Genomic DNA, 71,794 nt, shown 5'->3' with positions numbered 1-71,794 from the left:
TTTCGTGCCAGTACCATACTGTCTTGATTACTGTAGCTCTGTAGTATAGTCTGAAGTCAGGGAGCCTGATTCCTCCAGCTCCAATTTTCGTTCTCAAGATTGCTTTGGCTATTCGATGTCATTTGTGTTCCCATACAAATTGTGAAGTTTTTTGTTCTAGTTCTGTGAAAAATACCAGTGGTAGTTTGATAGGGATTGCATTGAATCTGTAGATTGCTTTGGGTAGTAGAGTCATTTTCACAATGTTGATTCTTCCAATCCAAGAACATGGTATATCTCTCCATCTATTTCTATCATCTTTAATTTCTTTCATCAGTGTCTTATAATTTTCTGCATACAAGTCTTTTGTCTCCTTAGGTAGGTTTGTTCCTAGATATTTTATTCTTTTTGTGGCAATGGTAAATAGGAGTGTTTCATTAATTTCTCTTTCAGATTTTTCATCATTAGTGTATAGGAATGCCAGAGATTTCTGTGCATTCATTTTGTATCCTGATACTTTGCCAAATTCATTGATTAGCTCTAGTAGTTTTCTGGTAGCATCTTTAGGATTCTCTATGTATAATATCATGTCATCTGCAAACAGTGACAGCTTTACTTCTTCTTTTCCAATTTGGATTCCTTTTATTTCTTTTTCTTCTCTGATTGCTGTGGCTAAAACTTCCAAAGCTATGTTGAATAATAGTGGTGTGAGTGGGCAAACTTGTCTTGTTCCTGATCTTAGTGGAAATGCTTTACGTTTTTCACCATTGAGGACGATGTTGGCTGTGGATCTGTCATATATGGCTTTTGTTATGTTGAGGAAAGTTCCTTCTATGCCTACTTTCTGGAGGGTTTTTTTCATAAATAGGTGTTGAATTTTCTCGAAACCTTTCTCTGCATCTATTGAGATGATCATATGGTTTTTCTCCTTCAGTTTGTTAATATGGTTTATCACATTGATAGATTTGCGTATATTGAAGAATCCTTGCATTCCTGGAATAAACCCCACTTGATCATGGTGTATGATCCTTTTAATGTGCTGTTGGATTCTGTTTGCTAGTATTTTGTTGAGGATTTTTGCATCTATGTTCATATTGGCCTGTAGTTTTCTTTCTTTGTGACATCCTTGTCTGGTTTTGGTATCAAGGTGATGGTGGCCTCGTAGAAGGAGTTTGGGAGTGTTCCTCCCTCTGCTATATTTTGGAAGAGTTTGAGAAGGATAGGTGTTAGCTCTTCTCTAAATGTTTGGTATAATTTGCCTGGGACTCCATCCGGTCCTGCGTTTTTGTTTGTTGGAAGATTTTTAATCACAGTTTCAATTTCAGTGCTTGTGATTGGTTTGTTCATATTTTCTATTTCTTCCTGGTTCAGTCTCAGAACGTTGTGCATTTCTAAGAATTTGTCCATTTCTTCCAGGTTGTCCATTTTATTGGCATAGAGTTGCTTGTAGTAATCTCTGATGATCCTTTGTATTTCTGCAGTGTCAGTTGTTACTTCTCCTTTTTCATTTCTAATTCTATTGATTTGAGTCTTCTCCCATTTTTTTCTTGATGGGTCTGGCTAATGGTTTATCAATTTTGTTTATCTTCTCAAAGAACCAGCTTTTAGTTTTATTGATCTTTGCTATCGTTTCCTTCATTTCTTTTTCATTTATTTCTGATCTGATTTTTATGATTTATTTCCTTCTGCTAATTGTGGGGATTTTTTTGTTCTTCTTTTTCTATTGCTTTATGTGTAAGGTTAGGTTGTTTATTTGAGATGTTTCTTGTTTCTTGAGGTAGGATTGTATTGCTATAAGCTTCCCTCCTAGAACTGCTTATGCTGCATCCCATAGGTTTGGGTCGTTGTGTCTCCATTGTCATTTGTTTCTAGGTAATTTTTGATTTCCTCTTTGATTTCTTCAGTGATCTCTTGGTTATTTAGTAGTGTATTGTTTAGCCTCCATGTGTTTGTATTTCTTACACATTTTTTTCTGTAATTGCTATCTAGTCTCATAGCATTGTGGTCAGAAAAGATACTTGATACGATTTTAAATTTCTTAAATTTACCAAGGCTTGATTTGTGACCCAAGATATGATCTATCCTGGAGAATTTTCCTTGAGCACTTGAGAAGAATGTGTATTCTGTTGTTTTTGGATGGGATGTCCTATAAATATCAATTAAGTCCATCTTGTTTAATATATCATTTAAAGCTTGTTTTTCTTTATTTTCATTTTGGATGATCTGTCTATTGGTGAAAGTGGGGTGTTAAAGTCCCCTATTATGATTGTGTTACTGTTGATTTCCCCTTTTATGGCTGTTAGTATTTGACTTATGTAGTGAGGTGCTCCTATGTTGGGTGCGTAAATATTTACAATTGTTATATCTTCTTCTTGGATAGATCCCTTGATCATTATGTAGTGTCCTTCTTTGTCTCTTGTAATAGTCTGTTTTAAAGTCTATTTTGTCTGATATGAGAATTGCTACTCCAGCTTTCTTTTGATTTACATTTGCATGGAGTATCTTTTTCCATCCTCTCACTTTCAGTCTGTATATGTCCCTAGGTCTGAAGAGGGTCTCTTATAGACAGCATATATATGGGTCTTGTTTTTACATCCATTCAGCCAATCTATGTCTTTTGGTTGGAGCATTTAATCCATTTACATTTAAGGTAATTATCGGTATGTATGTTCCTGTTACCATTTTGTTAATTGTTTTGGGTTTTTTTTTTTTTATTGTAGGTCTTTTCCCTCTCTTGTGTTTCTTACCCAGAGAAGCTCCTTTAGCATTTGTTGTAAAGCTGGTTTGGTGGTGCTGAATTCTCTTAGCTTTTGCTTGTCTGTAAAGCTTTTAATTTCTCCTTCACATCTGAATGAGATCCTTGTTGGTTAGAGTAATCTTGGTTGTAGGTTTTTTCTTTCATCCCTTTAAATATGTCCTGCCAGTCCCTTCTGTCTTTCAGAGTTTCTGTTGAAAGATCAGCTGGTTATCTTATGGGGATTCCCTTATGTGTTACTTGTCGTTTTTCCCTTGCTGCTTTTAATATTTTTTCTTTGTGTTTAATTTTTGATAGTTTGTTTAATATGTGTCTTGGCGTGTTTCTCCTTGGATTTATCCTCTATGGGACTCTCTGTGCTTCCTGCACTTGATTAACTATTTCCTCGCATCCTTCTCTGGAGCTCCTTTAAGCAGCACTCTTAATCCCCTCTCCTGGTGCACCAGGAAACAAAGAGGGAAGAAAAAGTCTCTTGTCTCTTTGGCAGCTCCAGACTTTTTCCTGGAGTCCCTCTCTGCTAGCCGTGGCACACTAGCCCCCTTCAGGCTGTGTTCATGTAGCCAACCCCAGTCTTTTCCCTGGTATCTGACCTCTGAAGCCCGAGCCTCAGGTCCCAGGCTCTGCCCACCTCGGCGGGTGAGCAGACAAACCTCTCAGGCTGGTGAGTGCTGGTCAGCACCGATCCCCTGTGTGGGAATCTCTCCGCTTTGCCCTCCACACCCCTGTTGCTGCGCTCTCCTCTGCGGCTCCAAAGCTTCCCCCCTCCACCACCTGCAGTCTCTGCCCACGAAGGGGCTTCCTAGTGTGTGGAAACCTTTCCTTCTTCACAGCTCCCTCCCACTGCTGCAGGTCCCATCCCTATCCTTTTGTCTCTGTTTTTTATTTTTTCTTTTACCCTACCCAGGTCCTTGGGGAGTTTCTTGCCTTTTGGGAGGTCTGAGGACTTCTGGCAGCATTCAGTAGGTGTTCTGTAGGAGTTGTTCCACATGTAGATGTATTTCTGATGTATTTGTGGGCAGGAAGGTGATCTCCACTTCTTACTCTTCTGCCATCTTGAAGCTCCTCAGGAGGAAATAATTTAAGGAAGGCAGCTAGGTGGTCAGCATTGTCTTCTGCTAACTTACCTCTGATTTCTAATGGCATTTTATCTCATGGAAGTGTGTGTCTGTGTGTGTGTGTGTGTGTGTGTGTGTGTGCATGCATGCATGCGTTCACACAAGTCCATTTTCATTCTATTCCTATAGTAGTGGTCACTTGAGTTGGCCCTATGGTTCACCACATACTTATTCAATAAGTATTTTGTCCACAGCGAACCCTGGAAGCAAACAAGTGACTATAGATACCTTCTCAGGATTTCTAAAAATTCTCCACTCTGAAGCAGGTTTTTGAAGATGGACCAAAAGACCACAGTCACCCTCCTTGAGCTTGCTGCAAAGAGTCTGCTGAATAATGAGCCTGCAGCTATCCATGCCCTGGACGAAATCCCAAGAGACCTCTTTGTTCCATTGTTCAACGCTGCCTTCTCTGGTGGGCATAAGATGATCCTAAAGGCAATGGTGAGGGTTTGGCCTTTTCGCTGTCTCCATATTGGGTCATTGAACACACGGGAATCATACTATGACATCTTGGAAGCCATGATTGATGGTCTGCAGATCCTCTCTGCCCAGAACTCTTCCTCTTGGTAAGACTATGACCAGTAGAGACACAGGGAGTCAGCAGGAGTGTATGCTGTAGCCTGGGGCAGGGGAATACCTAACGGTCTCCCAACAGTAGCCAATGGTGAATACTGCAGTCTTTGCAGAGCTGTCGGTCCTTCGGGACTCTATTGCCTTATAGAGTTGATTATAGAGTAGAGGTGTTTGAGGATACTATGAATGGATTTGAGTGCGATTACACAGAAGTGGAGTATGGGCATTGAGACAGGGAAAGACCGGAGGTGAAGGAGGGGGTGGGGAAAGGATGAAAGACGCTGCATTTGTGTGGAAAGAACTTCTTGGTGAATGGCAATGAAGTGAAAACCAGGGTTAAAGTGTTCTGTCCCTGCTTCTCATCATTGATCTTGCTGGGTTATATTAAAATCAGCTATCTCTCATGTGTTCTGTCTCTTCCTTTCCTTACAGGGGGCCCAAACTGAGGATCCTAGATTTAAGGAGTGATCTGGTCTGTAAGACAATATGCTCTGAGATTGGGACCGCATTCCCTTTCTGTTTTCAGTCATGCATTTACTCTCAGCACTCTATCCTTAAGATAGAAGCTCAGCATAGAGTCAGGTGCCTCAGGATTGGTAATTCCGGGTCTGAGCCTCAGTCAGCTCAGGAACCCATGGAATTACTAGTGGATATTTCCCTCAATAGTACCTTGAGAACAGAACAATTCCTCTCTTTCCTTTGTAGTAAGATTCAGCAGAATGTTGGGTCCTTGCACGTCTGCTGCAGAGATTTGCAAATCGATAGAATGTCTGGGCACAAAAGTATCCTGCAGTTTCTGGATCTGGGGTGCATTGAGAACCTGGAAGTAGATCAGGCTAATCTGAGTGAAGTCATCACCCTTTTGGCTCAGGTGATCCACCTGAACAGCCTTACTCTGTGTAACATCCCCTTTAAAACTTATAATAGAAGGAAATTCAGATCTTTTCTCCTCTGCCTTGGGCGGCTGGACCATCTCCAGGAGCTCAGCTTGTCTTTCTTCTGCCTCACAGATCAACTGCACAAACTGCTCAGGTGAGGGGGTGGGGAGGAACCTGGGTTCCCTGATCACCTCATTGTTAACACAGAAGAGACCATGCTTGGATCTTCCTAAGCTCCTTGTAACCCATTTCTCTCTTTGCCTCAGGATAGGCACTGCTGGGAGTTTGAATATAGCTGGGGGAGAGAGGGGTACCTTATGTTGAGCAGCAGATGAGGTTAGAAAAGGAAGCTGTGCTCATTCATTCATTCATTCATTCAGTGACCGTGGGCAGATCCTAAAAGAAGTCTGTAAATATATTGGTGAAAAAGACTCAGTCCTTCTCCTATTGGACTTTACAGCGCTCTAGAGAGGAAGGGGAGGCATTCAGATGGAGAAGCATTAAGCTATAGGACTAATGCACATGTCCATGGATGGGCCCCAATAGTTAACACTGCCAGATAATATTGCTCCTGTATTTCCCCCCAGGCTTACACCCTGAATGGAGAGCTTGTCATCTGGTACTAGTCAAAGGAAACCCTCAGTTGGCTGTTTTCCCAGACCCATCCTCGCCAAATAAGTGAATCAGATCCAACACTGATTATGTCGTATATACTAAGTGCATGCAATTTCTTCACTTAATCTTTCCTGCAGTTCTGTATAATAATGACTGCACGTTTTCAAGATTAAAACCCTGTACCTCAGAGTGGTAAAGTAACTTTCTCAGGGTCACAAATCTATAAAGTCTGATCTCAAAGTCCACATTATTAACCACTTATTGCAAACCATGAACACAGTAGTTTATTCTAGAGCCTTAGGTACCTAAAATTTGGGGCTCATTGCCCTCATTCTTCTGAAATAACCTTACATTTTTCTCTCTATAGAGTTGTGCCACCTCAGTTGGATTCACTGTATCTACCTCACTGTCACCTTTCTCACAGAGATGTCACTGTCCTGTCCCAGAGCTCTCAGGCCACCCACCTAAGGGTATTGAGTCTCAGTAACAACCACATCTTCTCAGAAGTTTATGAGCCCTTCCAGGCTCTGCTGGAGAAGGTCTCAAGCACCCTGCAACATCTGGTGATAAACAATTGTATGATAACTGATTCTACTCTCTCTGCCATCCTCCCAGCCCTGAGCCACTGTACTCAGCTCCATGTCCTTAGCTTTGCCTTCAATCCCATTACAATGCCTGTGCTCAAGAGCCTTCTGCGGCACTTGACTTCCTTGATGAAGCTGAAGCATGTGATTTATCCTGTCCCTGTCCATTGCTACGAGGAATGGATTTTTCATGACCGTTTGGACCGACAGAAACTTGCTGAAGTTCAGGCTCAGTTGGAAGCGATGCTGCACGGGGCACAGAGGAACGACATGAAATGGGTCAGTTGTTCAGAGTGATTTCCACAGCACAGGGAGGTGTTTCAACACGATGTGTGGCCATGAAAGTGTTCACTTTTTTTTTTTTTTTGCCTGAAACCCAAGTTTGTAGAGACACATATATAAAGTTCTACTGTTCTAGGAAACTGGGGTTAGGAACACTGGATATGTAAACTGATCTCTATAAAAGAGGAACTTTAAAAAGGAAATAGAGGAATTTGAAATGTCCGCTGGATCTCTTGCCCACTGCCCTCTACATTTTCTGGTTACTATCCACAGTGTTGGGTATGTGACGTAAGCTGACCCAGTCATGGTACATCATTTCCTTATCCACACTGATTGGTTCACTTATCCATTTATGGGCACTTGACACAAGTCAGATCAATTGAAACTCTTCCTAGAGGTGGTAGTTGTTGAATAATTTTACCCTCTAGGGACCTGCAAACTTCTTGTATTTCTGATTTCCTCAGGTGGCTTATGAGAAACCGTATGCAACTAAAAGGAAACAAACTATGCCCACTACCTACTGGTATCTTCATCAGCATATTGCTGCCTAATTTCCCAGGTCTCAGACCCCTGGCTCAGTTATTCCTTATTCCACACACATTCAGCAAGTATCTGTTATGATTTAGGTACTTTTCCAGGTGCTAAGAAAGATAAAGTCCCTGATCTCACTCAGAGTGTAGACATTCCTATGATTTATCAGTTTCTCTACTCTTTCTTGGAAGACTTGGGAAATTATTTATTCCCCCATAACACAGTATTTTTCTCACTTTTTCCCCTCACATAGTCTGCTCAAATGACATTGGTCTTTTTATGCTGTTGGGTAGCTGCTCAGGCCTCAGGTCATGGCTTAAATGTTACCTCCTCAGATAGGTTTTCTCTTACTTCCCCATTTAAGCAGATTTATTCTGCTGCTGCTTTTGCTTAAGGTACCATGTATATTTCCTTCATGGTACACATTGTTGCATATGTATTTGCTCCCTCTGCCCCTCCACTAGAGTTGCACTGCTCAGTATGGTGCCCACTAACCATATGTGGCTTCTGAACTCTAGAAATTTGGCTAATCTCAAATGTGATGTACCCTAGGTGTTGTATGCACTCTGTGTATCCAAGAGTTAGTAAGAAACAAAGGATGTAGAATAACTAATTGATAATTTACGTGTATTGTTTACATGATGAAATGATAACATACTCCATATCAAAGACAGTAAAGATAAAAGAATGTAAATTAAATTCTTTATATACTTACATGTTAGAATGATAGCATTGTATTTCAAAGACTTAGTAAGAAAAATGTTATAATAATTACGTGTTTATATGTTTACATATCAACGTGATAAAACATTGCATTCCAAAGACTAATTGAGAGAAAATAAAGTTAATTAATAGGTTGTTCCTACTGTTTATATGTTGAAATGGTAACATAGAAAATGTCAACAATAACAGAAAAGAATGGAAAAAATAATTAGTATTTTCTGTATAGTGTTTCCTTGTTGAAATGAAAACAGATTGCATTTTCACTGTTGATGTGAAAACAGATTGTAGTTTAAAGACTTAGTAAGAAAGAAGAATGTAAAAGTAATGAATGTTGCTTACATTGTTTCCTTGTTGAAATGATAACACACACATTTTAAAGACTCAGTAAAAAATTTTTTACAATTATTTTTTCTTATTGCTTACATGTTGAAAGTGATAAACTGCATTTCAAAAACAGAGAAAATAATGTAAAACTTAATTAATAATTAATGAAAATAGTTAATAACTTGTTGTTACCTCCATTTTGCTACTGCATTTCTGACATAGAAAGATAAACGTGTTAAATGAATTGTATATGTTGTTGCTTTGTTGAAATGATAACACATGGCATTTCAAAGACATCATAAAATAAGAATGCAACAAGGCCACCAATACCCTGACACCAAAGCCAGACAAAGACACTACAGAAAAAGGAAATGAGAGGGCAATATCTTTGATTAATACAAATGAAAAGGTCCTGGACAAAATATTAGCAAAACAAATCCAACAGTATATCAAAAGGACCATACACCATAAATCACGTAGGATTTATTCCAGGGTCACAAGGATGATTCAACATTTGCCAATCAATCAGTGTGAGACACCACATCAACAAAATGAAAGATAAAAATCACATGATTATCTCAATAGAGGCAGGAAACTCTTTTGACACAATTGAACATCCATTCATGACAACAACTCTCAACAAAGTGTGTATAGAGGGAACATGTCCCAACATGATAAGGGCATTTACGACAAACCCACAGCCAACATCATAGTGAATGTCGAAAAGCTGAAAGACTTGCCACTAAATTCAGGAACAAGGTAAGGATGCCCACTCTCACCACTTATATTTAACATAGTACTGGAAGTCCTAACCACAGCAATCAGATGAAAAAAGAAATAAAAGGTACCCACACTGGAAGGGACAAGGTAAAACCGTTACTCTGCGGATGACATGATACTTTGCATAGAAAGTTCTAAAGCCTCCACTCAAAAACTATTAGAACTAATGAATGAATTAAGCAAACTTTCAGGATCCAAGATTAACATACAGAAATCTGTTGCATTTCTATACACTAATAATGAAATATCACAAAATGAAAGTTTTTCTTTTTCATTTTTATTGGAGTATAATTGCTTTACAATGGTGTGTTACTTTCTGCTTTCTAACAAAGTGAATCCGTTATACATATACATATGTTCCCATATCTCTTCCCTCTTGCGTCTCCCTATCCTCCCTATCCCACCCTTCTAGGTGGTCACCAGGCACCGAGCTGATCTCCTTGTGCTATGTGGTGTCACAGTTTACCCTTCCCCCTCCCCATATCCTCAAGTCTAAACTCAGTTTAAAATCACATTGAAAAGAATAAAACACCTAGGAGTAAACCTAACCAGGGACGTGAAAGCCCTATCTGAAAACTATGAAACACTGATGCAGGAAACTGAAGATGAACAAAGAAATGGAAAGATATCCCATGCTGTTGGATTGGAAGCATTAATATTGTTAAAATGTCCATACTTCCCAAAGTAATCTACAGATTTAATGCAATCACTATCATATACCCATGCCATTTTTCACAGAACTAGAACCAAGAATCCAAAAATTCATATGGAACCACAAAAGACCCCAAATTGCCAAAGCAATCTTGAGAAAAAAAAGGAATGAAGCTGGAGGTATAACCCTCCCAGACTTCAGACTATGAAACAAAGCTAATTAAAACAGCATGGGCCTGGCGCAAAAACAGACACATCGATCAATGGAATAGAATAGACAGTCCAGAAATAAACCCATGCACGTATGGTCAATTAATCTACAGAAAAGGAGGCAAGAATATACAATGGAGAAAAGGCAGTTTCTTCAATCAGTGGTGTTGGGAAAACTGGTCATCTACATGTAAAACAAAGATTAGAACATTCCCTCACACCATACACAAAAATAAAATGGTTTAAACACCTAAATGAAAGACCTCAAAACATAAAACTCCTAGAAGAGAACATAAGCAGAACACTCTTTGATAAAAATCATACCAATATTCCTTTGGATAAATCTCCTAAAGCAAAAGGAATAAAAACAAAAATAATCTAACGAGACCTAATTAAACTTAAAAGCATTTGCACAGGAAAGGAAACCATCAACAAAAATGAAAAGAAAACCCAAGGATTGGGAAAAAATATTTGCAAATGATGTGACCAACAAGGGGTTAATATCCAAAATATATAAACAGCTCATAGAACTCAATGTCAAAACAACAAACAACCCAATGATAAATGGGCAGAAGACCTGAATAGACATTTTTCCAAAGAAGATGTACACGTGGTTAACAGGCACATGAAAAGATGCTCAGCATCGCTAATATTTAGAGAAATGCAAATCACAACAACAATGACATATCATCTCGCACCTGTCAGAATGGCAATCATCAAAAAGTCTACAAATAACAAATACTGGAGAGGATGTGGAGAAAAGGGAATCTTTGTATGCTGTTGGTGGGAATGTAAATTGGTGCAGCCACTATGGAAAACAATATGGAGCTCCCTTAAAAACTAAAAATAAAACTACCATATGATCCAGTAATTCCACTCCTGGATACATTTACAGAAAAATAACAAAAGCATTGATTTGAAAGGTTCATAGCAACACTATTTACAATAACAAAGATATGGAAGCAACCCAAGTGCCCATCAACAGACAAATTGATAGAAAAATATGGCATATATACACACACAATGGAATATTACTCAGCCATAAAAAGAATGAAATTCTGCTATTTGCTGCAATATGGATGGACCTAGACAATATTATGCTTAGTGAAATGTCAGATATAGAAAGACAAATACTGTACGATACCACTTGTATGTGGAATCTAAAAACTAATACAAGTGAATGCATATGCACAATGGAAACAGACTCGCAGATATAGAAAACAAATTTTTGGTTACCAAAAGGGAGAGGGAAGGTAGGAGGGACAAATCAAATTAGGGGCATGGGATTAAGAGATACAACTACTATGTATAAAATGGGAAAGCAACAATGATATACTGTATAGCACAGGGAATTATAGGCATTATCTGATAATAACTTGGAGTATAATCTGAAAAAATGCTGGATCACTCTGCTGTACACCTAAAACTAATATAGTATTGTAAATCAACCATATTCCAATTAAAAGAAGAGAAAGGATACAAAATTATTTAATAATATGTTCATATTGCTAACATATTGAGATAATGCACTGCATTTCAAAGACTTACCAAAAAAAAAAAAGAAAACTAATTAACCATGGTGGTTAGCACCATGCTTACATAAAACATCTTTAGTTATGCCAGTCTGCTTTAAGATGATAACAGCTTAACTTTGATCATATGCAAAATCGCTACACTTTTACCTCTTCCCACCTCATTTTATGTTATTGTTGTCCCAGTTTGTATCTTTTATATTGTGAGCACTAATGAATTAGTGCAACTGTATTTATTTTTAATACTTTTGTCTTTCCGTTTTTATACTAAAGTTAAAAGTGTTTTATCCACCACCATTACAATGTTGGAGTGTTCTGAATTTGACTATATGCTTACTTTTACGTATGAGTTATATGCTTTCGTAGGTTTTCATGTTGTTAATTTTTTGTTTTCACTCAAAGAACTCTCTTTAGCATTTTTGTAAGGCAGGTCAAGTGGTGAATAACTCCCTCAGCGTTTGCTTGTCTGGGAATGTCATCATCTATCTTTCATTTCTGAAGGACGGCTTTTCTGAATAGAGTATTCTTGGTTGTCGGTTGTTTTCTTTCAGCACTTTGAATGTGTAATCCCACTCTTTCCTGGACTGCAAGGTTTCTTTTCAGAAATCTGATAGCCTTATGCTGTTCCCTGGTATATGACAAGTGGCATTTCTCTTACAGACTTTACAATTCTCTCCTTGAAAAGGGAACCCTCTTACACTGTTGGTGGGAATGAAAATTGATACAGCCACTATGGAGAAAAGTATGGAGGTTCCTTAAAAAATTAAAAACAGAACTACCATATGACCCAGCAACACCACACCTGGGCATATACCCTGAGAAAACCATAATTCAAAAAGTACATGCACCCCAATGTTCATTGTAGCACTATTTACAAGAGCCAGGACATGGAAGCAACCTAAATGTCCATCAACAGAAGAATGGATAAAGAAGGTGTGGTACACATATACAATAGAACATTACTCAGACATAAAAAGGAATGAAATTGTGCCATTTGCACAGATGTGGATGGACCTAGAGACTGTCATACAGAGTGAAGTAATTCAGAAAGAGAAAAACAAATATCATAATATATACCTTATATGTGGAATCTAGAAAAATGATACAGATGAACTTATTTGCAAAGCAGAAATAGAGACACGGATGTAGAGGACAGTCATATGGATACCAGGGTGGGAAGGGGGGGTGGGTTGAAATGGGAGATTGGGATTGACATATATACACTACTATATATAAAATAGATAACGAATGAGAACCTACTGTATAGCTCAGGGAACTCTACTCAATGCTCTGTGGTGACCCAAATAGGAAAGACATCCACAAGAGAGGGGATATATGTATGTGTGTGTATATATATATATATGGCTGATTCACTTTGTTGTTGAGCAGAAATTAACACAATATTGTAAAGCAACTATACTCCAATAAAAATTAACTTTTAATAGAAATGACAAAAATTCTAGATTGTTGTAAGTATTCAAAATAAATAAGTAAAATATAAAGACAGTTAAGAAAAGAAAAACAATTCTTTCCTTGTCTTTGATATTTTTATTATAATGTGTCTTCATATAACCTCCTATGAGATGAAACTGTTCGAGGACTTTTGAGTTTCGTGAACTTGGGGGTCCATGTTGCTCCCACAAGTTGGGTGGTTTTCAGCCATTATTTCTATAAATAAAATCCCCCCCGCCTCTCTCTCTCTCCCTTCCTCCTCCTCCAGGGTCCCCATCATCCATATATGAGTCCACTTAATGGTGTTTTAAAAATCCCATAGATTTTCCCCAATATTTTTCATTCTTTTTTTTTCTCCTCTGATTAGATAACTTCAAATTACTTCTTTTTGAGTTCATACATTTTTTTCTTCTGCTTGATGAAGTCTGTTGTTATAGCTCTCTGTTATATTTCTAAATTCATCCATTGTATTCTTCAGCTCCATAATTTCCTTTTGGCTCCTTTTCATGAGTTCTCTATCCTTGTTGACTTTTTTATTTTGTTCAGGTATTGCTTTTCTGATTTCATTGAGTTGTATTGTAGCTGGCTGGGCATCTTTAAAACAATCATGTTGAATTCCTTGTCAGGCAATTCATGGACCTCCATTTCTATGGGGTCAGTTACTGGGAAATTATCTTGTATCATTTGTGGGGTATTGGGCTTCCTATATTTTTCCTGCCCCTGAAAATCTCGTGTTGGTGTCTTCACATTTAAGGAAGGAATCTCCTCCATCAGCCTTTACTGACCTTTATGAGGAGAGAAACACCTGCAACACTCAGCCAAGCTAGGGATACTGGGGGTTCCCTGAGGCCTTTTCTGTGGATTCACCAGCTCTGCCCCTCTTGCTCCATCTTGTGAAGGAAGTGTTTGGATGATACACGCCTTTTCTCAATTGCACAAAGCCAGGACACATGCTGACAGCCTCCTGTTTATTTTCCCCATTTCGGTACCCTGAAGTGTTTAAGGTATGTCTGTTCTCACCATCCAGCAGAGTGGTGCCAGTTCTCTTTATGCACATGTGCATGATCTGTTGAGGCATGAGTGCACCTTCTGCAGGGGTGTCCACGGAATGCCGGTTCTGAGGGGGACCGGCATATAGAGTGCTGGATGTGCTCGTGGGCAAACTGAGGCTTCTGTAGGTGATGGGGCCTATGAGGTTTGTAAGGTACAGTCTGTGAGGCAGTTAGTAGAAACTGCAGCCCTTTGTTGAGCTTGGTGCCCTGTTTGCTGTGAGCCTTTGCCCTTTCCCCTTCTCCTTGCTATCCCAAGACTATTCAGCCATGCTCATCACCTCTGGGTTCTGGGTTTGGGCAAGAAAGAAGTGGGATTCCTGGGCGTCTAGCACCACTGGGTATTCAGGTGCTCACCACATTCTCACTATCTCCCATGGGAGGAATTGCAGGCCTAGTGCATCTATCTAAGCATTGATATGTGTAGCCTTGCGGGAAGTTTGATATTGGTAGGGTGAAGCTGTTCTTCCTACTCTCTTCAACGTGTCTGTTCTTGGAATTTTTTTTTAAAGGATCAGGGTGTTGGGGCTTCCTCACTTGATACTGGGGCTCCCACAAAAACACTCTCGCCCATGGCTGATTAGGCAAAATGTTTACTTGGAGACTCCTATTCTGCCAACTTCCTGACGTCACACTCTAGAACTATGATTTGAATGGAAAAATGTTTGAGTGGATAAAAAGAAGCAGCCCAGGAAAAAGTTCATTCTCGACTAGGACTATGAAAATCTATGAACCACAATTTTATTTTCAATGGTTTTCACGTGGATGGGGTTTCCGAATTGTACTGGAGAGTCATATCATGACAAAAGACACAGCTTATGAATAAGCACCCTGTACAGAATCCTTATCTTCTCACCTCTCTCCATCCTTTGCCCAGAAGAAATTTTAATTGTGGATGTAATTTCCTATTGCCATGCTATGGTAATCCTCACAGGATAAGCCTCTTATTCGACCTATTATATTCAACCTAGGGCTGTAGAATTTTACATCATGATGGTTGGTGGGTAGGGATATTCAACCCTACGCCACAGCACAGTAACTGCAACCGTTTCTCTTCTTTCGAGGTGGATGGACCTAGAGTCTGTCATACAGAGTGAAGTAAGTCAGAAAGAGAACAACAAATACTGTATACTCACACATATATATGGAATTAAGAAAAAAAAAACGTCATGAAGGACCTACGGGTAAGATGAGAATAAAGACACAGACCTACTAGAGAATGGACTCGAAGATATGGGGAGGGGGAAGGGTAAGCTGTGACAAAGTGAGAGAGTGGCATGGACATATATACACTACCAAACGTAAAATAGCTAGCTAGTGGGAAGCAGCCACATAGCACAGGGAGATCAGCTCCGTGCTTTGTGACTGCCTGGAGGGGTGGGATAGGGAGGGTGGGAGGGAGGGAGACAAAAGAGGGAGGAGATATGGGAACGTGTTTGTATGTGTGGCTGGTTCACCTTGTTGTAGGGCGGAGGCTGGCACACCATTCTAAAGCAACTGTGCTCCAATAAAGATGTTAAAAAAACAAACAAAAAAACCTATGACAGTAAACTTACGTCCATATATCTTAACGAATTTCAAAAAGGAACAAACAGAAACAGGTTCTGAATGCAATTTCCATAATGATACAGCCCCATATGACGCTGTCTCCTGTGTACTGTTGCTAGGTAAGTCAACTTTGCTTTCTGAAAGTAAAGTCACATACAACATCTAGTTTAGTTGTACATATGTGTGTTAGAACAAGAAGAATTTGAGTATTTACCTTTAGGTAAACAGCATCACAACTGTTCTGTTGCTCCCCTTTCCCAATTCTCTGTGTTAGATAAAGCCACTCCTCCTCCTAAAACCACAGGCACCAACTCCCAAAGTGGTCACCTCAAAACAAAAAAAAGAAGGAAAATTTGTTCCCGTGAAATCCTGCCAAATCACATGCAAGAGAAATGGTTTATCATGCTGCCTAAACACAGTGCCTGATAAATGTAATGCCTAAACTGGACCCCAGTTTAGGTAGCTTTATATGTACCACGAATGAAATGTTCAGATTAAAAATGACTGAAATAAACAAGGAAAACAAATTACCTTCAAGTTCCCATTAATCACTCCTCTACTCCTCCCAGCTCCCTCCTATCCCCATGCAACCCCAGCACTCATTTCTGAGACCACTAGAGGTTCATCTCAGATGGGGTGGAGGATGCCTGCATGATGTCCTGCTGCTGCTGGGAGAGGGGTGCATGGAGCTGGAGGTGGGTGTAGACAGTGGGATGGAGAACAAACTCTGGGTCTCACTGGGGTTGGCATCCCTCACAAACAGCTCGTCATTCACGATGCACAGACTGAAGGAAAAATGGGCCCTCAGACAACTGATGGATGGACACCCACACCCCCAATACTGACTCTGCTCCCACTGGCACTCAGCAACCAGATTCCTTCCGCATCCCTCCTGTGTCTGTCTCCCAGGTTCCTTGACTGGTACCTCTGCCCCTCCCCACAGAGCCCACCTTTGGAGAGACTGTCTACCACCTTCACTTGATTTATAGGTTCATCCCCAACTCACGAGCAATTTCACATTACCCTTTACCACAGCCCAAGGGCTGGACGCTCTGATGCCCAATCTCGGAAGAAGACACTGAGTCACACAGAGGTCATGTGACTTGACCAAGATCACACAGCGAGTGAGTGTTGTTTCAAGGAGAGAACCCATAGGCCGATTCCAGAGCCCACGCTCTTCCTAACCACTAGGCTACACTGCTCCTGGGATCTCCCTGCTGGCTTTCCACAATGCCGAGTAAACCTAAGGTCTTTGCCACCACATTTCCACGCCCCTGAGCCCAGGCGGGGATGGGCATTCCCACCCACAACAGGGCTCTCACCTGGCGTAGCGGGCAGGGGTAGCGATGAAGGTCCGGGCAAAGGAACGCACACAGCCCTGAGAACTTCCTTCCACTTCAACAGCAAACAAACAACAGTACCCCTTACAGCTGCACGTGCTGTACACGCTCACACGGCGGTCCCCAATCAGGGTGTGACTGGACACTAATGCGGAGAGGACAGTTGTTCACGGGGGCCAGGGTGTCGGGAATGGGGAGGGCAAGTATAGGAGCAGTCTGCGCCCAGTGACAGGGCCCCTGACGACCACTACACAAGTTCACGGGATGCATTTTTCACAGCCGCCCAAGAGGTGGATACTACTATCCCATTTTGCAAATGAGGAAACTGACACCTTAAGTAATGGCCCAAGTTCTCAGAGTAAGTACCTGGGTTGAGAGCCACCAAACGCCACAGCCTGTGTCCCCAACGCCCAGGGTGTGCAGGGCAGACAGGCATGGACACAGCTCAGACCTGGATTGTCTGTGGGAAGCCTGAAGGCAGGAGAACACAGTGGGGAAGGGGAGGGGAGAGGAGGGGAGGGGAGGGGTGGAATGCAGGGAAGGGAAGGGAAGGGACGGGAGGGGGAGGGGAAGGGAAGAGAAGAGAAGGGGAAGGGAGGGGAAGGGAAGGGAAGGGGTCAGGGAAGCTAGGTGGTTCTGGGAGTGAGCCTGGCCAGGGGGAGGCAGCAGTGGGGCATCTGCGCTGGGGGTCTACACACACTCACCTTCCTTGATCACCCCACTAATGGAGAAGCAGAGCATCGTTTCCTGAAAGGGAAGAGCCCAGGCGCCTAGTCACCACCTCCACCTCCCACCCACCTGCAGCTTCCTGGGCCCGCCCGAGGGGGGAAGCAGGTGCTCACCGTCTGGAACCACGTGTCCACCACGAAGGAGCTGAAGTCATGCTGAGTCTTGGGCAACACACAGAGGGTGTGCACAATGACACGTTTTGTGTGTTTCAGCAGCTGGACCCGCAGGTCTGTGAGGGGAGGGGAAGCGAGCGAAGGTCAGGGGCTGCCACGCCCTGGGCCCTATGATTGACCCCTTCACCGCCCTTTCCCACCCAGTCTTCCCATCACACACTCACAGGGGTCCTTGAGCTTCTTCATATTCCTGCTGTCCTTGAAATACTCGCACAAGCTGCTTCTAGGAGACAAAGAGCAACAGTGGGTGGTGGGTGTTTGCAGGAGCTGGCCTGTGTCTGCTGGGGGGCCACACGGCCCGGGAGCAGAGGCTGTACTGTCATACTCACGGGGCTGGGTCCTCGGGGTGGAAGAGAATCGTCAGGGAGAAGCAGGCCTCCTCGTGATAAGCACCTGCGAGAACCTGTCTGTCTCCATAGTCATGGATCAAGTAGTACCTAAGGAGGACCAATGAAGACAGTCTATCTCTGTGGTCTGGACCTCAAATGGACTTGAAAACTCCCCTGAGCAGACCTGTGCTTAGGTGGCCTCACCTGTCCTAGCCCTTCCCCCATTGCTCAGCTTCTCAGAGGTACTTACTGCTGCAGGAATTGCAGGACTAGGCTCTTCAGCTCATCAGATACAAGGAAGCTGCGCTGGAATCAAATGGCACTTGAGACTATGCAGTAGATAAAGCCTCCCTGCAACACCCCAAATGTTGTTTGATCCTTTTCCTCACCTTGCAGAGCTTTACTATGTAGGGAGTGTCAACGTCAACGGTCACTGGTGACGGTAACTCCTGGCCATCCTGGAGAAGGGAAGAGGAAGTCAGGAGTGGAGACCAGGGGAGTGGCCCTGGATGATCCGGGAAAAGGATGGGCCCAGGAGGGTGAGGGTCAGAGGTCAGGTGTGAAAGGGCCCTGGAAATTCCATGGGAAAGCTTACAGTGGATGTCTTCATCATGAGGTCCTGGAAGTCTCTAGTGTTATATTCAACTTGTGTGTGTGCGTGTGTGTATTTATGGGTATTTTTCCAGCAAGTATATCCATGTCATTTTCAGGAGTCCATGTCCCCCAAAATGGTTAAGGTTCTGATGCTAATATGTGATCTAGGCAAGACCCAAAGGGCTTGAGGGCAGGTGCAGAGACCACCGACATTCGTAAGAGACAATGATTTACGTAGGCACTTACCAGGCGTAACAACTTCGGGAAACATTCTCTGATGGCCCTGTCCAAAACCAAAAATAGAGAAGAGGTGGTTGATAGTTCAAGGTTGCAATGCTTCCTTTGAGTTAAAACAGTAATACCATAAACAGAGATCAGTGTGTTCTGGCCAATCCAGCAGCACCCTTTGCCCACCTCTGCTCCTGATTTTAGGGGTTTTCAGTCCACTTGCCTGTTGAGCACTGAGCGTCTGTCATCTTACTGTCTGAAAGGCACTGTCTCCTCATCTCTCTCAGTACCTTCACTTTAATATTCCTTCCCTGCCTCCCTTCCTCTCCTTCGCCTGGGTAGCTCCCACCCAGACTACTCGGACTCCCTTCTCCAGTGCCACAGGGACCAGCATTTCAAACCCGTGCTGCAGGGCTTCCTTCTCCTCCCTCCCTTCCTCCAGGGCCCCACTGAAGGCTGTGGGGAGAAGAGCGGATGGAGTGGGAGCCCGGGGCTCTGCTACCTCACTGGGGGTCCAGCATTCTGGCAAGACCCCGACACCCCCCAGGGATGGCCCAGGATGCTGGGCCAGCAAGGTGAGTGAGGTGGGGCTCAGGGAGGGAGATGGAGGGGATGAAGACAGAAAGGGAGTGAAGGTAGGAAGGGAGACATGAGAGAGACATAGGGGCACAGAGACAGGGGGGAGAGAGACAACAAAGGGAAGGGAAAGAAGCTCTCCCGTGGTCGGGGTCAGGGAAGAAGAGAGAAGAAAGGGGAAACGGCACACTTGTTGCAGCTCTTCACCTGCCCCAGAATCGCCCAGACACACCAGGTAGGAATGGAAAATATGCACATGTTGGGCTGGGGGCCCACTGGATGCTGGCTGAAACTTTGGCACCTGTGTGAGCTCAGCCAGACTTGGGCATGGGAAACCGAGCAGCCATGGGGGCAGATCTTCCCCAGAAGGAGGAAAGGGTCAGGTCCCAGCTCAGTATGGGGCTGAGGATCCGTGGCCCCCTCTGATGATCACCGTCTTCTCTCCCGATGACCCCTGCACCTCTCTGAGTTGGTTCTTTATCTGAGGAATCATACCTGTCTCAGGCTGCCCAGGGCTCCTGTGAAGGACCAGGCGGGATGATGTGACGTGTGCAGGGAGGGATGGGAAGTGCCCCTCAGAGGCCTGTCCTTCGGTCTCCTCTACCACCTCTGCCCTCTGCCTTCCACTCCTGCCTCAGGAAGCCCTCTGATCACTGGCGGGGGCCCACGTCTGGCCCCTGACTCAGGGAGCCCTGCTTTTTCCCAAGGAGGGTCCAGCTCCTGGCACTGGGCCAGCAGAATGGATGACATGACAGCAGCCACCCATGGCCTCAGCCCTCAGCATGGCACAGGAAAGCCCCCATGTCAACATGGGAGAGGAGGGGGGATCCCTTTGGAGGAAGGGGAAGAGGGCCCCTCTCAGAACGGGGGAGGCAAACCCCATCTCAGCACGAAGAAGGAAGGCTTCTCTCAGCAAGAGGCCCTGGACTGGAGGACCCTTCTCAGTCCAGGGCGCCAGCATCTGGATCAAGGATGGTCGCTCCTGGTCCTGGTGAGGAGGAGAAGTCCTGCTTCCTGGGGCACACTCTTGGGAGGCCTTGCTGGAATATAACTGGGCACAGAGAGCTGGAAACAGACCCCAGAGCGCCTGCAGAGGTGAGCAGGTCAGGGGAAGGAAACTCCTCACCGGTGATAGGCACAGAGAAAGCAGAAGGTGGGGCCTGTGATCCTCCCAGAAGACCAGGGCTGCCACCTTTGGCAAAGGGGCACTGTCACAGATAGTCTAGGCTCCCATGGGTGAAGGTCACCAAGAAGGGTGACAGGGTGTTCACACTGACCTTACATAGGTGGACTGGTCTGGGAAAGTGTCACACAATGGGTTCCCTTGCAGCCACAGCTCTTCAAGCTTCAGCCCTTGCATCTTGTTCAACTCCCACACAGACGTCAGCTGAGAAATATGGGGCAGAAGTGCGAAAAGGAATCCCAGGGAAAGAGGGACATCTGGATCCCTGCACCCCCAGACCCCTCCCTCCCACACAGGTACCTTCACCTGCCTCCTGTCATCACTCTGTTGGACACTAACATGCCCCACCCCCCACTCTCAACCCAACTTTGACCTGGCTCCCTCTTCTCACCTCATTTTTGGAGAGGTTCAGGATCTTGACCGTGGGGGCCATCTGTATAATGTCAGACAGGCCATCCAGCTGGTACAGTTTGTTGCTGCTCAAGTTCAAGGACAACAGCTTTGGGGCAAGAGGAGGTAGAGTGAAGGTTACTATCTAGGACCTTGGAGACAAATCTGCCCTCCTCCCCATCTCTTCCACCCCCTACCCTAATACCAGCACTGGGCCTACAGCCTTACCTCAGGGAAATACTTTTCGATGACCTGCAGGGTGGCAGCCATGCAGCTTCTTCGATTCAGAAATATATCAATATCATAGCCCACCAAGTCTTCAGGAAGGAGAGGGGAGGGAATAGGATGGCTGAGTGGGGTGTGGGGCCAGCACCAGCCCCTCCCCACGTTACCATCCCTAAGTTCTCCCTCCAGGAAGACCCCTCTGCCCTCACCCGCCCTAGAATTACTGCTGTCAGCCGTACCTGGGTCAAGGCAGAGCCTCTGGAGGTCAAGAGCTTGCTGGGAGACATCAAATCGTTTGCTCAAGGTCAGCTGCGGAGAGAGAGATGGAGAGAGCCGCTCTGAGGCTGTGGTGGTGGCAGGGAAATCGGGGGCGAGGGGGACGGGGGACTGGAAGAAGGAGAGGTGGGTCTGAGCGCTGGCACACTACTCGCCGTGAGTCTCCATTACCTTTAGCTGCTCCATTTCTTCTGGCTTCAACTTATCCCGCACAGAGTAGGGAACAGCGGAGGGGCTGACAAAGACAGGTATCTGCAGGAAGAAGAGGTGGGGTAAGCACCAGGAACTCTAGTTCCAAAGAAGACAACCAGCCCCTGGCCTGTACTCCTTCCTCAGGATGAGGTACACATAACGCCCTCGACACACACCTTTCGGCTCTCCTCGTCACGAATCTTGTAGCTGACATCCATCAATGCAGAGGCAGTGCTAGCTTCCTGGACAAAGAACCGAGCCCCATTTTGCATAAAGTGGAACTACAGGGATTGAATACAACAGCAATAGAATCAGAAGCCAACAGACCCTGCTGAACCAGGTCTCTCTCTCCCCCTTCCCTGTGCCCACGCGTCTGGCTTCGGCATCCTCTCTTACGTCCACTGGAGTGAACGGGACACTGCAATGGCTCTGGATTGACTTCATTAGCCATGTCTTGTCATACTTTATCCCACAAGGAATCTAAGGATGAAAAGAAGGCATGGGAGAGAGGACAGACAACAGGGAATTTAGGCTGGAGGACGAACCTTTTCCTGTTCTTTCCCGGCCTTCTACTGAGCTTGAAAGGGCTTGTAAAGAAGGGACCACTGGCATGATTTCTTACGGGTGTGCGTAATATGGATTTCCTAAGTACTCTTTCTCTCCAGTCAAACTCTCTTCCACATAATCAAGGTGTCAGAGATGATCTTCCTTTTATCAATATCCAGGAGATCCTACCCAGCGCACACACTGCTTGCCCCTCAGACAAGGTCTCCAGAGGCTCGACCCTCTGTCTCCCACACTCAGCTTGCCAAGCTGAGACCTCCAATGTGGAGTCGCTCCATATCCTTGGCAGTAGTTTCCATCTTTGCTTTGAGACAGGCTCCTCCGTTCTCCTCACGGTCAGCCTGCTCCCTGTACATTGCTTCTCTGAACCTGCCCTTAGATGAACAAGACTGTTAACTCCTGGTAATAAAAAGGACAGATTACAAACTGTCCCCAGTGAAAGAAACCAGCATCTCTACATGAGACCAACACAGCTCCCCCTGCCTTTTCTCTCCTGCACATTCCATACATTTTTCAGGATACTCACTGTGACCCTGAACCAGCTCCTTGGGGTTCCTTCTTGTGTGTTCTCCCCCATTTCTCTCTCCAGAGGTTTTCTGTTTCTCCACACAGTAGTATGCACGTGGCCTTCACTGTGCCATCTCACTCCTCTCTTGTTGCCTCGGATGGTACAGGGAGAGCTGCAGGGGGGATGTGGAGAGAAGGACGGTGAGTGGCCATAAGTGCTAAGAAAGTCTTCTGTACACCCTCGTCTCTTTGCCACCAGCACTACAATTAGGATTGCTCAACCATTATTTCACTTCTAGCATGCTTCAGTTTTGCAGTGAGAGAAGAAAAACAAGTCCACGGAGCGTGAGAGAGGTGCATAGTCCCAGGGGCTGCTGTGCACAAACCCTGCTGCCTGGCCACTTACTGTCTTACTTCGGGGTCCTCCTGGACAACCCTCTTCACCACGTTTCCATCATCCTTCTGGAGGTGTGAGGGCTGAGGCTCACACCCATCGTGTTCATAACGAGGGCTCCTCTCGCCAGAATTACCTGGGAAAGAACTCCAACCTTTCTTTCTTCCTTGAGGTGATCTACCACCATCACTGTATTCTGAAAAGAGCAACAAAAATACAAGTTTGCAGACACATCTGTGGTCCACTTACCACGTACCATGTCTTAGGCTAACAGCATGGTAGGGCAGGCCAAGTGCCAACGTGGCCTAAGGGACCAGTCCCACAAGCCTCAGAAAGGACACTCTTCTGCCTGCCCAGAGAGGACAGCCTTATCCGACAGATGGCACTATCAGGGGAAGAATCGAGGAGGAGCAGGATGAGGAAGAGGACGACAAGGAGGACAAAGAGGGAGGAAGGAGGAGAGGACAACTGCACTGAAACTTTTAAAACAGTGGAGCAGGACTGATAAAGAACCGAGGTGTATGCGTCCATGGGCTAGACTGGACACCAGTCATATATACCAGGAAGGCACCCGAATCTTGCCTTCTCTGAGGACTTTCCAGCAACCACACCAATACCTCTCTCGTGCTTCCCAAATCCAATGAGCCACCATACCGATTCCACTAACAACCAGCAAGCTAGCTGGACATCCTTTGCCAGTGCACTTGGAGCTTTAATGTCAGGTGGCACTGAGGTAACGGCCTCCTGAACTGTCTCCCTCCCTCCAGCCTTGCCCTGAACAATACTCTGTTGGAAAGAGCCAGAGTGACCTCTCTATTGGGCCAGCCTGAAATGCCTTTCAGCTCAGCAGGCAACTCTTCCTAACTTCAGCCCTTTTATAACAAGGGTGTGAATGATAACCTGGAATGATGTGTCAACCACCATTTCCCAGTGTTTAGGGATTCTTCTTTTGGCTTTCTATTACTGGTGGCTAATTTGATTCCATCATGGCCAGGGAACACACTCTGGGAGATTTCAAGTGTTTTTTTTTTTTTTTTAATAATTTTATTTCTTTATTTATGGCTTCGTTGGGTCTTCGTTGCTGCACATGGGTTTTCTCTACTTGCGGCGAGCGGGGGCTACTCTTCGTTGTGGCGCACGGGCTTCCCGTTGCGGCGGCTTCTCTTGTTGCGGAGCTTGGGCTCTAGGCACGCGGGCTTCAGTAGTTGTGGCACGCGGGCTCAGTAGTTGTGGCTCGAGGGCTCTAGAGCGCAGGTTCAGTAGTTGAAGCGCACGGGCTTAGCTGCTCCGCGGCATGTGGGATCTTCCTGACCGGGACTCGAACCTCTGTCCCCTGCACTGGCAGGCGGATTCTTAACCAGCACACCACCAGGGAAGTCCCTCAATTCTTTCTGAGTTTACTGATGCTTGTCTGATGGTCGAGGAGATGGTCTAACTTGGTGAATGTTACAGAGACCCTCGGGGAAAAACCTCTTCTCTGCTGTTGGTGGGCGGACTGTTCTCTTTATGTCATGCAGATCTCGTTAGTTTACTGTGTTATTCAGGACTCCTATATCCTTGCTGATTTTCTCTCTAGTAATTCTGTCACTTGCTAAGGGGGAGGTGGGTGTGGAAAGCCCCCACTATAATTATAGATCTGGCACTTTCTCCTTTCATCTCCATCAGTTTTTGCTTCATGTACCTTGAGGCTCTGTTGTTTGGTGCGTACACATTTAGGAACTTTATGTCTCCCTGGTGTCCTGATCCTTTCATCATTCTGTAAGGCCTCTCTTTGGCTCTTGCTCATTTTCTTTGCTCTGACATCTACTGTACTGGATACTGAAGCTACAGCCACGCTTAGAAAGTGTCCTGGGTGTACCTCACCTTGTCTTCACTCCTAGCAGTTGTGTTGCTGTTCACCCCTCCACCCAAAAATTCTCCCCTCCAGCATATCTAATTCACCATGTCAAAAGATTTGGAAGTTTTTCCGCACCTGCAGAAATAAGATCATGTCAATTCTCTCTCCCATGGGTGGATTCACTAAGGGTATTTTATTTTTAACACATTCCACTGAAACAGTGAACCAGCAGATAATCATACTAGTGGCTTGTGGGGAGGGAGGATTATGGTAATTACACTGTTAGAAACCAGCTTCCGTTGGGTTGTAATACTTAAGGTTCTCTAGGTTTGTGTGCTGTGCCTTTTGTACATTAACTATTCCATGTTGTCTCAGGGCACGCTTATGAGTAAAGATCCGCCCACTGCTGATCACTCCACGATGGACTGATTACGACCAGGCCTCAGATGAACTCCTCTGGGGAGCCCTTGCTTTCCCTGTGTGGCCCGCTGTCAGGACAATCCTGCTACTCACAACCTTGGGACTTTCCCTGTGTGGCACTGGAAGTGAAAGGAAACACAGATAGGGCATTTGACCCACAAATGCCACTTGCTCAGTCCCCAAACCTCGGAGGGGGCCTGGCGTGCTCTCTTTCTCCCACACTCCACATCCAACTGGTCAGGAGATTCTCTCGGCCCCTCTCTCACAGTATGTCCAGAAGCCGGCCACTTCTCACCACCTTCATTACCACCACCCTGGCCAAGATACCAACAGCTACCTCCTGGACTGTACTGCTGTCCAGCTGGCCCCTCTGCTTTCATCCTGGCTCCCTTACCTGTCTCTTTTCAACCCAGCAGCAGACAGCAAGTCAAATCATTTCACTCCTCTGCTCAACACCACATAACGATGGTTTGAAGCCCACCAACATGTTCAAAAGCCAGGAGTTCATAATGACACTCATCAACAATAACAACAACAAAGAGGAACCTTACTGGTGACCTTTGGAGAATGCCGGGCAACCAACGCGTTTTCAGGAAAATCCAGCAATGAAAGGGAAAAATTCACATTTTAAAGGGAGCAGTAAGGGCATGTGGTCTACGTACGGTGTATAGGAAGAGTCAGAGTCATTTGCAAGAACCCACTTTCCTTCCGTAATAACGTTGCCAAGGGGAAAGCGTACAAGGGAGCTATATGACAGCTACCGCAGTCCCCCGGCTGACCAACTACGTCGGGTGCCTGAACAGGGCTAGAGACCTCCCTCATCAAGGTGATTCAGACACAAGCAATCTCAGACATCGACTTGTCAAGTATTTGATAGAATAATCCAGTGAAGCTCTGTCACTTACTGCGTACGTGATTTTAGGCGAGTATTTTACCTCTCTGAGCCTCAGTTCCATCGTGCGGTAGTGCTGTTTGCCATGTGTTTCCATTTGTCCCTGTTCCGGCGACCTGGAAGAGCTGTACTTCTTGACCTCCTTTGTTTGGGCAGGGCTGTGTATGTGACTGGTTCTGGCTAATGGGTTGTGAGTGACATGTGCTATTTCTGGGCCAGAACATATGGTTGTTGGATTGAGACCTTGCAGGGTCCTCTTCCCCTCAGGCACAGAGACTGACAACTTTCTAGATGATGGCTGCTCTGTCAGTTTGGGTCTCCAAGTCATTCCAGTAAGAATGGCTCAGACCCCCAAAGTCCACCATCCTGTGAGGGGCATGCACCTGCCATGGACATGTAGTCGAAGTGAGGAATAAGCCCCTGAGATACGGGGACTGTCTATTACCACAGCATAATCTAGCCTATCTTGACTCTTGTATCTTATCTGTGAATTAAAATAACATCCTCTCAGGATTTTTCTGAGGATTAAATGAGAAAACTGGTATGACAAGGTTGCCACAGTGCTTGACATAAAACAGAAACTCAAAAAATGGCAGCTATAATGATTAAATAATAATAACAAACTAGTTTTGAAAAAGTGTGGAAAATTGGTATAAAATGAGAGCTATTTCATCCACTCATCCTTACGGGTAAGTTGTATCATCTTTTCAAGAGTGGGGCATTTTATTTTATTTTTAAGACTTCCTAATGACTAGCACTCATGCACTTATTGCTTGCCGTCATGATATCAGAAACATAAATTGAGGTTATATGTAAAGAATGAAAAAGTGGAAAGATTAAGCAAAAGAGAGAAAGACTAATGACGTAAGATAAAATGAGTTAGTAATAAGTAGTTTCTTAATGAGAAGAACAGATTATAATTATTAGAAAGCATACATTCTTCTTAGTAAACAAAGGTACAAGGTATTAATGCGGCAGAAGAGATTTACTTTCAACAGGCTTTCCCAAAATGTTTTCTGAGGAACACTAGTACTTCTAGTGGTCTGTGGAAAAATGTTCCTTTCCCATATAGCTTGAGGAAACTACCTGCTACAGACTGAATGTTTATGTACCAACCTAGTCTCCAAGGTGACAGTATTTGCAGGTAAAGTCTTTGGTAGGTGATTAGGTCATGAGGGAGGTGCCGTCATGAATGGGTTTAGTGCCTTTACAAAAGAGGACCCAGAGAGCTCCCTTGCCCTTTCTGCCATGTGAGGATACAGCATGAACACAGCCCTTTATGAACCAGGAAGCAGGCTCTCACCAGACACTGAACCTGCTGGTGCCTTGATTTTGGACTTCACAGACTCCAGAACCGTGAAGAATAAATTTTTGTAATTTGTAAGCCACCTGGTCCACGGTGTTCTACTACAGCAGCCTGAACAAGCTAAGACACTATCCTATTCTTTGAGATTCAAGTGGCATATTATCTTAAAAATATGACAATACAGAAATCCTTTGTACCTTCATTATTGTATGTCCCATATTTCTTCAATGGATAAAAACATTTTTGTTGCTGCTGTCTCTCAGACATAGTGTCTTGTAGAGCAAACCTGAAAGTGCTGAAATGAGAGGAAAGAAATGGATATTATATAAGAAAAAATATATATATCACCCCTTTAACCATCTCTCAAACCATATTTAAATCCCTCACAAATGTAAACACCATCTTTTACTTGCTGCATTTTACTCATTAAGTACCATCTACGTGATTTTTATGAAATGTATCATCTATAATTTTACTTAATATGGTTTTCTTAAATAAATTCACTGTTTTTTCCCACATGAAGGAAAGGGGAGAGTTTTCAAGGAATGTAACAAGGAAGGGTTAGAAAATCAGGAGGAAAATCAGAAGCCAATAGTGTCTGGCTGGACTAATTTAAGCCATTTAGAGAGTCCAAGCAGAAAAAGATTATGGCATCCCACCCCCCACACACTTTGCAAAGCTACTGATCGGCAAAGCAAAGACAGAAAACAAATTCTGAACCTTAAGGTGCTGGCTACTTTCACATTTTTACTGAAAAAATATCAAATTAAACAAAGTCTCTCTCCTTGCCTCTCTCTACAGAACAAATTAAGAGACAGAAGTTAAGATCATATTTTAAATCATCGATACGAACTGGCATCTAGGAGTTCTCCGGTGTCCCTAATAACAAACGTGGTCTGAGGAGCGCAGAGGACGCCATCACATGGCAGGCAGTGAATACGAATACGGAAGAGAGATAAGCAAGAGTAGGGCTTTAACGTGGGGGTTGGGAACGAAGGGGAAAGGGAGGGGTCCACCCAGTTTCCCGAGCCTAGCTGCCGAGAGCAGCCCATGAACGCCTGCCGCCCGCTGTCCCGCCAATTCTGAGTAAACCTCTAGTACCGGCGGGCGCCCCTCCTACCCGACTACCGCCTACCGTCTACCGCCTACCGTGGCAGAACATGAAAGTCGGTGGAAAGGTTGGCATCGGAGCCAGAGCCTCATCAAAGTTCCCCCTCAGCCAGGACAAGTACCTTAATTCTAAAGGTCTTCTTCACCTCTCGGTCTGACTCCTCAGAAGGCTAAGCCGAGCTACCCACCGTTCGGCAGGCTCTCCACACGCTGAAAGGGCGCCCCCCTCGGTCGCAACCTTACGGCGTCACGTGACTGCGGGACTGACGTAACGTAACGCAACGCACCTCTGTGGGGCCCTACCTGACTTCCAGGGGCTTGGCTGGCGGAGGCCACAGAGTAGAAGGACGCAGGTGACCTCAGGGTTCAGGAGCCCTCTATCGTGAACTGTGACCGAGAGAAGTGAGCCTCAGGAGACCACAGCATGTCCCATGACCGTAGAATATACACAACCAACAGCCGAAGGGTAGGTGCGGTGTTCACATGACGGCAGGCGCTTTGCCTGCCATGTGATGGTAGCGGCCACATCCGTGTTGACTCAGGGATCTGAAGATTCTGGTAGCCAGCAATCTTCACGAGACAGAGATGGCTGAGCCTGATGTGTGACCAAGGGGGATGTGTGACCGACCATAGCATCCATACGACTCTCAGAAGCAGGTCACCTGTGTGACTTGGAGGGCTGAGGCTTCCACATGCCACTAGCTAGTGAGGGCCACATGACAGGATGAATCCACATGATGGGCAGGGTTTAGGAGTCTGCCATGCTCTAGCGACTTGAAAAGCTGGATCTACCACATGATCATAGTGGCAATAGGTCCAGAGAGACTACACGAGCTCAGGGTTTAAGGGCTCATGGTGCTGACATGGCCAGTAGGTCTGGGCCTGCCACATATCTGTCAGGGCCTGCCACTTGATGGCCGCATCCGCGTGACCATAGCCTTAGGAGCCCACGGTGCTCAAAAGCTGGGTCAGCCTCCTGAGTGTAGGATAGTGACAGCAGGGTTCTCCCGGCTGCATGTTTCAGGAGGCCGTTCTCTTCACGAGACCAGGAGACCTGAGATTGCCCACATTCCTGGGCTTCCCGTTGATGGTGGTGCCTCCCGATGATCTTCCTCAGAACACAGGCTGGCTTCACCTGCCCCAGCCCCCTTTTAATGTGCTAATGTGCTTCTTTCGTGTGCTAATTCTGTTTCCCTATAACACGTGAAATTTAACACATAAATTAACACATAGCAATGGACTAGGTCCTCCCTAAATCCATAACCATTGCCATATTTTAGGGACCGCTTCAAAAACCTAAGCGTTGGGTACAGGTAAGCTTTGTTGCCGTAATTTCATGCAAGTCTAAGAGAAATGAAAGCAAACTCAGTAAGTGAATTTTAGCTGTTAATTTGAAAAAATATATATATAATGATTACTATGTGTCAGGCACTTTAAAACGTCAACCCCTTTAATGCTGGCAATTCTATAAACGAGGTACTATGATGATTATTCCAGTTTTCACAGATGAGAAAGTGGAAGCACAGATGTGTTAAGTCACTTGCCTAAGAGGTAACTGAACCTATAGGTGCCAAACCAGGGTTTACTCCCAGGCACCCTGGCTCCAGACTTTGTGTTTTGATCACCCACAAGAGTCTCCAAAGAAAATTAAGAATAATTCAGCCTTCCTTATTCAGACTAACTGGAAAGCCATCCGCAGTTACTGAAAAGTTGAGATCATAGAGGACCTCTTTAAAGTGCCATTTAAATAATTTCCAGTACTATCAGTAATTAGAACGAATCCAAGCTGAAGCCATGTAAGGCCCTCGGATTCATTTTAAGGTATAAATATAAACTTATCCTTAATAAGTGAATATTTCTGTATATAAAAGTTGGTATAAAATGCTAGACGTTAGTTGAAAACGTTTCCTTCTTTTATTTTTAAACACTCTAAAGAGAAATATTGCAGACTTTATGGCTCTTTTTCTCTAAAGAGAAAAAGTGCAGACTTTATGGCTCTTTACGGAATTCCAAAAGTTAAAAGTGAGCAGAATCTGAATTAGATATTACTGCATTTATATTTTGTTTGCATCTTCCTAGAAAGGACAGAGAAAGGGAAAGGAGAATATACAATATACTTTAGTTTTTTTTTTTAATTGCAGTTTTACAAACACCTCTTTTGCTGATTGGTGCGGAGAACGGAAGATCTGTCTGTATATCCAAAAGAGATTTGATGTGATCTTGCCTGTTTGCTGGCTTAGGCAAACTTAATGCTATATAAGCAGTGGGATTATTTTGCCAGCACCCTGCAACGTGGCATGGCTACATAAATAACCTGAAGAAAATACAACAGACCAAATTTTGCACCATGGTTAAATTTGAATATACTAGTAAGGATAACAGACTGTGTTTGTAGTTCTAAGCCTGTCGAAGGAAGTAGTGATTTTTTGGAGTGACTCTGTTTGGGCACATTGCTGTTACTTGGATAATTTTGGAAAATTATTTATGGGACACATGTAAATGCAGGGTATGAAAACGGAGCCACGTGTTTACAATAGAGCCTATTATGAAACCTCAAGATGGATTTAGGAAGCATCTGTATACAATCACTGGATGGAATCCAACAGCAAGACCTGATGTCTGTCCCAACTGTAGCTTCTGTAATGGGCAAATCCACTAATGGTGATTGAGGTCAACTTCTTTCACCAAAAGGCAAACCCTGGAGTTCTAATTATAACTTTACTTGGGAAGGGTCAGATATTCTCCTGTCAGAACTAAAGGTCGTATCATTTATTCTTTCCCTGTGATGATTACCAGGAGTTATTTTAGGATTTAAAAATATATTTAGTTACACCAGTGGTTGCCCGTCAGCTCTTTGTAACATACATTGGGGAAGGGACGCTAAGGCTATGGGTAAGCACCTGTATGAACACAGCCTATATGAGCTAGGCAGTTTAGGCACTGCATGTATCAGGTGCTGTGTCTGTTTAGGTGAGGCAGGCTGATAAGCTATTCTTCTTGAATGTTGTTTGGCAAGGTTTACTGGGAACAACTTTTACTTCTTTTATATTTCTGTTTTGGGGTGGACGTTTAGGAGTGGCTTTGTTTAACACAGAGAAATGGGAAAGGAGAATAACAGACATTTGTGATGCTGCTAAATTAAACTCAAATGCTTTTGGTTCAAACACAAATATGTACAACTCAAGTAGAGATCCTATGTGAATTTACTTTCAGAAAGTAAAATTGACTTAATCTGGTAACATTATCCAAGAGAACTTATGAGATATTGCTGTGCCTTTATAGAAATGGTAATCGAAACATGTTTTTCTTTGTTCCTTTAAGAAGCTCATTAATTAACTAGAAGTGACTTTACTGTCAGTGTCAAGCAATGGGAAAGAAGAGAAACAATTGTAGGTAGTGCTCCCTGTCAGAGTACTCAGTGTGCTCCCTTCCCCCAGCACAGTGTAAATTTTAACAGCTCTAGGTGATGAGCCCATTCCTGGGGAGTACCACAGCCTGGAAACAGAAAATTACATCCACCGTGAAAACTTCTTTTGAGGACAAAGAATGGAAAGGGGCGAGAAGGCAGGGATTCCTTACAGGGTTTTTGCTCATAAACTATGTCATTTGTGATGGTATGATTCTCTGATACACTTTGAAAATCCGATTCACGTGAAGACCACTTACACGTGAAGACCACTTACACGTGAAGAGCTGGTGCCAGCCTGTTGGTGTTATGGGCTGGGTCCTGGTATGCCAGGCGGCAGGGCTGCGGTGGTTCTTGGGCTAGTGTTCCCAGAGGAATATTACTTTTTGCATATTTACAAATATGTACATTAACAGAAGATGTTCTTTAATTTTATTACATTTTCATGAGACTGAATTTCTTCTAAAACCTTGAAGCTTTTAAAGATATTCCATATTGAAATTTAATGGTGCTCTTCAAAGAAAATTGTTGCTGATCATAAATGTTGACAATTTTCTTGCTTCTCACCTTTCATACCTTTATGAACTCTGTGTTGTATGTGTACAGAATGGTAATACTTGATGAAATTGTAACTATAAAGAATCCATTCCCTTCTAGTCAAGCTATCCTGACACAATAATATCAAAGTACGATAGTAAAGAGAAAGCTTTGCCAAAAATTTGAGAAAGAAAAAGAGATTTCAGTATGCTACCATGGATGCCTTTGTGGTCCTTCCTAAACTTACTGCAGGGGTGAGAGCTCTAGTGCTTTCTAGCTCCCCATTCACTAATTCAATGTAGGTATTTCCTGAATAGAAGTATTTGTTACCTGGAAAGACATAGTAGTTGAAAACCATTTGAGCTTGAGTACTGTGGGTATTATGCTCATACTGATAATTGTGCTTTCAAATGGTGCCTGAAGGTGAATATTTTTCTCTACCTACGCAATATACATTCCTCATCTTCCTAAGTGGTCTCAAACTTTCATTAGTGCATTTCCTCCCTCATACAGTCACATGTTTGGGGGGAATTTGCCTGCTAGTTCCAAGAGTGAGACCAGAGTTACTCTAGATCTCACGCAATAATCCTATGTCCCTAGTCACAGTCATTGGTTCAAGATTGGGCCTGAGTCTTTATATCTTTGAGCCACTGGATCAACTAACCTAAAGTCTCCTCTACCTCTGGGCTCTCAGTTATATAAGCAAGTATCTTTCCTTATCGTATACACAAAAGTGGATTTTACTTTCTATTACTTGTAACTTTGTTACTTACTGCTATATATGTTTTTGAAGATATGTTATCAGGTGAATGTAAGTTCAGAATTTGTTATCTTCTTAATACATTTTCTTTTATGATTTGATAGTAGCCTTCTTGGTTGCAATCGCTTGATGTCTATTTTGCCTGATAGTAATACAAATTAACCACGTTTCATTCAGTTTTACTGATCATTGGTATTTTTTACCATCACTTTATTTTCATCCTTTCTGACAGTCTACTCTACCTGCTTCATGAACTACTGAAACACGTTCATAATGCCTGTATTAGACTGTTTAGACTGCCACAACAAAAATACCACAGACTAAGTGGCTTAACAACAGAAATTTGTTGTCCCTCTTTGTATACACACTTCTGCTGTCTCTCTGTGTGTCCTAAACTCCTCTTCTTATAAGCACACCAGTCAGATGGGATTAATGTATCCCCTAACAGCCTTAAATTCACTTAATCACCGTTTAAAGGCCCTATCTCCAAATCCAGTCACATTCTGAGGCACTGGTAATTAGGGCTTCAGGATATGAATTTTGGGAGAACACAGTTCAGTCAATAACAAAACCTAATGTTAAGATGACGTTATCATAGAAAACAAGAGAGCAGAGGCAGGAACAATGATGTGGAGCAGGCAGGAGGATGGTATGTTAGGCTTTCATTTTCCTATAGCTTCTCCAGTTCCTAAAATTCTCGAATGGCCAATGAATCCCAGGCATTTGACTGAGAAATTTGCATTGCTACTACCTCAGCCTGGACCTAAAGGATGGGAACTAGTATTCCACACTTGTTAATAGCTCACAGCATAAAATCTAACACTTTCCTATTATCAATAGATCTGCTATTTTCTTTCAAGATAGTTCACCCTTCTTATCCTCAGCTTCTTAATTAGATACAGAGACAAAATAATTAGTCATACAACTCCAACTGTGAGAATTAAATGAAATTGAGATCTACTTCTGCACATCATCAGGGCTGATTGCTGGGTGGAAGGTTTGGAAAGCTGTTTCCTCAGCCATTTATGCACAGAATGTTCAGGCTCATTCTATTCTAACAGCTCTATGTTCTAGGTCATGCCACAGCACTGTCAATGAGACATGCAGAAGGGGAAGAGTTGCATCTGTGCACTGGGGTTAGACCTTTTGGGGCCCCAATTATCTCACCAAATACCTCCCTTACTATTTAGCAACCAGAGCCACGTGCAGTTCCCTATTTTGACTCCTAATCTTCCAGAAGACAGAGACACTGTCTGAATTTTTTCCTGGTCCTATCTTCCCTTCTTAGCACTTCGCTTGACATGCACTTGGTACATGAATGAATGAATAAGTGGATGAATGATATTTATATTCCACACATATATCTTTCTTGTCTGACAGTTCGTAGCCCCTGGCAGGTCAGAGCCTTAGGCTTACAACTAAGTCCAGTGGTTAGGACTCGGTGCTCTCACTGCAAGGGGCCCAGGTTCGATCCCCGGATGGGGAACTGAGATCCTGCAAGCCACGCAGCACAGCCAAAAAATAAAATAATAAAAAGAGATGGATGCATTATGTTGAACACAAATTATAGCTCAGTGAAGTTGGATTTAATATGTCTTTGTAACCCTTCCAGAATCTAGAGCTGTGTCATGCTCATATGTGGAATCAACCTGTATTTTCAGATTGAACTGTACAGTTGGGTTTTTCGTTTGCTTGCTTGCATGCTTGTTTTTTTTTTGTTTCTTTTGGGGTTTTTTTGCCACAGCCAAGAATATTCTCAGGATCTCCTGACTTATACATCCAACCACATGCTCCCCACCCACATTTTTCATAGGCTCCACAAACGACGTGGTCAAAACTGAACGGTTAGTTTCCTGGCATTGCACCAAAGCTGGTCCTCCATTCATTTCCCCATCGAAGAAAACCGCCCTAACCCAGCTGCAAAAATCCACATTCCAAGAGACACACTTAATTCCTCTCTATCCTTACCACAAACGTGGACTTCATCAACAAGTTCAGTACTTCCAAGATACATCTCATTTCAAACCCCATCTCACCCCTTCCATTGCTACGACTGTGGTCTACGAGACTGTAATGTGTAGTAGCCTCCTAATCTTGTCTCTTGATCTTACAGTTGCTCTATTTCCGTCTGTCCTCCAAGGAACATTTAGAATGAGCTTTAATGAGGTAGATTATAATAATAATTCCCTTCCTTTCAGAAAGCACCCAGTGGCTCCATCATAATAAGAACAAAACCCAGAGTCCTTCCCATGGCCCACAGGACCTACTGTTATTGGGCCCCTCCTACCATTCTCACCTCATTTTCTAACACTGTCCTCCCAATACACACTGCATACAAACTGTTCCTTAAAACTGCCAAGGTTGCCCATATCTTAGGGCCTTTCGTCTTGCTCTTCCCTCTGCCTCAAGGGCTCAGCTCCTATATCTTCCCACTGCTGACTGTGTACTTGTTGTTATTTCAATATTAAATCTAAGTTACGTCTTCAGAAAATCCTTCCTTGCCTTCCCCACCCTAGTCATTCTCTGTCACATTTTCCCATATTATTTTCTTAATGGCTCTCAAATCTTGAGTGTATCAACCCCTGTAGAATGTGAGCCCCATGAGAACCATGACCCTGTCTGTCAGGTTCTCTGATTTATCTCCAGTGCCTATCACAGTGCCTCACATATCATTGGTAACCAATAAATATTTGTTGAATGAATGACTGAGTGAATGACGTAGATTAAGCATGCTAAGTTGTGAGGACTCAGCCATATTCTGGGACACGGGATTTGGGAGGATGGGAGAGTGAGCTCAGGTGTTTCTGAAGCAGCAGTTTTGTTTGAACCCATGAAAACTGTGGTTGGAAAACTGGGTAGAAAGGACATGATAATTGAGGTAGTGCTTCTAGCTGCCTTGGGTATGAAAGTGTAGCATATGTTCTATACTTATTCTCCTTCTTTCTTAATAAAAGAATCCCAAATTTGTTTGGGACAGTAATGTTTCCAGTAAAAGACCACATTTATAGCCTCCTTTGCAACCAAGAATGGTCACATGACCGACTTCTACCTAATGAGGTGATGGCAGAAGTGTTGTATAGTAGTTCCAGGAAGGTGGCTAAAAGGGAGATGAATTTCTCAGACCAAGGTATTTCTCATACCATCTGTTGTGGACTGAACTGTGTCCTACCCAAATTCATATGCTGAAGCTTTACCCCCAGTACCTCAGAATGTGACTGTGTTTGAAGATAGGGCCTTTAAAGAGGTGATTAAATTAAAATGAGGCTGTTAGGGTAGACACCAATCCAATATGATTGGTTTCCTTATAAGAGGAGTTTAGGACACATAAAGAGATAACCAGGGTGTGTGCACAGAGGGACAGCCATGTGAAGAAGGAGTAAGAAGGAGGCCATTTGCAAGCCAAGGAGAGAGGCCTCAGAAGAAACCAAACCTGTGGACACCTGGATCTTGGACTTCCAACCTTTAAAACTGTGAGAAATAAATTTCTGTTGTTTAAGCTACTCAGCCTGTGGTGTCTTGTTATGGCAGCCATAGCAAACTAATACACCATCCGATAAGGTTTTCAAGTTTGACAGCTCATTAGAAACAACTGAGGTGAACCTTAAAGATACTGATGACTGGGCTTATCCCTAGAGGCTCTGATTCAGTTGGTTGAATCTGAGCATTAGAGGGGATCCTAATGGATATCCAGAGTTGAAAACCACACGTCTAGGAGAATAGTTTTTTGCACTCCATTGAGCAGGCTGAGAGTGATGAATCTAGCATCATTTAGAAGGCATCCCCCCGTATCTCCCTCCTTCCACTGTTTTTCCTCTACCCCATATGCCCCTTCTTCTTCTGCCCTATCCAGATCTCCACAGATGGACCCAGAGATGCCCCCACCTCTTAATCCTGTTCCATATCCAAGTTCAGTCCTAATTTAAGGAACATTTAATAGCTTCAGCCCCACTTCTGCCCTCCCTGTCAAGAAAAGTGAGTCTCGAGGGGCCTCACATTCTCTTACTCTGCCTGTTAGCCAGAGCCAGGGCAGCTCTCTAGAGGTAACTTCTTGCCTCTTAATCCAATTATAAAATGGATGAAAGACATGAACAGAGGGCAAACAGGCTTAGGAAAAGCTATTCAACATCTTTAGCCATCATGCAAATGCAAATTAAAGGCACAATGAAATGTTAAACCCACCTATCAGAATGGCTGAAAAAAACAGTGACAAAACCAAATGCAGGCAACACTGGATAAACTGAGTCACTCACACATTGCCAAAGGCAATGCAAAATGGTACAGGCCTTCTGGAAAACAATTTGGCAGGTTTTTCAAAACGAAACATGAGATTACCAAATGATACAGCAGTTGCACTCTGGGCAATTTACCCACAGAAATGAAAATTTATGTTTACACAAAAACCTTTACATGAAGTTCATCACAGTTTTACTCACAATAGTTAAAAAGTGGAAATAGCCCAGATGTCTTTCAGCGGGGGAATGGGTAAGCAAACTGGGGTACATTCACACCGTGGAATCCTATTCAGCAATAAAAAGGAACAGACGATAGACACACTTTAGAACTTGGATGGATCTCAGGAGAACTATGCTGAGTGAAAGAAATCCATTCCTAACGGTAGTGTACTATATGATTCCATTTCTATGACATTTAGGAAATTATTAATAGTGTTTGACAGAGTTTAGGGATGTGGGATCAGGAAGAAGGTGGGTGTGGCTATAAAGGCTAACATGAGGGAAACGTGTGGTGATGAAACAGTTTTTGATCTTGTTTGTGGTGATAGTTAGAACACCTACACTGCTGGTAAAAGTGCATGAAATTATATATATAAGTATTATGCACAAGTGTTCTAACACACAAATGAGTGCATGTAAAATGACGAAACTGTGGTAAGCTCAGTGGATTGTACCAATGTCCATTTCTTAGTTTCGACGCTGTACTAAAGTAATACAAGGTGTTATCACTAGGAGAAGGTGAGTGATGGGTATACATGACCTCTCTCCACATTTTTTTGCAACTTTTGGTAAATCAATAATTATTTCAAAATAAAATAGTTAAAAAAACACTGGAGTTGTGGGGAAAATACTCTTAGGTACAGAACCTAAGAACCTAATAAATATGTTAACACAGTTTTAGACCTGTTAAATAATTAAGAAATCCATAATTAATGGAGTAAATATGGTACTTTACTTGCTAAATACGTTATATTTGTTTATAGAAGTGAACATCAGAACGGTCGCAACTTGTGGTACTGAAGTGGTGGGGAGAAGGTTATCGGGAGGCAAAGCTTGGATTTTAGGGTTGTCCAGGAATGGAGTCCTTACTCTATAATTTTCAAGCACTGTGTAGGTCGGATATAAATGCTAGAGACTGCCAGGGATGATGTGGGAGATGGGACCTTTTGGTCCTGGCCCCACTAACTCATGGTTGGGTCAAGGGAAGAGCAATCCAAGACACACAATATACAATGTGCAATGTTACTCTTTAATATAAAGATAAACAAGGATCATGCGTTGGAAAAATAAAAAACAATGGGCAGGCCTACACGGTAAACTTCGGCTTCCTGATTAGCTGGACTGCAAGCTTAGTCATGGATATGGCTTCAGTTAAGAGAAGAGAGGTGACAAATATGATGAGGATGAAAATGACATCTAAAGGCTCATTTGCAGAGTTTTGTTCTCAAGATCCCAGGTCAGTGGATGAGGGTCACATGTGGAATTTTGCCCGTGGACTGAAGAAAGTAAAGAGAAAGAATTGGGATGTCAGCAGAGCCAGCAGCCATGAGTGTCAACCCCAGGGCACCTGACTTCTGTCCACCTTCACCTTCCTGAAAGCCTAGAGGTCTATTTCTTCTTATCTCTGAATTCTCAGAATTCACTTTTTGATGAGTAAAGAAATTTTTAGTTCTGGTATAGTCTAGTCATTGTACTGAAAGCACCTCTAGTGGGGGAGGATAGATGACCTCCCTTAGGACCAAACTGGAGACACTTGACCACACAACTTCACTGCTACATCTATGCTACAAGAGCAAGCCTTCAAGTTTACCAACATTTATGTACTAGAATGAGCAGATGCCACTGCATGTAATGCTGAAAAAGAGGCGAAAAGTTAAATGCCTATCAATAATAGCTTATGGCTTCCTGGAATTCAATTGTTTAATATATTGATCTTAGAAAGAATAATGTAGCGTCACATATACTGAGAAGAAACTATGCTGGCACTAATAATAAAAGAAGTTTCAAAACAGTATATAAGATAGGATACCTGTATTTTATAATACATGGAAATGTATTAGTATGAAATTAGGGTATTTCTCACAAGTAAACGTTTGTAAGAAAAAATAGATTTAAAATAATTACCTGAAAATTCCCATTAATCACTCCTCTACTCCTCCCAGCTCCCTCCTATCCCCATGCAACCCCAGCACTCACTTCTGAGAACACTAGAGGTTCATCCCAGATGGGGTGGGGAATGCCTGCATGATGTCCTGCTGCTGCTGGGAGAGGGGTGCATGGAGCTTGAGGTGGGTATAGGCAGTGGGATGGAGAACACACTCTGGGTCTCACTGGGGTCGGCATCCCTCACAAACAGCTCGTCATTCACGATGCACAGACTGAAGGAAAAATGGGCCCTCAGACAACTGGTGGATGCACACCCACACCCCCAAAACTGACTCTGCTCCCACTGGCACTCAGCAACCAGATTCCTTCCACGTCCCTCCTGTGTCTGTCTCCCAGGTTCCTTGACTGGTACCTCTGCCCCTCCCCACAGAGGCCACCTTTGGAGAGACTGTCTACCACCTTCACTTGATTTATAGGTTCATCCCCAACCCAGGGGCAATTTCACATTTACCCTTTACCACAGTGCAAGGGGTGGACAGTCTGATCCCCATTCTCAGAAGAAGACACTGAGTCACACAGAGGTCATGTGACTTGACCAAGATAACACAGCGAGTGAGTGTTGTTTCAAGGAGAGAACCCATAGGCCGATTCCAGAGCCCACGCTCTTCCTAACCACTAGGCTACACTGCTCCTGGGATCTCCCTGCTGGCTTTCCACAATACTGAGTAAACCTAAGGTCTTTGCCACCACATTCCCACGCCCCTGAGCCCAGGCGGGGATGGGCATTCACGCCCACCACAGGGCTCTCACCTGCAGTCGTGGGTAGGGGTAGCGATGAAGGTCCGGGTGAAAGCATGCACACAGCCCTGAGAACTTCCTTCCACTTCAACAGCAAACAAACAACAGTACCCCTTACAGCTGCACGTGCTGTACACGCTCACACAGCGGTCCCCAGTCAGGGTGTGACTGGACACTCATGCTGAGAGGGCAGTTGTTCACGGGGGCCAGGGTGTTGGGTATGGGGAGGACAACTATAGGAGCAGTCTGCACCCAGTGACAGGGTCCCTGACGACCACTGCCCAAGTTCACGGGGATGCATTTTTCACAGCCGCCCAGGAGGTGGATACTACTACCCCATTTTGCAAATGAGGAAACTGAGAGGTTCAGTAATGGCCCAAGTTCTCAGAGTAAGGATCTGGGATGAGAGCCACCAAAATCCACAGCCTGTGTCCCCAACGCCCAGGGTGTGCAGGGCAGACAGGCATGGACACAGCTCAGACCTGGGTTGTCTGTGGGAAGCCTGAGGGCAGGAGAACACAGTGGGGAAGGGGAGGGGAGAGGAGGGGAGGGGAGGGGAGGGAACAGAAGGGAATACAAGGGGAGGGAAGGGAAGGGAAGGGGAAAGAAAGCGAAGGGAAGGGAAGGGGTCAGGGACGCTGGGTGGTTCTGGGTGTGAGCCTGGCCAGGGGGAGGCAGCAGTGGGGCATCTGCGCTGGGGGTCTACACACACTCACCTTCCTTGAACACCCCACTGACGGAGAAGCAGAGCATCGTTTCCTGAAAGGGAAGAGCCCAGGCGCCCAGTCACCACCTCCACCTCCCACCCACCTGCGGCTTCCTGGGCCCACGCGAGGGAGGAAGCAGGCGCTCACCGTCTGGAACCACGTGTCCACCACGAAGGAGCTGAAGGCATGCTGAGTCTTGGGCAACACACAGAGGGTGTGCACAATGACACGTTTTGTGTGCTTCAGCAGCTGGACCCGCAGGTCTGTGAGGGGAGGGGAAGCGAGCGAAGGTCAGGGGCTGCCACGCCCTGGGCCCTATGATTGACCCCTTCACCGCCCTTTCCCACCCAGTCTTCCCATGACACACTCACAGGGGTCCTTGAGTTTCTTCATATTCCTGCTGTCCTTGCAATACTCGCACAAGCTGCTTCTAGGAGACAAAGAGCAACAGTGGGTGGTGGGTGTTTGCAGGAGCTGGCCTGTGTCTGCTGGGGGGCCACACGGCCCGGGAGCAGAGGCTGTACTGTCATACTCACGGGGCTGGGTCCTCGGGGTGGAAGGGAATCGTCAGGGAGAAGCAGGCCTCCTCGTGATAAGCACCCGCGAGAACCTGTCTGTCTCCATAGTCATAGATCAAGTAGTACCTGAGGGGGAGCAATGAGGACAGTCTATCTCTGTGGTCTGGACCTCAAATGAGACTTGAAAACTCCCCTGAGCAGACCTGTGCTCAGGTGGCCTCACCTGTCCTAGACCTGCCCCCCTTGCTCAGCTTCCCAGAGATACTTACTGTTTCAGGAATTGCAGGACTAGGCTCTTCAGCTCATCAGATCCAAAGTAGCTTCCCTGGAATCAAAACAGTCCTCAGGACCATGGCTGACACCCCCTTCTCAGGCACCACTTAAAACCCGGCTTGATCCTCCGTCCTCACCTTGCAGCTTGGTAAGCGCTTGCAGGCTTCAAAACCACACTTAGCCAGTGGGGATGTCTCCTGGTCATCCTGGGGAAGAGAAGAGGATGTCAGCAGTGCAGACCAGGAGGTGGTGCTAGATGATCAGGGAAAAGGATGGGCCCAGGAGGGTGAGGGTCAGAGGTCAGGTGTGAAAGGGCCCTGGAAATTCCATGGGCAGGACTACAGTTTGGATCATCACCGTGGATTCCCCAAAGCCTATGAAGAATGTGCTTGAAGAAGATCCAGAGCGTTTGTCAGGTTCCCACAGGGACTGTACCATCCCCCTCCGCCCAGGACTTTGAAGGGTCAGTTTCAAAACTGTAACTGGGGCAAGACCTAATGGGGTTCAGAGTAGTATGTGGGTGCTGTCAGTGCCAGTTAGAGGAGTCAGTGAACAAGGAATACACTTACCAAGGTTAGTAACTTGGGGAACAATTCCAGGATGGAGCTGCCAAAATCAAGACAGAACAGAAAAGTCAGTGAAACTGTGGCGGTGACCCTCTTCCTCATGGGAGCAAGTACACCCACACCACAGCGTCCCAGGCTTCCAGGGCCCTGAACACGTCCCCCATCGACTGACACAGAGGGAGGGCAGGCCCTCCCTCCCTCCCCGCCTCCCTCCCTCCCTTCCTCTCCTTCCCCTGGGTAGCTCCCCCGCAGACTGCCTGGACTCTCTTCTCCAGTGCCACAGGGACCAGCATTTCAAACCCATGTTGCAGGGCTTCCTTCCCCTCCCTTCCTGCCTCCAGAGCCCCACTGCAGGCTGTGGAGAGAAGAGGGAATGGGGTGTGTGCCCGAGGCTCTGCTACCTCACTGGCGGTCCAGCACTCTGCCAAGACCTGGACCAAGACCTGGACTTCCCCCTTGGATGGCCCAGGGTGCTGGGGCAGGGAGGTGAGTGAGGTGGGGCTCAGGGAGGGAGATGGAGGGGGATGAAGACAGAAAGGGAGTGAAGGTACGAGGGGATAGATGAGAGAGACATGTGGGCCTAGACACAAGGGAGAGAGAGAAAACAAAGGGAAGGGAAAGAAGCTTTCCCGTGGTGGGGGTAAGGGAAGAAGAGAGGAGAAAGGGGAAATGGCGCCCCATTTGCAGCTCTTCACCTGCCCCAGAATGGCTCAGACACAGCACGTAAGAATGTAAAATATGCACATGTTGGGCTGGGGGCCCACTGGGTGCTGGTTGAAACTTTGGCAGCTTTCTGATGCAGAGAGGAGAGCATAGGGCCTGTAGTCCTCCCTGAGGTCCACGTCAGCTGCCCCTTGCAAACGGGCACTTTCGGGAGTAGCTCAGGCTGCCACCGGGTAACAGAGGATGCATCTGACCTTATGTTGGTTGACATATCAGGGAAGGTGGTGCACAGGGGGTTTCTGTCTGCACACATCCCTTCTGGCTCCAGCCGCTCACCCTTGTCCATCTCCCCTGCAGACTCCACCTGTGATTATGAGGAGGAACCACATGGGCCAGAGAAACAGAGCCAGGATGGCCGTGCACCCCTAGTCGCTTCCTTTTCCTACAAATCCATTTCCCTTCCTCTGTCACCACCACATGCGCCTTCCCACTTTCCCTTCAAAGACGGATCTGGGTACCACACCTCACCTCAGTGTTGGAGAGGTTCAAGTTCTTGGTGTTGGAAGCATTCGGCATAGTGTTGGACAGGCTGTGCAGCTGGTAGGGTTTCTTATTGCTCAGGTCCAAGGCCAAAAGCTATGATGAGGAAAGAGTTAGAGTGAGGACCCCAGCAGGGGACACCTGAGACAAATCTGCCTCTTCTACCTAATCTCTCCCACCATCACCACCTGCCCCAACATTGGGTCTAAGGTCCTCACCTTGGGCGTATTCCCTGGATGGATCTGCAGGGAGGCGGCCACACCAGTTCTAGGGTTTCGTGCCATTCCAGTATCACGGGTCATCGAGTCTCCAGGAAGACAGAAGGAGGGAAACGGGGACTGAGAGGCTCCTGGCTGGTACAGCTCCAGCACCAACCCCTCCCCGAGTTACCATTCCTGAGTATCCCTTCCAGCTAGACCCCTCTGCCCTCACCTGCTCTACAATTACTGCTGTAGCCATACCAGGGTCAGAGCGGACTCTCTGGATGTCAAGAGATTGCTGGGAGGCATCATATTGTTCCTTCACGGGCAGCTGCAGAGTTAGGGATGGGGTTCAGGGGCTCTGAGTCTGAGGTGGTGATCGGGGGCAATAGGTGGGTCTGGCTGTGAGTGCACAGGTTGTGTTGAGTCTGCATTACCTTTATCTGCTCCACCTTTTCTGACCTCAGCTCCTTCAGCACAGAGTGGGGTGCATCACAGGGATCAACAAAGATAGATATCTGTTGAGAACACAAGAGGGGCTGGGTAAGCTCCAGGAAATCTGAGCCCTGGGATCAAGCAAGACCATGCCCCTGTCCTGCCCTCTTGCCCCCAGCTAGCCCTGCTCATGCCCTTGATACATACCCTTTCATTAGCCTCATTGTAAATCTTGCCGTTGACATTCTTCAGTGCGAAGGCAATGTTGGCATTCTCAACGAAGAACTGGGCCTGCATTTTCTCATAGTGAAACTGTAGGGAGAGTGACAAGAGAAGCACAGTATGAGACCAGAGCCATTTCTCACCTGGGCCTGCCATCTACCCCGTTTCCTCTCATCGGCCTCAATGTCCTCTCTTACTTCGACTGGGGTGAAGGGGACACTGCATTGCTTCTGAATCAAATTCAGCAGCCACTTCTCATCATATTTAATACCGAAGGGAATCTAGGAGCCAAAGAAATAATTGGGGAAAGAAAAGTGATACAATGGAATCCAAGGTTAAGATAAGACCCAGCTGTGTCTTGCTTTAGGACCTTTTTCAGGCTTTAGGTACTTTCTTAAGATAGGACAATATCTGTTATCGCTAACTTTTACACCAGACAAGGACTTCCTAAATACCCTTTCTTTCCATTTAAATACTTTTCCTGAAATAATCGACTTCATATCTTTCACATGTGCTTACTTTTATAAAGTTCTAAGAGATCCTACCTAAGGCAGACTTGGCCCGCCCCTCTGACGAGGACCCCAGAGACTCAACCTCCTCCCGCACTCAGCTTGAGCCAAACTGTGTCTTCTGGTGTGGAGTTGCTCCATCTCCTTGGCAGTAGTTTCCTCCTTTGCTTTTAGACAGCCTCTCCCATGCTCCCTGCAGTCAGTCTGCTCCCTTTATATTGCTTCTCTGAACCTGCCCTCACATGATCTAGGAAGTTAACTCCTAGGAATAACAAGACAGATTACCAACTCCACTGCCACGAGAGGAAAAGTTCCCAGCATCTCTACACGCGCCCAACATGACTCTCTCTGTCATCTTCTTCTACATGTTAGGTCCATTTAGCCAGCACACTCACTCTGATCTTGAACCAGCTCCCCAAGGTCTCATCCTGCCTGCTTCTCTCCATTCTTCTCTCTGGAGGCTTTTGCTCTGTCTCCTTGCTAACATGGGTTTCGTCTTGTTCCTGAAAATTGCCTCTCCGATGACAGGATGGAATGGCATAGGGAGCACTGTGGGGAAGTGGAGAGAAGAATGTGGTCCGTATAGTCTTGGGAAGTCTTCCCTACATTTTCGCCAATGATAGCAGAGCTACAATAAAGACTGCTCAACCGTTAACCTGATCCCATCATTCCTCACTCTTCCAGGTTAGAGAGAAGAATGACATATTTAACTACAAGGTTTTGTTTTTCACTGGTTGATACTGGTCAGCCATGCTGCCTCGTCACTTACTATCTTGCTTGGATGTCCACGTGAGCATCACTTCTTAGTGATTCTCTATATTGCTGCTGCTGGGAAGTGGCCTGTTGAGACCAATAGTTGTGTCTCCTTCGGTAAATACCCCGGCATCTTGCTTTTCTTTGTAAAGTGTTCACTTGATCAATGTTCTCTGAAATTGAGAACAACACATCAATGGGCCCAGTACCAGAAAAATTCCTGGGAAGGTTCTCACGGCTAATGAAGAAATATCACTGGCTTTATAATCTAAAGAGAAATGTATCACAGTGCTAAAAAAGGCTTAGAAACTTCACTGTATTTCTGCTTCTCAGGAAATGAGAGGTGGGCAGCATTCACAGCCAAGAAGAAAACAAGCTCAGAGGAAAGGATCTGGACCCAGGGTTTAGTCTGTGATGTTAGTCCCTGCTCTGCTTGGATCCGGTTATGTGACCTGGGACAAGTGGCTTTTCATCTCTAAGTCTCTCTTCTCTGCCCGGCTCTTGGGACACAATAAAACCTACCCTGAAATCTACCCTGGTGTGATGGTTCAAGGGTCAAAGGTGACCTCCCTGCCTGACAGAAGAATTAGACATATGAAGGATAGGTCCGATGAAAAGATCCAGAATGGAGCCTGGAGAGACATAACATGGAGAATACCAAAAGCGAGGGGGAGATAATTAAAGGAGATGCAGTGAACATACCTAACACATGGTTAATGTGAGTCCCGGAAAGAACGGGAGGGAAGAGTGGAGAAGTGGTATTTGAAGAGATCTTGGTTGAGAAGTTTCCAAAAGTAACAAGATATCAACTCAGTGTAACAGTATTATTGTAATAGGAGATAAAGTATGCTTTAAGGAAAAACAGTCCTAAAATATGCATTCATTTCATCATCATGTAAGAAAAACTCGGAAAATATGTGACCAGAAGACTCAAACTCAAAGAAATGTTACAGGCTCTTCTTTGGGCAGAAGAAATATCCTCCCAGGTGGAGGCACATAGATACAGGAAAGAAAGACTAATGACATTTGTGACTACGTAGGCAAATTTAAATGAGTGTTGACTATATAACACAATGATAGTAATTTCTTCTGGGGATTTAAATACAGAGAGAAGGAAAATGCATGACAATAAATTTGGAGGGTATATGGAATCAAAGTGTCTCAAGGTCCCCTAATTGTCTGAGGAGTTTTAAAGAACTAATTAACTAACATTAGACTGAAACGGCAAAAATGTACATTGTAATCTGAAGGGTAAACACTACAAGAATGGCAAAAGAATGTTTACCTAGCCACATGAGGTAACAATTTAATAGTTATAAAATGTTAATCATTTCAAAGGAGAGGAAAGGCAAAAGAACTGAGAAGGGGCAAAAATAAACATACAGTAAGATAGTATATATAAACCAAATTACATCTACTTTTACATTAAAAATTTCAGATTAGTATTCCAAACAGAAAGACAGCTATTATCAGACTGGACAAGAAACCTTCCATCAAATGCTCCTGAAAAGAGACACATGCAAATTTTAATCATCTAGAAAAGTTGAAAATAAAAAAAATGGCAAAATGTATACCTTTTCCACAGTAACCTACAGAAAGCTTGTATAACCCTATTAGTAAAAGAAAAGGTACACTTTAAAGAAAAAAGCATCACTAGAGAAAGAAGGAGATTTCTTTGTGATAACAGGTTCAATGCAATAAGGAGATATTAATATAAAATTCTAAATTTGTATGCATGTCCTAAAATAGAGCCAAAATATGCAAAGCAAAATCTAACAGAAATAGAGCATGGTCAAATTCACAGTCACAGTGGGAAATTTTAACACAGCTCACTGAGTGATGCACAAAATGGCAGACAAAAACTCAGCTAGAGGGAGAAGGTTTCAAAATGTTACTTAAGTTAACAAATGTATTTAATTGACATAGAACAATGCACATAACAACTACTCATCGAACATTCCAGAATAGATCATATGCTGGGCAACAAAGCAAGCCTCAGTAAGCTTCTATGGACTAATACAATTTACCCTGACTAGTTAATGTAATAGTCAGTGGTAATGGTGGGTTTTCTGCCCCTCCCCCACCTCGTATAAATCCAAGGGATATTAGTTTACACAATCCCACGCCCACCTAGGTGACCCTCCCTACTCTCCAAATCCTAGACCTGAGAAGATCACATGACTTGTGCCTTTTTCTCAGCCAGGGGAAATAATTCACCTCAGCCATGGCCATTTCCATAAGAGGGGAGGTTTTCCACATGGAATCAGGACGGGTGTGTCAGAGCCCACCTGGCCCATTTCCTCAAGAGAGTGGGAAATAGTGAGCCTGAGCCCTCTGCATGCCTTCTCTAAAGGGGGGGTCAGCTTGTTGGGGGTCCTGTGGGTTGGGGTTAGGGAGGGAACCCAGAACCCCTCCTGCCCTGTGGGGATCTGAGGACAAGGTCTCATGCTGACCAACTCACCCATGGGGTGGCCTGAAGGCAGTGATCTGTCACCACCCTCCTCACAGGCTGCTCGTGAAGAGAATCTGTGGGTCTGGAGCTGGAGGTTTGGAGAATATCAGGAAGGGCTTCTGAAGAAGGAGAGTGCAAGCCCCAAACCACTTTGTCAGAGCCACACAAACAAGATGGAGTCCTAACAGGAAGTCCCTTCCCCAAGGGCACAGAGGAGGAGAGCCCTGGGGGCCAGAGGAGACTTAACTTCCTGTAATTACTGCCCCCTGAGTTTGCTACCAGCCTAACACCCAGGGCACTCTCTCCAACTGTACCACCCTTGCAGAGGAGGCCATCTGGAATCAGGAGGCTTAGGGGACCTTGATACTTCTGGTTACAAACACAGGGAGCTCTGTATGCCAGACTCTGGATCAGCTACACTACATTGTGTTCCTTCATTCTGCAAACCCAGATAACTCTGTATGCCAGCTGTAGACCAGACTCTGTACTTGCTACATTGCCTCTGTTCTTTCATGAATTCCTCACAAGGGGACTCTGATATCAGAATCACCAACTTTCCAAGGTTGCTGAGGCTTACTGAGGTGCTGGAGCTTGTCTAGGGTCATTCAGATGCTACCTGGGGGAAGAGAGACTGAAATTGAGCTCCACGGAATGGAAGATGACTTCTCCAAGCACAGATTTACTAAGTTATTGCTGTAGTGTGGGAGATTGTCTTAAGTTAGTACAAAGTAACAGAATTTTCTGAAAATAGTCAAATGGCTGGAATTAACCTCAGCCCACCTCAGAGAGATAATACCAAAAAACAAACAAACAAAAAAAATACAAGAACCAAACAACAAAGAACAGACCTGAAAACTATAATCGAAATAGCAAGCAGAGTTTTGTGGGTCACTGTAATGACAGTAAAAGAAAACAAATCATGTATTTTCCTTTAAAAAAAAAAAATGTCCTCAATGTAGATAGATACTCCTAGTGGTCAGAGCCGGAATTGTAGCTCTGAAAGTTCCAGACCAGAGAGGTTTCAAGGCAGAGGGAAGGAGAGAGGAGATTGGGCTCCAGTGCATCAGTTAGACATTTCTGGAATTTTCCACTACTTTCTGGAATTTTCCACACCATGTCCACAATCCCTTCCTGGATCTCTATGCCCTGAGAAAAGTCCAGCCACTGAGAGAGGTGAAGAAAAATCTGCACATAAGTGTGTGAACATTTGGGGGTAAAAGAAGTGTAAGACAGAAATGCACATACCACACAGATAAACTGTCAAGTCAAAAATTGAAATTTTGGGGCTTCCCTGGTGGCGCAGTGGTTGAGAGTCCGCCTGCCGATGCAGGGGACACGGGTTCGTGCCCCGGTCCGGGAAGATCCCACATGCCGCGGAGCGGCTGGGCCCGTGAGCCATGGCTGCTGAGCCTGCGTGTCCGGAGCCTGTGCTCCGCAACGGGAGAGGCCACACCAGTGAGAGGCCCGCATACTGCAAAAAAAAAAAAAAAAAAATTGAAATTTTTTTATTTTTTATGAAACAGTGTCATGTGAACTCTTTGATAACATGGTAAATATATGTGAACTTTTTTGTTAGTTGCTTATTCGATATTTTCGAGTGTTCCTCTCAACAAATTAGCCTAATCACAAAATATTAAACATTAAAAATGTATACTTAGAAAATAAAATCATTCTGCGCCTTCCATCTACATGATCCCCTCGCCCTGACTCACAAATACCCAAGATATCCAATGTAAGAGGATTGGTGCACATTTTCCAGATGTGTTTCCCTTTAGGTGATGTGAATACCTGACTTAAAGCATTTGTGTAGTTATGTAGTTCTATACATATTCTTTTTAAAGTTTGCAATTACATAAGTAATTTTATGCAAATTCATTTTTTCACTTATTATGACATCTTCAGATTTTCATTTCCTCAGTTAATAGTTTGTCATCTTTCCAGAGGTTATTGGAGAAGCATTTTGCTTCTTAGGCGAATTATTTGCAATTTTTTGTCCCTTTCTCTACTGATTAACAGAAATCATTTTGGTTCTTGCACATGAGTACAAAATCTGTAATAATGTTTGAAATGTTGTCTCCCAAATTTCCAGGCTTTTAGTTTTTTTCTTTTGACAGTACAGAAATTGCTTTAATTTTCATGGATTTTTTTACTTTAAAATAATGCAGCTACGACAGAAAAGAAAATGAGAAATACATAGGGTAGCATCAAATACTAGTCCACTGGGAATTCTAGCCCACTGGGAATTCTAGATTCAAAGCCTTGAGGGTGGGCTTCCCTGGTGGCGCAGTGGTTGAGAGTCCGCCTGCCGATGCAGGGGACACGGGTTCGTGCCCCGGTCCAGGAAGATCCCACATGCCGTGGAGCGGCTGGGCCCGTGAGCCATGGCCGCTGAGCCTGCGCGTCCGGAGCCTGTGCTCCCCAACGGGAGTGGCCACAACAGTGAGAGGCCCGCGTACCGCAAAAAAAAAAAGAGAAGACATACAGATGGCAAAGAGCAAATGACAGTATCACCTCACACCAGTCAGAATGGCCATCATCAAAAAATCTACAAACAAGGCTTCCCTGGTGGTGCAGTGGTTGAGAGTCCGCCTGCTGATGCAGGGGACATGGGTTCGTGCCCCGGTCCGGGAAGATCCCACATGCCGCGGAGCGGCTAGGCCCGTGAGCCATGGCCGCTGAGCCTGCGTGTCTGGAGCCTGTGCTCCGCAACGGGAGAGGCCACAACAGTGAGAGGCCTGCGTACCGAAAAAAAAAAAAAATCCTTGAGAGTTTCAGGGCACAATGGAAAAGGGCTTTAGACCAAAATATGTGAACATATGTTTGCTTATAGGAGATACCATGTAAAGTGCTTCTGGCCTAAAATAATTCTGTAAGTCATCATTTTGTGGCAAATGAAGATTTTGTGGCAAATGAAGCATTAAGGGCAGCCCACGTACATTAAAACTAGTGGCAAAAACATTTCTTCTGCCTCTCCCTCCCATGGAGGGGATCCCATGGAGGGGATCATTTTCTCCCCTCCATGGAGGTTAACTTTCCTCTGCTTCTACCTGGGCCCCACATGCCCAGCACACCCGCCCCCAGACAGTTCAATCCCTGTGGCACTCCAGGCTTAAGGGAGGGTATTTTATCTCCATCATGAACTTCCAAGACCAAGACATGGGTGAGAGGGTTGTTTGAGTACCCTATCTGCGTGGCATTGACACCAGGGGAATTCAAAACTGCATATGTGACCCAAAAAACCTTTTATCTGTTACAAATTTATTTGAGAAATTGAAGGGAAGTTAGAAAAAGAAAACCTTGTCAATCCCAAACAAACATGTCACATAGAAAGGAATGCAAATTATAGGAAAAATATTTTATAGGCAAATGTTTAATATTCTCGTACATAAATAAATCTGATTAGTAGTAAGAGTGTCTTTCAAAGTCTATCGAAAAAAATTAAGTAAGATCTATACATCACAAACATATAAAGATTAAACAAGTAAAAAAACAATTACAAAAATATGTAAGTGTGTACATATATTTACATATGCACATAAACATACATAACATGAGGAAAAGTGTATACATACTGTGAGAAAAATTTGGAAGAATATATATATCATGTAAACCTGTTTATATAGTACTGTACACAGAGAAATATATCTGGGGAATATAAACTAAACTATCAAGGATGTACATCTTGCTCTGTAACAAGATGAAAATAATATAGAAAAATATTTTCTCTAATACACATTCTTGCACTTCATTAGTTTATAAAGATAGCAGTTTGAAATCAGAAAAATAACTGATGTAAAATTTTATAGCATAGTAGTACATACCTGGTTGGGAATTTCACTACAAAAATAATAGGTGTGTGGATTAACGGTATATTTCTACATCTATATGCTTTTTCACATTACTTTTGTCTCTCAATTACACACATATAGGTTGCCCATCATAGTTGGGAGGGAGAGGCAGAAGAAATGTTTTTGCCACTAGTTTTAATGTACGTGGGCTACCCTTAATGCTTCATTTGCCACAAAATCTTCCAGAAATGTCACTCTGAATGAGAACTGGCTCCCTCCATCCTTCCAAAGATTCCTGCTGAGTGATGTCTAAGCTGCAATTCTAGACACGTGGACCATGGACAACAAAATGTGGTTACTTAAGTCAAAGGGATTGAAAATGGAGCCAGGAGGCTAGTAAGGAAGTAGGACTTACATATTTCTACCCCCAAATGCAACATAAACCTTTGACCTGGCCAACCTGAGACCGACTGGAACTTGTTTTCGTTATTCCCTGGAGACCAGAGCATGGCGACCAATCTGGTGCCTCAAGTGACTGAATGCCTGCCAGCACCAATCATAGTTCTGTAAAGATAACCTATATAACTTCTCTGGAATGTCTTTATATGTCACCTTTATAAACTCTTGCCATTTTTGTTTCCCTATGAGCACATTTGAGTTGCTACTCAAATCGGTGCCTCACAAATTATAATTCATAAGACCCTAAGTAAAAGCTATTTTTCTTATCTGCAGCCTTCTGCATTTCTTGGTTGACAATATGTTCACCAGTTATCATGGACCGCCAATTTCTGAATTTCCTCCAGTGGAAAATTTGGGAAGAGGAAAGAAAAATTTATTAAAAGTTGCTTGCATAGTGAGTGGTGGAAGAACACGTAAAATAAAATCATACTCAAATTGTTTTACCTAACGACTTTCTTCTTCTCCATGGTTTCACAGATAGAAATCATAGTAATAATATAGGACTCCTCTTAGAGGGCTGGTGGTCAGTAAAGGCCTGAGGTGGGAGCAAGGAGGGCAGAAGGGGTTCAGGTACTTTCTACAACTGTCCTGTTAAGTTTCACAAAGTTTCTCCCAGCGTGACAAACTTCTGGGTAAGGGATTTGCACTCTGGATTTTCCAAATGGATGAACCAGGTTACAGGGTATTTCCTTCCTGTTTTATCTGGCTAGTCTCCACCCTCTCCTCTTCTGCTGGCTAAAGCCTCCTTAGGCTCAGATCTCAGCTTAAACTTCACTTCACATGAGAAGTCTCAGACATACCCTACTGGTGTGATTACCACAAGGCATCTAGTAACTCCACCACCTTTACCATCTCCAGACACATGTTTCATGTGAAAGGGGACCAAAGACTGTGAGCTCACAATGTTTCATAGGCTGTAGCATCACACAGTGGACTTAAGATGCTGAAATTTTCAAATATCTTGTCTGAAGAGTTGCCTCAGATTCTCTCTGCCACTTTTGAGAGGGATGCTGGGGACACAGGTCAGTTCAGCAACGGAAATGCAGAGTTCTTCCACAGACAGCAATTGGAACGTGCAGTTCAGAGAAGCTGAGGAGGCTGTGGATTGATGCTCCTTCCTCTACAAGAGCCCATGAGAGTACTACAACGAGAGGCTGTGATTTTTAGCAGGCATAGTTTTGCATGGCAAAGACCAAATGAACCTTCCAGAGGTAAAATTCCAGGTTTGAAAGTTTTTGAATAATTTGCTGCATGGAATACTCTTAAATATATTTCAAAACATTTAAATGAATTTGGAAAATAGTAAAAGAAAAATTAAGGAAGGAAGCAAAACGTTCCATTAACCCAGGATGAGTTATCATCATTTTTATATTCTCATTAATTATGTGCATAATAGGACACTGGCTTATCTTTTAATCTACACATAACACTTAATCCTTTTGACATGACTACAAACTCCATATTGTGACTCATTCTTTACTGATAAGGAAACCGAGCCTCAGATTTCAGGCCTGGCTGAGACTAAGGCACTTTTGTGACCTTCACTGTCTTGTGATTTCAATAAATCCTGACAAGGACACTATGAGGGGAAGAATCCTCACTCCCGGGATGGGGAACCTGAGGTTTGGGACCTTAATGTCCCACACTGCCCCATGTCATGCTCCTACTCATTGGCTGATTCCAGACTGGAACCCACGTCTTCTGAACCCGAGGCCTTTACTCTTCCTACTGATTCACTCAGCCTTGCCTCAATTATAGATACGGGTATACTTTGGAAATATTGTGAGCTTGGTTGCAGACCACAGCAACATAGCAAATATTGCAATAAAGTGAATCAAACAAGTGCTTTGGTTTCCCATTTCTTATAAAAGTTATGGTTACACTATACTGTAGACTATTAAGTGTACAATAGCATGAAGTCTAAAAAACAATGTACATACCTTAATTAAAAAATACTTTATTGCTGAAAGTTGCTACCAATCATCTGAAACTTCAGTGAGCCATAATCTTTTTGCTGTTGGAGGGTCTTGTGTCAGTTTTGATGGCTGCTGACTGATTAGGGTGGTGGTGGTTGAAGGTTGGGGTGGCTGTGGCAGTTTCTTAAGATGAGACAACAGTGAAGTGTGCTGCATCAATGGACTCTCCTTGACAGAAACGATTTCTATGCACTGTTGTTTGAAAGCATTTTACCCACAGTAGAACTTCTTTCAAAATTGGGGTCTGCTAAATAGACATTTCTCCAAAGAAGATAGACAGTTTGCCAACAAACACACGAAAGGATGCTCAACATCACTAATCATTAGAGAAATGCAAATCCAAACTACAATGAGGTATCACCTCACACCAGTCAGAATGGCCATCACCAAACAATCTACAAACACTAAATGCTGGAGAGGGTGTGGAGGAAAGGGAACCCTCTTGCACTGTTGGTGGGAATGTAAATTGATACAGTCACTATGGAGAACAGTATGGACGTTCCTTAAGAAACTAAAAATAGAGCTACCATATGACCCAGCAATCCCACTACTGGGCATATACCCTGAGAAAACCATAGTTCAAAAAGAGTCATGGACCACAGTGTTCATTGCAGCTCTATTTACAATAGCCAGGACATGGAAGCAACCTAGGCGTCCATCGACTGATGAATGGATAAAGTAGATGTGGCACATATATACAATGGAATATTTACCCAGCCATAAAAAGAAACGAAATTGAGTTATTTGTAGTGAGGTGAATGGACCTAGAGTCTGTCCTACAGAGTGAAGTAAGTCAGAAAGAGAAAAACAAATACCGTATGCTAACACATATATATGGAATCTAAAAGAAAAAGAAAAGGTCATGAAGAACCTAGGGGCAGGACAGGAATAAAGACGCAGACGTGGAGAATGGACTTGAGGACATGGGGAGGGGGAAGGGTAAGCTGGGCCAAAGTGAGAGAGTGGTATGGACATATATACACTCCCAAATGTAAGATAGATAGCTAGTGGGAAGCAGCCGCATAGCACAGGGAGATCAGCTCGGTGCTTTTGTCCACCAAGAGGGCTGGGATAGGGAGGGTGGGAGGGAGATGCACGTGGGAGGAGATATGGGGATATATGTATATGTATAGCTGATTCACTGTTACACAGCAGAAACTAACACACCATTGTAAAGCAATTATACTCCAATAAACATGTTTAAAAAAAAATTGGGTCTGTCCTCTCAAAGCCTGCCACTTTTTTTTATCAACTAAGTTTATGTAATATTCTAAATCCTTTGTTGTCATTTCAACAATCTTCACAGCATCTTCACCAGGGGTAGATTCCACCTCAAGAAACCACTTTCTTCGCTCATCCATAAGAAACAGCTCCTCGTCGGTTAAAGTTTCATCATGAGATTGCAGCAATTCAATCACGTATTCAGGCTCCTCTTCTAATTCTAATTCTCTTGCTCTTTCCACCACATCTGCAGTTACTTCTTCCACTAAAGTCCTGCATCCCTCAAAGTCATCCATCAACTTCTTTCAAACTCCTGTTAATGTGGATATTTTGACATCTTTCAATGAACCAGTAATGTTCTTAATGACATCTAGAATGGTCAATCCTTTCCAGAAGATTCTCAATTTACTTTGCCCAGATCCATCAAAGGAATCACTGTCTATGGCAGCTATAGCCTTATGAAATGTATTTCTTAAATAACAATACATGAGGGTTAAAACTACTCCTTGATCTATGGGTTGCAGCATGGATGTAATTTTAGCAGGCATGAAAACATTAGTCTCACTATACCTCTACATCAGAACTCTTGGGTGAGCATGTGAGTTGTCTATGAGCAGTAATATTTTGAAATAATTCTTTATTTTTCTGATCAGTAGGTCCCCAACAGTGGACATAAAATATTCAGTAAACCATGTTGTAAACAGATGTGCGGTCATTCAGTCTTTGTTGCTCCATTTACAGAGCACAGAGTAGATTTAGCATAATTCTTAAGGGCCCTAGGATTTTAAGAATGGTAAATGAGCGTTGACTTCTATTTAAAGTCACCAGCTGAATTAGCCCATTACAAGAGAGCCAGCCTGTCCTTTGAAGCTTTGAAGCCAGGCATTGACTTCTCCTCTCCAGCTATGAAATTCCTAGATGGCATCCTCTTCCAATATAAGGCTGTTTTGTCTACATGGAAAATCTGTTGTTTAGTGTAGGCACCTTCATTAATTATCTTAGCTAGATCTTCTGGATAACTTGCTGCAGCTTTTACATCAGCACTTGCTGCTGTACCTCACACTTTGATGTTATGGAGATGGCTCCTTTCCCTAAACCTCATGAACCAACCTATTCTAGCTTGAAACTTTTCTTCTGCAGCTTCCTCACCTCTCTCAGCCTTCATAGAATTGCAGAGAATTAAAGCCTCACTCTGGATTAGGCTTTGGTTTAAGGGAATGTTGTGACTGTTTTTCATCTTCTCTCCTGAGTACTAAAACTCTCCCCACATCCGCAATAAGGTTGGTTTCCTTTCTTGTCCTTTGTGTGTTCACTGGAGTAGCACTTTTAATTTCCCTCAAGAAGTTTTCGTTTTAATTCACAATTTGACTAACTGTGTGGTACAAAAGGCCTAGTTTTTGCCCTGTCTTGCCTTTTGACATGCCTTCCTCGCTAAGCTTAATCATTTCTCTTTGTGGAACTTATACTTTGAAGGGGAAGAGGGGGAGAGAGAGAAGGACAGAGAGACACCTGTGTCTGCATAAGGATTAGGGGCCCTAAGAGGGTTTTGTTGTTGTTGTTGTTGTTGAATCTTCAACGCCATGAAGTTTGAGCAAGTTTAAAATTTAATATGAAGGAGCAATCTCATCTCAGATTTAACCCTTGAATTTTCCTACATGTTCATTTCCTTATCTTCTTACCTTCTTATTTCACAATAGAGTTAATGAAACACTTTCAATAAACAGGATGGTTTATAATATAAATTTTTAGTTATTAATAGTTAAAGAATGGACAATTGTGTCCAACAACGCTAGTACTTCTTGGATTTTTGCCTCTCAGGGAGGCAGCGGGTGGCTGAAATTCTGGGGTGACATGATCTGAGGACTCCTGTCCTGGTGGCTGTGGGTCGGATTCAGAATTTTCCTATAAACGTATTAACATGCGCAGCAGTCCAGGAGCAGCAGTTAGGCAAACACTACGGCTTGCTGCCCTGGTGCCATCTCTCACTGAGCTCACCAGGTGAGTCAAAGGCAAGCCTGTCTTCCCAGCGTGGGGAACTGGGTTAGGGTCTGCTCAGAGGCACGATGTTGGGCAGCTCTTAGGAGCTTCTGAGTCTCCCAAGAAGCTAGAGATCCTTCTGTCTTTAAAACTTTGAACTCAAGGCATACCAGAGAGAGATTTGCTTCCTTCATAAAGATATCTATATGCTCATTAGGAGAAAGAATGAAAAACACCTTTCCACAGTGCCTGCCTTAGCCCTAAGGCTCAGCCAGCACCTGCTACTGAGTGTTGACTTTTTTAAAGAGCCTTTGAAGTTCTACAGTATGCCATATACTTTGGGCAGGTTTTCTCATTCACCCCTCAGGACAGCTCTGTGACACAGGTATCGTGAGTCCCCTGTCACAGATGCCCAAGCTCAGGCTGACAGAGCCTAGGTCACCTGTCCAGTAAGTGGCAGGACGGGATGAGGCTCCTGCCCTCACCCGCCCTAGAGGACACAGAGCAGCCTCCCTTTTAGAAGATGGGCTTCCAGGGCTGGAGAAATGGTCGGATCACATTCCCTGCTATTGTGGCCCCGTGGGTACTCACTCAGCAACCCTTCTGGGTGAGGAAGATGACAGATGTCAGGTGGCATCATATCCACCTCCATTTTTGTTCTTTTTAAGTGAAAAAGCGTGTATTTGGAAAGAGTATGAAACTGTTTACTATGATAGCAGCTCTATTCGGAGAATTTCTATTTATGTTGAAGCAGTTCCATCTGCTGTTGACTGCAAATCTATGTCGCGTGCACTGATTTATCTCTTCCCTCATTAATGTCTGCTGATGTACTTTGTGGACTCTACAGAGGGTTCCTACCAGCGAACACGTGTTAACCCCCATAACCCTACAGGCTGTACAGGCTGCCTAGTCCTTGTCTCACACACTCTGTCATCCCCTGTCAGGACACAGAACACTACGGTGCAGGCTGCCCACACCACGATCCAAAGCCCCATCCTCTCTCAGTCACCTCCTTCCTGCCCTTTGCCTGCCCACCAACTGACAAGTTTCGCTGCTGCCACTTGGTGTTCCATCGTGTGCAAGCTCTGGAGTATATGCTTTCACAATCTTCATTTACACCTACCAGTGTTTTCAGACAGAATTAGAATCATTCTGTACATATATTCATAGGCTGAATGTTAAGGGAAGGTACTGTATTTTTCGTTGCTGTTTGAATAAACTTATTTGTAAGAAATTTGCAAATGGCGGTTCTTTAGTGCCGCCTGGTGACAGAAGCCTGAACTGCAACTCGAACATTGCTGGACAGGAAAGTGGGAGGGAGGGGCTGTGGCAAAAAGCCACAACAAAGAGCCTTTTGGAAGTCTGGGTGTAAAGCGGGGAATTCCTTGGGTACAGCTATACTAATTGCCTTTTTCTGGACATTGCATATAGATAGAATCATATACTATGCGGTCTTTTGCATATTTGGCTTCCTTCACTTGGCATAATGTTTTCAATGTTCATCTATGTTATGGCATGTATCAGTACTTCATTCCTTTTTATTACCAAACAGTACACCACATTTTATTTACCCATTCTTTAATTGGTGGACATTTGGATTGTTTCCACTTTTGGCTGCTGTGAATAATGATGCTACATACATTTGTGTGCAGGTTTTTATGTAAAAATATGTTGTCATTGCTCTTAGCTGTGTACCTAGGAGTGGAATTGCTGGGTCATATGGTGACTCTCTGTTTAACCATCTGAGGAACTGCCACACTGTTTTCATGACCCTGACAGTCTTGAGGAGTACAGGCATAGCGTCTTATTTTTCTTGTGATTAGCCTGTGGTTGTGGGTTTTGAGAAAGAATACCACAGAGTTGAAGTGCCCTTCCCATCACATCATATCTGGGAGGACATGGTACACACGTGACATCACTGGGTCACTGGAGATGTCGACCTTCATCAGTGGGTTAAGGTGCTGTTTGCCCAGTTTCTCCAGTGTACAGTAACTGTTTTCCATTTTCCTCCTCTGTTCTTCAGAAGTGAGTCACTAAGTCTGCCCTACTCTCAGAGGTGGAAGGCAGATTTCAGGTTCACTTCACAGAGGCAGGCTATCACCATGTATTATTTGGAATTGTTTGATAAACACAGTTACTCTCATCACCCATTTCTTTATTAATTCAAACATTTATTGATATCCACATGGATTGATGTATATGGATTCTGTAGGTTGTTTTTTTTCTTACTTAATGGATACATCCCAAAAGAAAGTCAAGCATCATAATTTCTACAATGCAGTAAGAGAATTTTGACTTATCAGTCAGGAAACTGCAAAATAGTTCCCTATACCTACCAATATATTGTCCAAATATGGCATATCACACAGTGCTTTCAGACAATATATTTTCATGGCAGAGCCTGGAACAACAATATAATTTCAGACAATTTTATTCCATACTTGGTAATCCCTTGAGAAAGAAAGAAACAGATAAAACAAAGGTTATTGAAGTGACCATAAAAATAATTATTGCTAACTTTCACTTAACATATTTGCAAAATCCATTTCAATGAAGTAAAATTATGAGATATGTCCGAGAAAATGTGTGCGTCATTTGAAAGCCAATTGTCAAAAGCACAGCCTTCATGTTATCTAACTCTAACTCCATGGAAGGTATGTTACAGCTTGAACTTTTCGGTAACTGATTGCCCTGTAATGTAATTCCTTGTCTGTACCCAAGTATTTGAATTCTGCCCTGTGGAAGGGAAATCCTTTCCTCTTGAGGAAATACCTATCTGTCTCTATTTGAAAAATTATTTCCACATTCTGGATCTACAGTATAAGTGTGACAAATAAGTGGTGGTTGAATTGGCAAGTGTAATGTCAGTGGAAGCGTGGGGGAACACAGCCCTGTTAGATGAGGGATGAAGACAGAGTTGGAAGGGAGGTGCAGGGAGATGTGAACTGAGTGTGCAGAATTCTTGGTAGAACTTCGGTGCGAGGAGAGAATCTATGTAAAGAGGACAGTAACTAGAGATGTGGAGGGGGGATAGGGCTTGAAGCATATTTTAAAATCATCAATTATAAGAAACTTGAGCAGGTTGAAATCTTAATGGGAAGGAGCCATCTCTTCCTAGATTTAACAACTGAGCTTACCACACCTGCCTTTCCACACTTTAATTCCTTGTTTCCATTCTGGAGAAGCCTAAAACTCAACCAAAGAGATCATGTAAAGTTTGGTCTTAATGCCTGTTAACTGGATGAATAGATGGATGGATGAGGATGTGTCAAACATGTGCTGGGTATTCACAGATTTTTATGTCCCAGTGCAGAGCTCCTCACGCAGATGACAGAACCCGTGGTGTTGTGTGGCTGAGAGGATGCAGCCTCTCAAGACTGCAAATGATGGCCACAACATAGGAGGCATTTCAGTGTGGAGGACAGGGCTACGCATCGCAGTTGCTGTGGAAACCTAAAGTCATGGCGGCAACCGTGACGACTTTTTAAGGGAGACAGACATAAACTGGGGAAAAGAGCAGCTCCCACCTTCAGGTGTTTGGGACTCATCTGAGGGTGTGGGTCCCTGGTGGGGGCTGGACCACGCTGGTGTGTGGGGAGACAAAGGGATCCACATCCAGGTCACCTCTTTCCCGCTTTGGGGCTTGGTGCCTCCGCTGTCTCGTAGGTAAAGCCATTGCGGTCCCTCCTGGCCCCAGTGAGTGTGGTGTCCTGCTCCAGGGGTGTCCGGGAGCCACTTTCTTTCTAAAGGAAGGGCACAGGAGGTGAGATAGGTGTCGACTTAAAAAAGGTGCACAACGTGAGAGTTGCAAGTTAAGTTTTATTTGGGGGAAAATGAGGACTATAGCCCGGGAGACAGCATTTCAGATAGCTCTGAGAAAGTACTCTAAAGAGGTAGGCGGGGTGAAGGTCAGTATATATGTGATTTTGGTAAAGGGGGAGTACATGCAATAAAGCACATATTTGGTTTTTTTGCAGGTCTCGCGAGGGTTACTGCTAGTCACGAGGAGCAGAGGTCACCATTAAGGAATTTAGTGCTTTTCTAGATATGAGGAGATGCAAGAATTGGGCTCATAAAATCAGCTCCTGAAAATACCTAACTATCTGAAGATCTGTTCTCCCAGTTTTTCTCAGAGCACAGAGTGTCTCATTCCTGATCTCCACCCTGAATTCCTTTCAGGGGGTGTTGAAGGTAATCAGCTGCAGCGGCAACTGATTTAATCCTTATAGAGGTAGATGGCAAGTGACCATGGCAAGTGCCAATTTGTAGTTGACACAGGTAATAACGCTCTCTAAGCCTCAGCTTCCCCCCTCTGTAAAATGGGGAGAAGAATGCTTTACCCACAGGATTGCTGAGAACATTGAATGATAACACGTGAGTAAGCTGATGGCCTTATTGTTATTCCAGGCTCATGAATGTTTGCATGGATTCAGGCCACTTCTTATTCGTTTTCCACTTTGTCCTTAGGGTACAAACAAGGAAAGGAGAAGAAATGGGCCTTGTGAGAAGGACATTATAACATGTGCTGAATCTGTCTCTCCCTGTGCAGCTCCTCATGCCAGTGGCCGAGCTCATAGCAGGTGTCTGAAGGAGGCAGGTTCTGAGGATCTGTGTCCTGATGGCTGCTGGAGCTTCTACTCCAGGTTTAAAGGCAGTGGCTTCCAGGAGACCCCAACATTTACATTTTGGGTTTTCCTACACTGATACTGGTTCCCACGGAGGTCTCTGCTGATGAGTTTTTGCTCTGGTAGGTTGTATTCTCTGTATTCAATTTTGGAGACAAATTCGCCTTGTGACCTCACGTCTCTGATAGATCTGAGAAGAGTTGATTTTTCAGTTTGTTTGGCTTTTTACTTGTTAGGATGGAGTGCCGACTTTGAAGCTCCTTACACGTCAGGCTAGAAACTGGACACCTATTTATTTTTTGATTTATCTATTTTGTTGCATGTGTCAATAGTTTTTTTTTTTTATTGCTGGGTAGTAATCCAGTATATGGATATGCCACATTTGCTTTATTCATTCACCTCTTGAGGGACATTTGGGTTGTTTCCAAATTGGGTTTCTCTTAAATAAAGCTGCTGTGAACACTGGTGTGTAAAGTCTTGGCATGGACATATGCCTTCTTCCTCTAGAATACATCCTTACCAGTGCAACAGCTGGATCATATGGTAGATGAAAGATTAACATTGTAAGAAACAAACTGTTTTCCAAGGTGGTCACACAATTTTCATTGCCACCATTAGTGTGTGAGAGTTCCATTCCCCACAACCTTGCCAAAACTTGATTTGGTCAGTCTTTTTCCTCGTGACCATTCCCTGTCAGGTGTAGTGGTACCTAATTGTAGTTTTCAATTATAGTTCCTCAATGATGATAATGATGAGCATATTTTCATGTGTTTCTTTGCCATGACTATATCTTCTCTGTTGAAGTATCTCTTGAAATCCTTTGTCAATTTATCTGTGAGTGTGTCTGTATTCTTCTTAGCGACTTTTGATTCTTTACTCTGTGTACAAGTCCTTTATCAGATACATGATTTACAAATATTTTCCTTCAGTCAGTGGCTTGCCTTTTCGCAGGATGAGGTTTTGCATTTGATTTTCAGCAATCTCACCTTGTGGCTACAGGAAATAATGGTTGCCTTCAGGGCAAATATGGAAGCTTACAGATCATTTATGAAGTGCTTGAGCTGGGAGTTCCAATCCCTGAGCTCATCCTTTTCTTTCTCCATTTCGTCTAGTGACATTAGGAGCAATCAGCCAATCTCATTTGTTATTTTGCAAAACTTTTTGAAAGTATCATATACACAGTCACCCCACATCCTTTCTTCTTATAAGTGGTTGATTAGGTGTCTACAGTGGAGACATTTGGGTAAAATCTATTCCCAGATCACACCATGGACTATCAGAGCTCTCTTTACTACTGGAAATACAGTCCATAGCACCTTTAAATCTGATCAGATTAGAGAGCCAATTCCAGAAATCCAAGGTCAATTCACAAAACTCATGCTTAAATTTCTCTTCCTTTAGAACCACTTTTGGTACCAAAATCTGTATTAGCCAGAAACAGGACCAATAGAAGCCTGGGGGGAAGATGGCGGAAGAGTAAGACGAGGAGATCACCTTCCTCCCCACAGATACACCAGAAATACATCTACACGTGGAACAACTCCTACAGAACACCTACTGAATGCTGGCAGAAGACTTCAGACCTCCCAAAAGGCAAGAAACTCCCCACCTACCTGGGTAGGGCAAAATAAAAAAGAATAAACAGAGACAAAAGAATAGGGACGGGACCTGCACCAGTGGGAGGGAGCTGTGAAGGTGGAAAAGTTTCCACACACTAGGAAGCCCCTTCGCGGGTGGAGACTGCGGGTGGCGGAGGGGGGAAACTTCGGAGCCGCAGAGGAGAGCACAGCAACAGGGGTGGGGAGGGCAAAGCGGGGAGATTCCCGCACAGAGGATCAGTGCCGACCGGCACTCACCAGTCCGAGAGGGCTGGGAACTGAGGCTCGGGCTTTGCTCGGAGCGCAGGGAGAGGACTGGGGTTGGCGGCGTGAACACAGCCTGCAGGGGGTTAGTGCACCACAGCTAGGTGGGAGGGAGTCCGGGGAAATGTCTGGACCTGCCAAAGAGGCAAGAGACTTCTTCTTCCCTCTTTGTTTCCTGGTGCGCAAGGAGAGGGGATTAAGAGCACTGCTTAAAGGAGCTCCAGAGACGGGTGCGAGCCGCGGCTAACGGCGCAGACCCTAGAGACGGGCATGAGACGCTAAGGCTGCTGCTTCCGCCACCAAGAAGCCTGTGTGTGAGCACAGGTCACTATCCACACCTCCCTTCCGGGGAGCCTGTGCAGCCCGCCACTGCCTGGGTCCCGGGATCCAGGGACACCTTCCCTGGGAGATCGCACGGCGCACCTCAGGCTGGTGCAACGTCACGCCGGCCTCTGCCACTGCAGGCTTGCCCCGCACTCCGTACCCCTCCGTCCCCCTGGCCTGAGTGAGCCAGAGCCCCCCAAACAGCTGCTCCTTTAACACCGTCCTATCTGAGCGAAGAAGAGACGCCCTCCGGCAACCTACACGCAGAGGCGGGGCCAAATCCAAAGCTGAGCACCAGGAGCTGTTGGAACAAAGAAAAGAAAGGGAAATCTCTCCCAGCAGCCTCAGAAGCAGCAGATTAAAGCTCCACAATCAACTTGATGTACCCTGCATCTGAGGAATATATGAATAGACAACGAATCATCCCAAATTGAGGAGGTAGACTTTGAGAGCAATATTTATTATTTTTTCCCTTTTCCTCTTGTTGTGAGTATGTATGTGTATACTTCTGTGTGAGATTTTGTCTGTATAGCTTTGCTTCCACCATTTGTCCTAGGGTTCTATCCGTCCATTTTTTTCTTAAAAAATTTTTTTTTCTTATTAATAATTTTTTAATAACTTTATTTTATCTTATTTTACTTTATCCTCTTTCTCTCTCTCTCTCTCTTCCTTCCTTCCTTTCTTTCTTTCTTTCTTTCTACTTTTTCTCCCTTTTATTCTGAGCCGTGTGGATGAAAGGCTCTTGGTGCTGCAGCCAGGAGTCAGTGCTGTGCCTCTGAGGTGGAGAGCCAACTTCAGGACACTGGTCCACAAGAGACCTCCCAGCTCCACATAATATCAAACGGCGAAAGTCTCCCAGATATCTCCATCTCAACACCAGCACCCAGCTTCACTCAACGACCAGCAAGCTACAGTGCTGGACACCCTATGCCAAACAACTAGAAAGACAGGAACACAACCCTACCCATTAGCAGAGAGGCTGCCTAAAGTCATAATAAGCCACAGACACCCCAAAACACACCACCAGACGTGGACCTGCCCACCAGAAAGACAAGATCCAGCCTCATCCACCAGAACACAGGTACGAGTCCCCTCCACCATGAAGCCTACACAACCCACTGAAACAACTTTAGTCACTGGGGACAGACAGCAAAAACAGTGGGAACTACAAACCTGCAGCCTGCAAAAAGGAGACCCCAAACACAGGAAGATAAGCAAAATGAGAAGACAGAAAAACACACAGCAGGTGAAGGAGCAAGATAAAAATGCACCAGACCTAACAAATGAAGAGGAAATAGGCAGTCTACCTGAAAAATAATTCAGAATAATGATAGTAAGGATGATCCAAAATCTTGGAAATAGAATAGACAAAATGCAAGAAACATTTAACAAGGACCTAGAAGAACTAAAGATGAAACAAGCAACAATGAACAACACAATAAATGAAATGAAAAATACTCTAGAAGGGATCAATAGCAGAATAACTGAGGCAGAAGAACGGATAAGTGACCTGGAAGATAAAATAGTGGAAATAACTACTGCAGAGCAGAATAAAGAAAAAAGAATGAAAAGAACTGAGGACAGTCTCAGAGACTTCTGGGACAACAGTAAACACACCAACATTCGAATTATAGGGGTTCCAGAAGAAGAAGAGAAAACGAAAGGGACTGAGAAAATATTTGAAGAGATTATAGTTGAAAACTTCCCTAATATGGGAAAGGAAATAGTTAATCAAGTCCAGGAATCACAGAGAGTCCCATACAGAATAAATCCGAGGAGAAACACACCAAGAAACATATTAATCAAACTGTCAAAAATTAAATACAAAGAAAACATACTAAAAGCAGCAAGGTCGCAAAAAAAAAAATTAAAAAAAAAAAAGCAGCAAGAGAAAAACAACAAATAACACACAAGTGATTCCCCATAAGGTTAACAGCTGATATTTCAGCAGGAACTCTGCAAGCCAGAAGGGACTGGCAGGACATATTTAAAGTGATGAAGGAGAGAAACCTACAAGCAAGATTCCTCTACCCAGCATTGATCTCATTCAAATTTGATGGAGAAATTAAAACCTTTACAGACAAGCAAAAGCTGAGAGAGTTCAGCACCACCAAACCAGCTTTACAACAAATGCTAAAGGAACTTCTCTAGGCAAGAAACACAAGAGAAGGAAAAGATCTACAATAACGAACCCAAAACAATTAAGAAAATGGGAATAGGAACATACATATCAATAATTACCTTAAATGTAAATGGATTAAATGCTCCAACCAAAAGACACAGACTGGACGAATGAATACAAAAGTAAGACCCATATATATGCTGTCTACAAGAGACCCACTTCAGACCTAGAGACACATACAGACTGAAAGTAAGGGGATGGAAAGATATTCCATGCAAATGAAAACCAAAAGAAAGCTGGAGTAGCAATTCTCATATTAGATAAAACAGACTTTAAAATAAAGACCATTAGAAGAGAAAAAGGACACTACATAATGATCAAGGGATTGATCAAAGAGGAAGATATAACAATTGTAAATATTTATGCACCCAACATAGGAGCACCTCAATATATAAAGCAAATACTAACAGCCATAAAAGGGGAAATCAACAGTAACACATTCATAGTAGGTGACTTTAACACCCCACTTTCACCAATGGACAGATCATCCAAAATGAAAATAAATAAGGAAACACAAGCTTTAAATGATACATTAAACAAGATGGACTTAATTGATATTTATAGGACATTCCATCCAAAAACAACAGAATACACATTTTCCTCAAGTGCTCATGGAACATTCTCCAGGATAGATCATATCACGGGTCACAAATCAAGCCTTGGTAAATTTAAGAAAATTGAAATTGCATCAAGTATCTTTTCTGGCCACAATGGCATGAGACTAGATATCAAGTACAGGAAAGATCTGTAAAAAATACAAACACATGGAGACTAAACAACACACTACTTAATAACGAAGTGATCACTGAAAAAATCAAAGAGGAAATCAAAAAATACCTAGAAACAAATGACAACGGAGACATGATGACCCAAAACCTATGGGATGCAGCAAAAGCAGTTTTAAGAGGGAAGTTTATAGCAATACAATCCTACCTTAAGAAACAGGCAACATCTCCAATAAACAGCCTAACCTTGCACCTAAGGCAATGAGAGAAAGAAGAACAAAAAACCCCAAAGTTAGCAGAAGGAAAGAAATCATAAAGATCAGATCAGAAATAAATGAAGGAAATGATAGCAAAGATCAATAAAACTAAAAGCTGGTTCATTGAGAAGATAAACAAAATTGATAAACCATTAGCCAGACTCATCAGGAAAAAGAGGGAGAAGACTCAAATCAATAGAATTAGAAAGGAAAAAGAAGAGGTAACAACTGACACTGCAGAAATACAAAAGATCATGAGAGATTACTACAAGCAACTCTATACCAATAAAATGGACAACCTGGAAAAAATGGACAAATTCTTAGAAATGCACAACCTGCCAAGACTGAATCAGGAAGAAATAGAAAATATGAACAGACCAATCGCAAGCACTGAAATTGAAACTGTGATTAAAAATCTTCCAACAAACAAAAGCCCAGGACCAGATGGCTTCACAGGCGAATTCTATCAAACATTTAGAGAAGAGTTAACACCTATCCTTCTCAAACTCTCCCACTATATAGCAGAGGAAGGAACACTCCCCGACTCATTCTACGAGGCCACCATCACCCTGATACCAAAAGCAGACAAGGATGTCACAAAGAAAGAAAACTACAGGCCAATATCACTGACGAACATAGATGCAAAAATCCTCAACAAAATACTAGCAAACAGAATCGAGCAACACGTTAAAAGCATCATACCCCATAATCAAGTGGGGTTTATTCCAGGAATGCAAGGATTCTTCAATATACACAAATCAATCAATGTGATACACCATATTAACAAACTGAAGGAGAAAAACCATATGGTCATCTCAATAGATGCAGAGAAAGCTTTCGACAAAATTCAACACCCATTTATGATAAAAACCCTGCAGAAAGTAGGCATAGAGGGAACCTTCCTCAACGTAATAAAGGCCATATATGACAAAGCCACAGCCAACATCATCCTCAATGGTGAAAAACTGAAAGCATTTCCACTAAGATCAAGAACAAGACAAGGTTGCCCACTCTCACCACTCTTATTCAAGATAGTTTTGCAAGTTTTAGCCACAGCAATCAGAGAAGAAAAGGAAATAAAAGGAATCCAAATCAGAAAAGAAGTAAAGCTGTCACTGTTTGCAGATGACATGATACCATACATAGAGAATCCTAAAGATGCTACCAGAAAACTACTAGAGCTAATCAGTGAATTTGGTAAAGTTGCAGGATACAAAATGAATGCACAGAAATCTCTGGCATTCCTATACAGTAATGATGAAAAATCTGAAAGTGAAATCAAGAAAACACTCCCATTTACCACTGCCACAAAAAGAATAAAATATCTAGGAATAAACCTACCTAAGGAGACAAAAGACCTGTATGCAGAAAATTATAAGACACTGATGAAAGAAATTAAAGATGATACAAACAGATGGAGAGATATACCATGTTCTTGGATTGGAAGAATCAACATTGTGAAAATGACTCTACTACCCAAAGCAATCTACAGATTCAATGCAATCCCTATCAAACTACCACTGGCATTTTTCACAGAACTAGAACAAAAAATTTCACAATGTCTATGGAAACTCAAAAGACCCCGATAGCCAGAGCAATCTTGAGAACGAAAAACGGAGCTGGAGGAACTAGGCACCCTGACTTCAGACTATACACAGCTACAGTAATCAAGACAGTATGGTACTGACACAAAAACAGAAATATAGATCAATGGAACAGTATAGAAAGCCCAGAGATACACCCACACACATATCGTCACCTTATCTTTGATAAAGGAGGCAGGAATGTACAGTGGAGAAAGGAGCGCCTCTTCAATAAGTGGTGCTGGGAAAACTGGACAGGTACATGTAAAAGTATGATATTAGATCACTCCCTAACACCATACACAAAAATAAGCTCAAAATCGATTAAAGACCTAAATGTAAGGCCAGAAACTATCAAACTCTTAGAGGAAAACATAAGCAGAACACTCTATTATATAAATCACAGCAAGATCCTTTTTGACCCACCTCCTAGAGAAATGAAAGTAAAAACAAAAATAAACAAATGGGACCTAATGAAACTTCAAAGCTTTTGCACAGCAAAGGAAACCATAAACAAGACCAAAAGACAACCCTCAGAATGGGAGAAAATATTGGCAAATGAAGCAACTGACAAAGGATTAATCTCCAAAATTTAAAAGCAGCTCATGCAGCTCAATTATAAAAAACAAACAACCCAATCCAAAAATGGGCAGAAGACCTAAATAGACATTTCTCCAAAGAAGATATACAGACTGCCAACAAACACATGACAGAATGCTCAACGTCATTAATCATTAGAGAAATGCAAATCAAAACTACAATGAGATATCATCTCACACCAGTCAGAATGGCCATCATCAAAAAATCTAGAAACCATAATTGCTGGAGAGGGTGTGGAGAAAAGGGAACACTCTTGCACTGCTGGTGGGAATGTGAATTGGTACAGCCACTATGGAGAACAGTATGGAGGTTCCTTAAAAAACTACAAATAGAACTACCATATGACCCAGCAATCCCACTACTGGGCATATACCCTGAGCAAACCGTAATTCAAACAGAGTCATGTACCACAATGTTCATTGCAGCTCTATTTACAATAGCCCGGAGATGGAAACAACCTAAGTGTCCATCATCGGATGAATGGATAAAGAAGATGTGGCACATATATACAATGGAATATTACTCAGTCATAAAAAGAAACGAAATTGAGCTATTTGTAATGAGGTGGATAGACCTAGAGTCTGTCATACAGAGTGAAGTAAGTCAGAAAGAGAAAGACAAATACCATATGCTAACACATATATATGGAATTTAAGAAAGAAAAATGTCATGAAGAACCTAGGAGTAAGACAGGAATAAAGACACAGAGCTACTAGAGAATGGAGTTGAGGATATGGGGTGGGGGAACGGTAAGATGTGACAAAGAGAGAGAGTGACATGGATATATATACAGTACCAAACGTAAAATAGATAGCTGGTGGGAAGCAGCTGCATAGCACAGGGAGATCAGCTCGGTGCTTTTTGACCACCTAGAGGGGTGGGATAGGGAGGGTGGGAGGGAGGGAGATGCAAGAGTAAAGAGATATGGGGACATATGTATATGTATAACTGATTCACTTTCTTGTAAAGCAGAAACTACCACACCATTGTAAAGCAATTATACTCCAATAAGGATGTAAAAAAATAATAATTAAAAAAAATATTCCAACCAGCAGTGTGTGAGAGTTCTTCTGCTCCATAGCCTTGCCAACACTTGCTATTTTCCGTCTTTCTTAGTTGTTTTTGTTCTTGTAGGCACGTGGTGGAATATTATGTGGTTTAAAGTTTAATTTCTCTAAAATCTTAAGTCTCTTTACATCCAAATACCCTCCTCTTCTTTTAATCTCCATTTATTTACTTCAACTGGATCTTTTTCATGTGAAAGTTTGCATTCTGAATTATGCTGATTGTATCTCTATTGTGCTGTTTGTTCTGTTCCTCTGGCCCATCCTATTTCCTTTAAATTGGTAATTACTGTACATATAGAGGCTTGTTCAGATTCAGATTTGTGGAAAGAGTACCTGAGAAGTGGTGTACTTCTTATAGCCCTACGTCAGGAGCCTCATCATGTCAGGCTGTCTCTCCTCCTGTGCCCTTGAGACTGATCACTGGGTCCAGGTGCTATCAGCCTGGTCCACCCATTATGAAATTTCCCATCTGCCTTTTAACTCATGGCTTTTGTAGCCCCCTAAAAATTATGGCCTAGATCTACATTTCATTAGTGGTTGTAAAGGATGATGTTTTAATTTTATAATTTATTAGCTAGAATTCTTCTATAAAACAAACTTCCCCTCCTTAACCACAAGGTTACCT

At 43.7% G+C, this 71,794-nt stretch overlaps 3 protein-coding genes across 3 annotated transcripts; 1 reads left to right on the top strand and 2 right to left on the bottom strand.

The window, feature by feature from the left end:
- Positions 1-4,125: 4,125 nt before the first annotated feature.
- Positions 4,126-6,796, top strand: LOC137216611 (melanoma antigen preferentially expressed in tumors-like). Its single transcript, XM_067722696.1, has 3 exons — positions 4,126-4,415; positions 5,128-5,454; positions 6,283-6,796. Exons 1-3 carry the CDS (start codon positions 4,126-4,128, stop codon positions 6,794-6,796), a joined length of 1,131 nt encoding a protein of 376 aa, XP_067578797.1.
- Positions 6,797-16,180: 9,384 nt separating this feature from the next.
- Positions 16,181-23,458, bottom strand: LOC137216753 (nuclear RNA export factor 2-like). Its single transcript, XM_067722775.1, is given in 19 exon segments — positions 16,181-16,266; positions 16,269-16,366; positions 16,904-16,976; positions 17,626-17,668; positions 17,764-17,879; positions 17,988-18,046; positions 18,153-18,260; positions 18,403-18,458; positions 18,542-18,610; positions 18,993-19,029; positions 20,828-20,937; positions 21,125-21,232; positions 21,352-21,440; positions 21,588-21,657; positions 21,796-21,876; positions 21,987-22,097; positions 22,213-22,296; positions 22,907-23,060; positions 23,294-23,458. Coding segments are annotated over 18 exon segments (1,449 nt in total). The 5' UTR covers positions 22,958-23,060; positions 23,294-23,458.
- Positions 23,459-39,086: 15,628 nt separating this feature from the next.
- Positions 39,087-60,337, bottom strand: LOC137216752 (nuclear RNA export factor 3-like). Its single transcript, XM_067722774.1, has 21 exons — positions 60,281-60,337; positions 49,769-49,994; positions 46,088-46,244; positions 45,714-45,867; positions 45,007-45,090; positions 44,795-44,899; positions 44,590-44,670; positions 44,414-44,483; positions 44,171-44,259; positions 43,941-44,048; positions 43,667-43,776; positions 42,753-42,789; positions 42,321-42,389; positions 42,180-42,235; positions 41,929-42,036; positions 41,764-41,822; positions 41,540-41,655; positions 41,402-41,444; positions 40,698-40,770; positions 40,003-40,159; positions 39,087-39,279 (listed from the first exon to the last, which is right to left on the bottom strand). The coding sequence occupies exons 1-21, from the start codon at positions 60,335-60,337 to the stop codon at positions 39,253-39,255; spliced, it is 1,986 nt and encodes a 661-aa protein (XP_067578875.1). The 3' UTR covers positions 39,087-39,252.
- Between the last annotated feature and the right edge of the window lie 11,457 nt (positions 60,338-71,794).

The sequence above is a fragment of the Pseudorca crassidens genome, chromosome X (assembly GCF_039906515.1).
Source record: "Pseudorca crassidens isolate mPseCra1 chromosome X, mPseCra1.hap1, whole genome shotgun sequence".
NCBI lineage: Eukaryota > Metazoa > Chordata > Mammalia > Artiodactyla > Delphinidae > Pseudorca > Pseudorca crassidens.
Note: the sequence above shows the minus strand (reverse complement) of the source record. Positions and strands in the feature narration are given on the sequence as shown.

What these genes read in the sequence shown, in the direction of transcription:
- LOC137216611 (XM_067722696.1), top strand. Translation starts at nt 4,126, where the DNA reads ATGGACCAAAAGACCACAGTCACCCTCCTTGAGCTTGCTGCAAAGAGT. An exon ending in GCCCAGAACTCTTCCTCTTG is followed by an intron (nt 4,416 to 5,127) that starts GTAAGACTATGA and finishes TTTCCTTTGTAG; the next exon opens with TAAGATTCAGCAGAATGTTG. An exon ending in CAACTGCACAAACTGCTCAG is followed by an intron (nt 5,455 to 6,282) that starts GTGAGGGGGTGG and finishes TTCTCTCTATAG; the next exon opens with AGTTGTGCCACCTCAGTTGG.
- LOC137216752 (XM_067722774.1), bottom strand. Translation starts at nt 60,337, where the DNA reads ATGAAAATATATTGTCTGAAAGCACTGTGTGATATGCCATATTTGGAC. An exon ending in ACCCCTACCCACGACTGCAG is followed by an intron (nt 40,160 to 40,697) that starts GTGAGAGCCCTG and finishes TTTTTCCTTCAG; the next exon opens with TCTGTGCATCGTGAATGACG. An exon ending in GGCATTCCCCACCCCATCTG is followed by an intron (nt 39,280 to 40,002) that starts GGATGAACCTCT and finishes TTTACTTTCTTC; the next exon opens with AGTCCACGGGCAAAATTCCA.